Source organism: Diadema antillarum, unplaced genomic scaffold, assembly GCF_040938485.1.
Source record: "Diadema antillarum isolate AM-2024a unplaced genomic scaffold, OU_Dant_1.0 seq00000386_RagTag, whole genome shotgun sequence".
NCBI classification, from domain to species: Eukaryota; Metazoa; Echinodermata; class Echinoidea; order Diadematoida; family Diadematidae; genus Diadema; species Diadema antillarum.
This window is the reverse complement of record NW_027271384.1, coordinates 171,455-224,992: the sequence shown is the minus strand read 5'-3', so window position 1 is coordinate 224,992 and position 53,538 is coordinate 171,455. Positions and strand designations below refer to the sequence as shown.

The 53,538-nt window shown below is 41.2% G+C and overlaps 1 protein-coding gene across 1 annotated transcript; it reads left to right on the top strand.

Annotated features, from left to right (window-relative positions):
* The first annotated feature begins 4,170 nt into the window (after positions 1–4,170).
* Positions 4,171–45,868, top strand: LOC139731897 (lamin-B2-like). The gene is made up of 10 exons (XM_071642772.1): positions 4,171–4,665; positions 20,839–21,028; positions 22,717–22,809; positions 24,697–24,867; positions 27,351–27,476; positions 30,891–31,111; positions 32,075–32,258; positions 40,360–40,590; positions 43,973–44,026; positions 44,773–45,868. Exons 1-10 carry the CDS (start codon positions 4,274–4,276, stop codon positions 44,800–44,802), a joined length of 1,692 nt encoding a protein of 563 aa, XP_071498873.1. The 5' UTR covers positions 4,171–4,273; the 3' UTR covers positions 44,803–45,868.
* Positions 45,869–53,538: the final 7,670 nt, after the last annotated feature.

Genomic DNA, 53,538 nt, shown 5'->3' with positions numbered 1-53,538 from the left:
GGACAAATCAGTAAACTTCAACCAAAAAAAAAGAAAAAAAAAGAGAAAAATATTTCGTACAGAATGATACAATAAAATGACAAAAATCAGATAAGGAAATAAGGAAAATATGACATTTTGAAATTTCACAGTTTTTCGGAAAACATTTCGTGACCAATCCTTATGAATATTCAAATCAGCAAGTAGACGATGTATATATGTAGACGAAGCATATTTTAGTACAGTATACTTCAAATACGAATTAAGCACAAATAATTTATATGACTCATGTTGGTCTCCCGATAGCAACATCGTATGTCGTTCCATCTTCCACCAAACCAATTTTATTATTCTAAATTCCAGCCTATCCGCCCCTGTGCACTTTCAAGCACTTGCACGCACATTCACCACCATCACACATCAGAGTTTATTTTCCCCTGCTATCTTCGCAGCAGAATTTGTATTGTTACGAATTTTGATACGTCCCTACCTTTTCCTCGGGCCGGCCATCTTTTCAAGCAATGCTTGCAATGGCGGCCCTCTGCATTATCGCTTCTTAAATATTATTGCTATTGTAATCCCTGCTGCATAGACATGCATACTGTAATATTATATCATTAATTTCCTTTTATATCGTTGTTTATGCAAGTCAAACGACTCTGTTTCAAATATACTTCTTGTTGGATCCATGGCGTATTTGAGACTCGTTCTTCTTATAATTATAACATTCGAAGTCCACACATGGAAAGTTCCAAGATGAACATTTTATATATATATATATATTCTGTCTCTCCCTACGATGCATTCCCTTTTAAACTAATCCTTAAATTCCTCCTACAATTCCATTATCCAATCATTTTAATTAATTTCCCCCACCTGAATTATTGACAACCCTCTTTCGACCAATCCGCTTACCTGTCCCCAACTTGACCCTCTCCTCTCACCTGCGTAACCTACCTGCGTCTCGAACCCAACCTGACACTCTCCCTTCCTCCTATTATTCATAAAACAAAACCTACCTTCGCTACGAGCCCTTTAACTTATTCCTCCAGTAGGATTCCCGATTTAACTCACACTACCACAATATTCTCGTTAAACACCTCAACTCCTTGTCAAGCATATACTCCTAACATCCTGCCGGTTCTATCTATTTCTTTATCCCCTTAAAAATCACCTGCTGTCTATCAAATGTCCTTCTTCTTTATTCCCTTTGTCTGATTCCCTACAATGTCCTACCATGCCCTAAGCCCGCTGTCTGAACCTTATTCCTTTCCCTTTTATTCCCCTTATTCATTCACCCTGTGCTTTGCCCTATCTTCTTCCCGACCCTCTAAATTCTTATTATTCCCTTTGGAATGCCCATCCTATTCGGAAGCCCTCTATTTTTCAGCTCGTTACATCTTCCCCCCTGTTCACAGAATGATGTCCTCATCATTTCGCATCAGCCCGGTTTGTTTTCCCTACCCTTTAACCAGGAATGCTTGTGGTGAACCAACACTGTCATATCGCCAGCCACTGTCCGCGAAAATATTTACAACATATATGCATAACATCAAACCCTAACCACATTACCACATAAATTTCAAATAACACAATGACTAAGCTGAATACTCATGACATTATACACTATACAAACTGAGGCACAGCGTTCTGGCTCCCATAAAGAGGCAGCCACGTGATTAACCAAAACATTTCCCGAATTTCTCACCGCTACGACAATTATTTACATACACCGGTTGATGCTCGTGAATACAATCAAATAAGCACATATCATATTAATGTCACTAGCAAAATCAAATATTCGTCAACTAAAATGATGACTGGGTGGGCTAAATTCTGACCATCCTTCCTACATAATAACATCACATTAATTTTCCGAAGCACATCTCATTAATTGTTGCTTCATTACAAAAAAGAATACTATCCTCCTTCACTACACCGTCAACTCGATGACCAATCGATTATGTGATGTGGAACATCAGTGACCGCCCCTAAGGCACATATCCATTAACAAATATTAACAATATTCCCTCTGCGAACGTATAAGGGCAGCAAACTGGTAGGCTAAAGTTTGGCCAATTTCCTATTCAGAATTGCCACATTGACTTGTCAGCACAAATCTCCTTAGTCCTTGCAAAGGTACAACAAAAATATATCCCTAATTCCAACTCCGTCAGCTTGATGATCAAATCGATTAAAAGAGATAGCACATCAACCGACCGCTCCGTAGCACAAAACACAACATTATCCAAACCAGTGATCCAAACTTTACATTATAAAACACAAAACATAAAACAGCAGAGCCAGCAGGCTGAATTTGGGCCATTCGCCTATTTTGGAACTACTGTATTGATTTATGAAAATCACAAATCTGCTTATTCTCTAGGGCGTCCCCTCTGTGGAGACTCCGCATCTTCCTCCAATTGGCACTGGAGCATAATGAAACGTAAACACTCCGCAATATAGCGCTTTGTAACTCTTCTCACATTATCATTACAAAGCAACACTAAAACCAATACAATACTTTCTGTTACAGACAAGAAAGCAAAAATACACTTCACTAACAAATCTATACACAAAACATGAACAATAGTGGACCTAATCAAGGTCTCTACAGCTGGCTGTGCAATACCTCTCTTTAATTTGGAATATGCCAGCCTCTCGGGAGTGCGGGCGCACCTTTGTGATCTCCTTCAAAGGAGGATCTTCCTCTAACGAGGCGGCTTCTGGCTCGTCCCGAGGGGCAGGCACGTCCCCTGGGCTTCTACTTATTCCTCAACTTCTTCATTACACCGTTTAATATCTACTACCTCTTCAAATTCAATAACGCATTCTTCCCTATCATCGCTATCTCCTTGGTGTCTACATCGTACCTCTTATTTTTCTCTTACACCTACTGGTTGGTTTCCGACACCAGTGTTTGCGTAGGTTCAAGCCTCCTCTTGGGCGGGCAACATACTTATTGGAAAAAATCGCCTCCTCATATAAACCCACCCCCAATAATGCACCTATAGGCCTACTGGTAATCTTGGGTGCTGCCCATGAAGCGTCATAAAAAAGGGGAAATACCCTATGGTGCCATGCTTAGCGCAGACGTAAGCGTGAATGAAAATAATCCACCAATATTTGGCAATAAATTCTTTCCAAACTTCGTTACCCATACTGCACAAGCGTCAGCCCACTCATTGTATCCCAGAATTGCTTGATCATAACCCTACCTATGAATGCTGTGCCTCCGAACAATTTGCTTTAGCTATCCTAACCACTGTACAATACTCAATGATAATCAGCCTCTAAACATATAAACTGAAATTGAACAATCACTTCAACATCACAATTCTCGACAACAAACAAATTGCCAGCTACTATTAGACCAAGAGGAGATTTTATTTTCTAATGCATCATTTTGCATTATTTATGATTAATCAAAATTTATTCAAAACATCGTGCTGATAAACGCTGCAGGAAGGTCGTGAGTTCTGTCCTTCCCTCTACTCTCCCGCCCCAGCTCACCGCCCTGGGCTGGTGCTACCAGCGGCAGGGGATGGCTGGGCTCGCGCCCGGTCTGTATGACGCGAGGGGATTTGGTTAGTGCACTCGTATTAATAGACACACCTGCCACATCATCAGCAATTAGTTAAGCTAATTTATGGACAAAAATTAAGAAAACGTTACATCAAATTCATAAAGTTAATTTGCCTTTTATTCAAGGGGAAAATCTCCTCTTGTTCAATCAATTTCTATCAATGATTACTTGACACTGGCAATTCAAACACTATTGTATTACACAGTTTAATTTTTTTTTTTTTATTATTCGGAAGCCCTCTATACAGTATATGTATTACTGTATCCTTTCGACTGCCACGCCAGGTGAGTTTGACAATAGTTTATGTTACTGCGGTTGAAGCTCTCGCATCATTTTCAGTTCTCCACTTATCTCTATCTTTCACTTGACTTATTTTCTCCGCAAGATATGTCTGAGCATCAGCTCACTCAGTTTGAAAAGGGTAGAACCGAAATTCTTAGTAGAGTAAAAACCAGCGATGTCACACCCAAGACAAAACTCCCGCTACGATGCAATTTCCACGCTCATGATTGGTTAACTTTTTAACCACGTGATTTTCAGGAAGGTTGAGTTGGAGGCTTTGATTGTACTTCCGGGCTTTGCGCGTGTCTTTCGAGCTTCCACGACCAACCGACCGCGACCGATGCATTGAGCCTGTGCTGTGGGCAGTCTCGAAGGGTGTAATAGTCCGGTGTGTGCATTTTCGTGAAATTGAAAGTCAAACCGACAATGGCGTCCCAAACCAAGAGCCAAAGGTATGAAAAGCGGTCAACAAGGACCGAATTCTCGACTTCTACTCCGAGGGCTGGTACTTCCACCACTATTCTTAGTCCAACGAAGATAAGCAGGAGTGAAGAAAAGGAGGAACTTATCCATCTGAACGACCGCCTGGCAAGCTACATCGACAGGGTTCGTCAGCTGGAGCTCGACAATGGCCGCCTACAAGTTCAGATTACCTCCTTCGAGGAGACCCAGACCCGAGAGCTCACTAACATCAAGGAAATGTACGAAAAGGAATTAGCCGATGCACGTCGGCTTCTAGACGAGACAGCGGGGGAGAAGGCAAAGTTGCAAATTGAATGTGGAAAGTACAAAACAGAACTGGATGATCTCCGTCCAAAGTAAGTTGTGCTGAACTGAATCAACAAATGTTTTCATATTGTTTGTGTTCATAGAAATATTAGAATTTACTAATAGTTGGGCGTGATATGATGAGGTCTACAGTCAGATGTATTTATGATTCACTTAGTGCACAAATCATGTCTGTTTTGACCAATCAGTCCTGATACTATAACCTTTGGGAAACCAAAGAAATGTGTGTGGTTGTGTGCCTGATTTGACCGAAAGATCGGTCTGTATCTGTCCGTCGGGGAATGTTCCACAGAGACTGCGTCTGGCTTCATGGATCCCCTCCGTATACAGACCGAAGTCAATGATCCCAGCTCCTGTGTGGAGCATCGCGCACAGATCAAATATTACGATAAACCAAATTTCAGACAGCTTTTTTACATTCAAACAAGTTTGACATGACATGACACATTATGCAGCAATATTTTGGGTTAATTTCTCACATTGTGCAATCGAAATACTCACAGTAACTCGGTTATAATGCAGAAGTTTTATCCATATCGCAACATCGTTGTTCGCTAGCCGTAAGTTGCCATTTTGAATCTGTAAACCAATCACATGCGAGGTACGTGTTTTAGTAAAAAAAAACACATAGAAACTACCTCGCATGTGATTGGCTAAAAGATTCATACTAGATCTATATGTTTCTGCATTTTGAACGTGACGACGCGACGGGCTGGTTGATGTGTGTTTTACGTTGAAAATTCTACCGAAATGTTGGATTATTCATTAATCTGGTGAGTGTAGTGTATTCTTGAATAGTTGATTTCATAATACAAGCTTACATTTGCCGACCTAGGGCCGTGAATTAGACGCAATCGAGAAGGGTGAGGTACCTCACCCAATTTTCCATAGAGACAGTGGTTAAGAATATCCACACAGCAATGGGTACTGGTACCTTCCGTCTGTCTACGGAGGACAGCGTTAATGGCAAAATATAAAAGAGTCCTCCGGACAGACGGATCTTTCTGTCTAGTGCCTGATCTGCATCTGTGTGCAACATGCATCATTGTCACTATCATGATTGTAAAAAATTTGTATAAAAGTAGGTGACGTGATGTTTATCGATAAATTCAAAAGTCACAGCGTATTAAAGAACTGGTGTGGATGTATAGACCAATAAATCTGCCTCGTGTTTGTTGGCCCCTCGTAAACTAACTGTGTACTGGTACACAAACGAGACCATGGAACAAGAGGCAGAATATGCAATGGGTCTAGGGTGGACAATGTAGACTTTATTCAGTATTTTTCTCTTGTTACGTTTCCACTACAACATCCGTGGACAATTTTGTGATTTTGATCAAAAAATCAATGAAGCTCTAATAATGGCTATACAGTAGCTACAGTGTAGCTCTGGTAGCAAAGCAATAATGATCTGTATAGTGTGATGGAATACTTTAAATATCATCACATCTTATCTTAGACTTACAAAAATTTAGTGTGAATAAGTTATAAAGTGGATTTCATGTGACATAGTCTAAACAAGTTTTACTCTTGTGAGTCAAATATCATGAGCTGTCATGGCTGACTGGTTAATACCACACAGATGGCAGACTTTCAACGGCTGATATCTTCAAGAATCTTCAGGATCGCACGGCAGGAAGCAGATTAACAATATAACTTGAAGAAGGAGAAGAAGATTTAAAGTGCTTTTTTTTTCAGTCCTTTATTTCAGACAACTTCAACACCTATGAAGTTTACTGTTTGTGGTAATTATCTTATATAATATCAAATGAAAAATTTATGGATAAGACAATGGCCCTTCCTCAAAAATATTTTGAATTGTTTATTGAACAAACTTTAGAGACAAGCCGGCCATGGTGTGAGAAGAAAATGCATTAAAGACACCTAAAACTCTCCTAGGATATTTTAATTTCAATAATAGTGCAAATCAAATACTACAAGCAGACGTGTTTATCAAACTCATTACTGTAGTGTAAGTCTCACACACCAGATTACTGGGTATTTACGATGTAGGAGTTACAAAAGACTTGCACCTTAAGGGTCTTTTACACACTCACACTCATGACATGCTTTTTCTCACACTTCACAAAAAAAAAGAAAACACACACACACACACCAACAACAACATGGATTTCTGTTCACAAAAAAGTCACATTTTGAGACAATTTTAAAAAATATGATAATTAACCAAATAATTTTTTGGTACAGTGTATAGCGTACTGGAGTGCCGAAACCTCCATTGTTTGGAAAGGGAGCATCTCCTCCTACATTGTACATACCAGGTACAACAAATACTAGTATGTTCTCTGTTTACTACTCTTACATCTGTTTCGTTGTTTCTTGATTGTAAAATTTAAGAAAAACTAAACGCTGTATCATGGAAACTGTATGCAGTTACAGTGTATGGCAAGGCAGCAGTAAATACTGGCTTTAGATTAAAAGAAATAATGAACGGTAGAATCTCTACTACGAGTAAGTTTTGATGGGTATCTACAGTCTACATTGTAATTGTTTCTGAATTTAACTTAATAGGATTTGTTCAAAATAATGCTTCCTTCAGCAGAAATCTGAAGTAATCAGTACCCTATGGTCTGTCTATTTATTATCTGATCAATTTTTCCAGTTTACAGCATTTAGTAATTTGTATCATTCATTTAATATTCTGAAAGGAAAGAAAGAGAAAACATATTTGACAGGCAGTTTCCTGTAAAAATAGTATTTCTTATCTTACTGAGAACTTTTACAAAAGTTTAGCTGTGTATTAAATGTTAAGTTCTGGTGGTATGATATTTCTTTTCTACATTTACTGATTGATTTATTTATTTTGTAAAGAAAACAGGGTAAGGACTTGAACTGTAATGCAGACAGCAAACCAACTCTTCACAAAGATGGAAAAATGGGGTAGACTACTGTACTTTGTCAGTTACTCACATAAATCAACTGTGAAATGGAATCATCAATACTTTATTTGTGTCACCCTGTTTTATTCTGTAAATATTTTGAGCAAGAATACAACTGTACATGTATTTCCAAATGACACAACAACCAAGCTTTAACTGATTAACTGTCATGGCTGAATATCAGAATAACACTTGAACACAATGCAGCAGTGTGTTCATGCAGGCAGACGTGGAGGAAATGTCTCGGTACAGCGGGTAAAGGGTTAATTTAGTGGCGCAAGAACGCTCAAATTACAAAGCCACTCACTCACAACTTGGCTTCTCGCCAACGATCACAGCCCATTCACACACTCTTGTCTCTGTCTGCCTTGGGATAGGACGAATCTGTACATGTCTGGTTCAGTGTATTCTAGTAGCGATGATGGATCGTGTCTCTGCTGTACATTGAAATCATGTTTGCACTTTTGTGGGAACAGTGTGCAAAATTACAGAATCTGGAGACAGAGGATGCCTACACTGTATCCGTGTCACAGTGTCTCTCCTGTCATTATTTTCTCCTTTTATTTTTCTCATTCTTTGACTCCCTTCCAGCTCTGATTCTTTTACTTTCATGTATTCTCCTTTTCTCTCATCTCCCCACTAATACCTTCTTTCTTACTTTCTTTTTTTTCACTGTTGCGTATCGCGTCTGCCATGATCGATGTGCAAACTCCACTCGGTTCCTGTGAGCCATGGCTACTTAATTAGAAGTTCAGGGGCCTTTGTATTTCTTTAGTGTCTTCTTAATATGCTGAAGACAGATGTAATTCCCAGAAGAAAAGGAAGAAAAATCAATAGCTACCTGCTTTTGTGTTGCCCCATGAAAAGGGAGGGGTCACACTACATTGATGCCATGGTAAAGGAGCCAGTCAAGTGTACACTGTAGTGGTACATGTACAGGCATACAACTGCTGGAGTTTCCTAAAGAATGCAGAAAACATTTATCACACGAACTGCTGAGATTGGTTCAGAAGTGCACATCAGGAATTGCTGCTGAACATAAAGTTAATGAAATAACATACAATATAATTTTGTTTGCATTGACTGTACATTGTATGCACTATTGTACATACAATATTGTAGTGTACGCTGTGCAGGACCAAAAGACTGCATCATGTCAATTACAACCACATATCATTGTCACATTATAAAGCTTGAGCATAAAAATGCACATCGATACACATCTGCAGGTGTACATATTTTCATTTGTATTTTGATAATCTGTGTTTCAATCCTCTTATACAGATAAAGTTAAGACAGTAACAAAAAGTGGACTTGGTACAATTCTACTGTTTGCTCTGAATGTTTTGAGCCCATGAAGACCATTTTGTAGTTGACTATTGGGAGTTGCTTACCACATAGATAATTTCTCCTTTTAGTAAGAAATGGGAAATAGTCAAAACTTTATACTGTTGTACACATTTATGAGTGGTAATACAGTATGTTTAACCTGAAAGAGGATTTGAAAGCTACAGTACTCTAGAATGAGTAATACCTTCACGTGTTATGACGTAGGCATGTATGCTGCGTGGTACACGTGTCCTGCAGGTTGCTCAATATTAGGTCATTCAAAATTCGGCCACAGGAAATGGGCTAAGAGCGTCTGTATGCCTTTTTTGAAATGTTGTGTTTCTTCACTCATCCTCATTATGACCACTTCCTTCACGTTTCAAGCTGTTAACGATGCTTAGTTTCTATGCACAGACTCACTTTTTTTGTGAAGTGCATTAACCATCAGGTAGTACAGTATTTTGTGGTGCTTGTCAGCCAGCTGGAAGTGGTGATGCAGGGCTCTGAAATTAGAGAATGCCAGATGAAATACTGGACACATAAACTTTCACATTTACCTGGCATGCAGTGCTTTGAGTACTTTATCTCAAAGACAAAGTGTTGATGAATCTTCTTTTTGTGAGTGGTTTTCCAGTAACAAGTAAATGCAACGACTCAGAGTCAAAGCCATGGCTGGGGAAAAAATGAGTGAAGCAAAATATGCAATGTCATTTACAAAACTGCCAAATTGCCACAGGTTTGCCACATAACTATGAAGTCCTTTTCTTGAACTTGTAATTTCTAAGTACACAAAATTATCAGAAAATACTATAAATATATGAATATGATACTGTTCTTGAAATTTGTTTAATTTGCCCACATTTTGTATATATGTGCATCTTGTTCATTTTGATAACCACTATCATTCAAGAGGAATTACTCCAGTTAGTAGTTTGTTTCAACTGGTTTTGGGGAGGTTTAATTAATGATAATTCTGTCAGTGTCACACACTCTATGCTACAAGTGTAATACAAGGACTGATGTACCAATGTTTTTATCAGTGCAAGTGCAAGGACTCAAATACAGAGTCTATTCTTCAAGACTACACAGTGCATTTATCCTCAAGTTTCCTGAGAAGCATGGAGGAACAAGGAAGCAGCATTGTTCAACATCCTGTATCCTCTCACCAGAGAAGTTTTGCTATGGACTTACACAATTATCCATTTTGACTCTGTCCCAGTTTCAGACTTGGCTAGAAGATTTGTGTGGAGCTACAGTTTGGCCTGTAAAGGCTCTACTGGCAATGAAGCCTAGGAAAACAATATTGTTAATGAGTCAAGTATAGAGATAAACCACTACATTCGTAGCAGTGGAATTATATTTGCAGTTTACTGTTCTTATAGAACAATTTGAAATCCCAGAAGTTCCTGTAATATTCTTCTTTTATTGGTCTGATTTTTGAGGTACAATTGTACATACTGATACCAGTTGTTTGTTTGGCTTTACTCAGGTCATCCAAGTCAGTTTGAATGTGGAGTAGCAATTGCACTCTCATACACGTAGCTGTTCTGCAATCAGTGAAAAGATGTTCAAGTCAATTAAATTTGCAAAGCTTTGCAAACATAATGCGATTATAACTTTTGTGTCTGACTGAACGAGGGGGGGGGGATGATTCAATTTAGAAAATAAAAAGATAGTGAACATTGCTTGTACAGTGTATGATAACACAGAATATACTGTACAATCAAAAAGAATGATATTCAGATAACCTGATACAAACTTACACCCACAAATAAACATGTTTTCAATGATGCCATGGAAACAGGACTGCTTTCAACATGTACAAAGAATGCTGCAGTGTGCATGGCTCACATGAATGCTGCCATTCCTTATTTTCTTCTGAAATATCCAATAAATTCAGCGTCTTTCGATTCTAATAGCTTATCCCTGCGTGGGATGCCAGACCCTCGACATACCTTGTAGGTCAAAGGTCGGGACACAGGTTGGCGTGATGTTGACCCTAAGGCTCTCTTCTCTGCTTCTCCCTTTTCCCCCTCTTCATATTCAACTTTGTCCAACTGTTAGAAGCGTTAGGAGGAGATAGGATTGTATTTCTTATCTTTCTGATACAGAATAATGTAAGGAATTTCTTAAAGGAGTACATTTAACCAGTGCATTGTACATGGAGAAAAAACAAACAGAGGAAAGGGCATCATGTACAGTGTAATAAAACAGAAAGAAGACTTCACAATCTTATCCTAAATTAAGGTCATCAATTTAAATGCTTGTTTGTATAGCTGTAGATAAACCAGTAGGCCTATCTGGTGAGACACGATTCTTGTCCGACTTACGACAATTGGAAAGAAGTATTTAAAGGGAAAGACAAATGAACATGTATCATATCGTGTTTCAAGGTAAAACTCTGTACATCGAAGGCATCAGAGATTCCAAAAGATGAAGGAGAGGCTGTGGAAAAGGAGTGACAGTCAGTTTCTGAGTTTGCTGGGCCAGGCCTGAGTGTGTTATGTTAAAAGTTTCAATGGGTAGGCCTTCTTTGTATTCATGTTGTTGTTGTTTCTTTTATTTTGTTAACTTAGAGAAAGGCATTGTGGACATCATCTAATAACCTGGCAAGGTGCCAAAATTGGACAAAGAATTCAGAATTACAGTATGTACATGTACAGTGTATACTACCAAAATAACTACAGACAGTGTAAAAAAAGACGAAGAAAACCTCCAACCTGATACCTATTGTTTTTATGATTAGTTTAATGATGATAAGGAAAGAGGAATGGAAAGAAACAAACAAACAAACCCATCTGAATTGTCATTTAATGCTGGGAAACGTAGAACTTTACAAGTGAACACTGCACAGTCGGCCCCAGTACAGAGATAATCTTTGTTTTGCAGACATTCCAGGGTATCATTTGTCCAGGGTAAACTGGAATCCATATAATGTTTGGGCTATTCTTTGCTTGTGCCTCTTCCAAGCTAAGCTAGTGGCACAATTCTTACATATATTGAAGGGTACAGCTAGCATCTGTTTAATCAAGTATTGCAAATAGTCTCCAAAGGTTGACACACAATACCATGAAATAAGAAAAAAAAAAGTAGGCTAGTCCGCTGTACAACAACTAGATTGATAGTGCGTCTGTGGTGGTAACCTTTTTCCTCCTCTTATTGTGCTTACTCTACTGTGTCAACCCCACTCCCTGCATGGTAAAAGTCTTTTCGAGGATTCTATGGATGGTGTCACGCCTGCTTCGCTCACAATAGGCTATATGCTTGGCTGAAGCGTCCCCAGTTTTGCATTATAGGAGCAGAAGGTCACAGTTTAGAGAGAGAAAAAATAGAAAGAGAGAAAAAAAGACAAATTTGCATTCACATGACAGTATCAGCGGTTACTAAGATGTCAATGCAGTGCCCCTTCATTTTTCAGCTTTGTTTGCTTGTGATATTACTTTATATTTTAACTTTGTGTGGGGAGTAGGGGGTATGTATGTTTAAACATCAGATCGAACCATCTGGACTTCTTCTTGAAACACTGGATGGCTCGTCAGGGGCTAGCAGTGTATACAATGTATTTCTGCCATTAGTAACTGTTGACCTCGAAAGACACAGTACTCATGCTGCATTTCATACATTGTATATCATGTGATAAATGTATAGATTGTACATGATGCTTCCGTCAAGAATTTAACATACATTTTTATATACTATGTGCAATACATAGCTCCACTGGAAATAGAATGATGATGTACAACATGTAGTTTCTATGCATATTCTTTTCAAAACTGGTATCAAGTATCAATCTATACAGCATTGACTGCAAGTGCAGTTGATTAATACAAGATGAGATGTAATCCAACTCCTTGGACATACAGTACAGTTTCGTCTTTGCTTGCACAGCAGTCAAATATAGGAGCTGTCAAATCTCCCTAATTCTGCCGCAGTTCTTCCCAAAAACATATTATTTTATGTCTTTTATGCCTGGATAGTAAAATAAATAAATTAAAAATCCTTGATCTAGGAATTATTATTGCACATTGCACGGCACTACATTACTTTCTTTTTCTATCATTTGCCGAGTTTGAAAGTACAAAAATACTCTTCCCAAAGGTCAGTACTTCACCTAGAAGAAGAAGAAGTTGGTCAAGCTGATTTTCAAATTGTTGCAGAACACTTGCCGAAACATGAATTTTACTTGCCTAAAAAGAAAGTCAAGAAATAAGAAAATGATAAACAAAATCACTTCTAAGTTAAAGGTTTAACAAATCACTAATCATTTAAATGAACAGTACACATTTATTTGCACGCTTTATACACAGTGGAGTAACAATCTTACATACAGTCTGTATGTAGTTTGATCAAGGAGGTACTAGGCTCGCCTAGTACAGTACCTCCTTGGTTTGATCAAGTGTTGGTGTTGCATTGCATTGGGGCTTCTTCATGTACACGTGTTGGAAAGTTGTTGAAATGAAATCAAAGTGCATTGCATCACTAAACAGTCATTTTCTTTTGGCTTCTGTATGGTTGACTTTGTGGGTTTGTGTGTGTGTGGGGGGGGGGGGGGGGGGGGGGAGTGGAAAAACAAACATTTTTTTTTCTCATTGCTTCAAAACACTTGCCCGACTTTGATTTTCACTTGCTCCGGGCAATCAGGCAAGTGCTTATGTAGCACCTTGCATTGAAATGTATGTGACACACAAAGTATCATCTGGGGGGGCCTTTGGAATCCCCCTGATATTGCTGTGTGAATGCTGGCAGCACTGAATTATATGGTTGAATAATGTTTATGCCTGGCATTCAGTTGTACATACGTCATGCAGAAGTGACAGTGAACTCGGCAACTACACGTATCTTTGCATATTCACCTGCTCTAGCCTGGTTGTGGAAATTTGCTGGGAGGTGTATGTATAAATGCAGGCAGGGAGCACCGCAAACGTTAAATTACTGGCATCTTCACAGTCTACCAGCAGACATTTGTGGGCAAATTGTCTCTGTTTCCTCGAGAAAAGGGTGTATAGTTACAGTGTATGTATTACAGCACCAGCCACAAGTGGAAGACAGTATGGACATTGACAGTCAACTTCTAAACACACGGGTAGGACTGTATAGTGTATGTGCTGTTTATCTATTATGGAAGAGTGCAGGTGACCCTTTTGATAGAGATTTCAATTGTGTGCTTGTTTGTTTGTGTTTGGTACTAAAAATCCCTTTGCAAGTTGCAGGATTCTGTGTTCTCTCCGTAGATTTAGATAAGAGCTGGTAGCAAATTGTTGTGATCATCAATGTTGTCATGTGTATCACAACTCATTTAAAAAAAAGTCAAGTAAAAAAAAAAGACGGGGCAGCAGAAAATATGTCAAATGAGGTTGTTTCCTACGTCAGCTGATGTCAGCAAGCAAAGACATTGGCAATGTTGGTAGGCTGTGGAAGGTATAAACACATTTAATAGGAACAATATCCGCTGGGCAAATTAGTCTGGCAAGCCAAGGTCCTTATGTCTGATGTTTATATTTATACTTTTTACACAAACAAACGTTTGTGTGCATGAAACTTTCACAAATTTTGTGTGGAGCCAAGATTCGTGTGAGTAAAATGCAAGCAAATTGTGTTTTTTGTCTGTACGACACGATGCACTAAAATGCCAGTACAATGCGAATAAGTTGATTTGTACTAATGCTACTTACCTGGTAAAACAGTTACCGGTAGACTTATTACACTTAGGTCCCTACAAGTTGTGTACATGTAGGGCATGACCAATGATCGCAACCATGTGAATTAATGTTTTTTATCATCTAAAACGTTTTCACATTTGTATGTTTCTTTCCTGTTGTTATTATGATTTGTTTTTCCCAATGCAGTACAAACATGTTTATAAGAAACAAGTATAATAGTCTGTCCATCTCTGTCTGCTGGAATAATAGAAACTAAAGATTTCTAGATTTCTATCTATAAATCTGTTCACTGCTTGGAGGTTGATAACAAAGGGTAGTTGATAGCACAGTGCTCTCTATATAACTGGAGTGAACTGATGAAAGGTATTTGGTAATTTTATACCGTAATTGGTGTATTACATTTCCCTTTTTTGTAATTTCTAGTTGAAATTCCCCCAGCATGCTGAGGTTCACAGTTATGTGTGATATGAGGCCAGCCTACCCAGCGCCTGCTGAATGGACTCACCTCTGGAATGTGGTACTCAGTAGTAGGAGTATGGTCTTTTATTCAGACTCCAGTAATACCATTTTGAAAACTTTTCACAAGACTACATAGTATTGCTGATCCATCTTGGCAGTGCATTGTGACAAATATACAGTGTAGAAACCTTGCATGGGGATATGGCTTCCAGTAGTTATTGTGGCATTGATCAGCACAAGAGCATTTGTGTCCTTAATAAAGCATACTGTCTAAAGCCGGGCTGGAAACGTGATTTGATGATCACGTGCACCACATACAGTATGTAGATCATGTACCCTTTTATTTCAGCTACTGTTGATATATGCATTTGCACATTTGCACATCCTGTGATATGGAATCATGTCTGTGAAGAAGATATCAAGGAATTGATTTTTTTATTTTTTTTTCTGACAGGAAAGCTTTCCTGTCCTCTAAAACCTCAGCATCCTGCACACCTTTCCTGAAAGAGTTCCCTCTTCCAGTGTGGAAGTACAAAGTATAGCATAGCATGCTTCTGTGCTCCGCGTTATCCATCAGATTTGTTTTGTTTGTTTTCCAACTTGGTGAAAAAGCAGTACTCAAAATTGTGGAAGTCTGTGGAAGTCTGTGGAATGTGATTAGGAATTGATAGATTCATTACAACTGTACGTATAGGTCAACATTCTCTTGCTTTTTGTACAGAAGACAATGAATGTGTTATAAAAAAAAAACCAACAACAACAACCACAAAACACACCCTTGTTTTCATCAGGAGTTTTTATCAAGGTCTACTTATAATATTCTCCATATAACTTTATATAGTGTTGTGAACAATATTCACACAGTTCTAGTCACAAATTAATGGCAGGGTTTCATATCAACATGATGTACAAGCTTCCGTAAAATGCTTCATTAAATTATGGTAGGCCTACGTGTGTGTATATATATGTATATATATGTATATATACTGACTCTTAATATCATTGTGGAAATTCGCACTGTCGTCCCTGATGAAGAGGAAGGATCCTCGAAAATTCGGATTATTCATTAAAATCAAGATTGGCAATTAATGCATTCCCTGCGTTCCTCTGTTGTGACATTATTATTGCTATTTATATACATATATATATATTGTTCTCTTTGTTCCCCCTCCTCTTCCCAAACCCATCGCACATGAAGGTGCTTTTATCAACTGACTTCTGCCATAGAAATAAGGTTTCCAAACAACTCTGAAGGAGATATGGGTGTTACAAGGCCTCCCTCTTGTCTCACCATGGAAATAATAGATGCAACAGCTCAAGAAACACAATCCCAAAGGCCTTTGCAAACATGTTTTGATGGTGGGTACTGGAATGTGTTTCAAACATGGGGAAAGATGATAAACGCAGCCTATGACAGTAGACATGCTCTGGGCAACGGAGTCTGCGGAAGCAGACTACACTCATGACCATTCTAATGGACTAAATATTTTACCTGGGTCACTTCCACGTGACCTATGCCCTTGGGTTCTCCAATGCCAACCTTACTATCAGCTTTCATTCATGGCAGGGAGGTGAGATCACCTCCCTCCCTGTTCATCATGGACTATTAGCAGTGATGAAGACACAGTGTGTGATGTTGATGCTGTTGCCATGGCATCGACTTAGACAGCTCCTTCCTAATTAATTATGCATAGTTAGCCGGGCATGCCCCTGTGATGAGCTCTAGGGCACTCAATTTGCACTATTGCAGGAGTATCAATAGATTGCAGACTAGTGCAATAAAGATCAATGGTATTTGATATACATTGTAATCAGCCAACAATTGATTCTCTCAGACTGCTATAAAAAGTAGCTTTGGTCCAAGATCTAAAACAGTAATAACATTAGGCCAGTTTGGCTTGAAAATGTAGACTTTCTAAAAACCTGAGACACTGTACAGTGTAGCTGCCTTTGATATTTTTGTATGGAATGGTGTACAGATGTACACATACATTGTATTAATTGTGAGACTGACAATGTTCAGGCTTGCAAAATTCTATAGGCTACTTCATTATAAAATGCATGCTGTCCCAGATTAATACTTATAATAGCAGCACAAGGTTGTGGGAAAGTCAGAGTGAATGTTGTGCTATAATGCACCTTTACTCAACTTATTTTTTTAATTTTTTTAAAGTTACCTACATTGTATATATGTACGCTACATGTAAAGTTGGCCATGACATTGTTTCATCCAAAGGCTTGCAGCAATTGTGTTTATAATCACCATAGCAACAATTTAGTGCTTGCAGCTACACTGTAGTAGGTACAACTGTTTTGCTTTAGTACACTGTAGCTGGTCCATAGTAACGGCTGATAAATGGCGGCAAAGGTTGGAAACCGCTGTCAGACGTGGTGGGCACACACAAGCCAGTTGCATGGATATAGAATCATGCCAGAGTTAATCGAGTGTTTTTTGCTCTCATATGCATATTGGGGGGGGGGGGGGGGGGGGGAGATGGTCTCACAGTGAGCTATTCAAGCTCATGAAAGTTAAAATTAGCTTGGAAATTTGTTCAGGCAATTAACTCTTGAAAAAGTGTGTGTGTGTATCCACACACAAGAGTTGTAGGTTTTCACACGGCGTTGCAAAAATCGATTTTGAAAACCATCGATTTAAATTGTGTGTGAACACCCCTAATCTTGCTTGTGTGTACGGACTGTGCTAGGCACATTGCATCTACATCTTCTTGGCAGAATACAGTGTAAAAGAGCAGGTGGTGCTTTATGTTTACAAAAGTGCAGATGGGATCATTTTAATGTAGGGCCTACTTTCTTTCCTCTCTCTCTTTCTGTATTGAGACTGTTTCATTTTTTTGTAAAACAAATATTGGTGTGGTTGTGTCTTTGAACATTTGAAAATTTACTTTAAGGATCATGAGATAGTAGTACTTTGTGTGTCACGCTCTGCACAGTTAGCCACCTTTCTTTTTCTCTCTTCTGCCCAATGTGCTGTATGACACCATCTACCTTCATTCATAACTTTGACAGTTCTAAGCAAACACCATGCTGTTTTTTCTCGCTGCTTTGGTTGACTGGAAGGACTGTACAGCCTCCCGGTCCCACCTCCCAGAGGGTTGTTTATCACTACTTTAGGTGTTGCACTGACGCTTCTGAACACGATTTCTTTTGTGTGCGACACTCTATGCTTTACAGTGCGTGGACAATTTTTGCAAATCTACTCGTACATCATACATGCATTGTATGGTGTGTGTGTGTGTGTGTGCTCAAGGATCTCACCAACTAATGACCTTCTCATAGACGGTTTAATTTGAAGCACTGCAAGTACTGAATGAAAGGCAGAGTGAATTATTCAGACTGTGAATGCTATTATCCTTTGGTTCCAAGGTCTTTTGGGAGGTAGAGACGACCATTGATAGAGCCAGAATATAGATCAAATTGATAAAGAGAGTCTTTCACTATGTACAAAAGTGCCTCATTTTACCATTTGTGATGCTGATGAGTCATTACCATATGTATGGCAGATTCAGATATTAAAAAATGATATGAAAATTAGGCTTGTGTGGCTGGAGTGAAAAGTGTACACAGATTTGGGGTCAAATAGTCTTGGCTTTTGCCAGTATTCATACATTGTGTATGGCAGAGTTTGGAAAACGTGTGGATCGTTCAGGATTTCAAGTTTACATTTTTACTTGTATGATGTCGCGTGCGGTGTCTGGTACTCCAAAATATCTGTCCTATTTGCAGATGTGATATATCCTTTTCTCCAGAATTTTATGGGATGAAGTATACTGTGATAGTAAAATGTGCATAAAAACTATATCATATTGGTATTTCCCCCCCCCCCCCACAAATGCCTGAATGATTTGGAAAGTAACCTAATACCATAGAACAGAAAATAGGGCAGAGGGAATTTGCTGCTAATCAACTCTAGTAGAAAATTCCCACAGATTTAGCTGCCCCCATACTCTACTTAACTTGACCTCTTGCTTTCAGATCGTGGTGGCACATTTGTAGTATCCTTTTAGCGCTCCAATAAATATAATGATCAAAATTAATTTGCAGCATTGCAGTCACAGATTCACAACACCTGAAAATTTCCCAATATGTCTGTAGTTTTGAGTTATCATTTCAGCTCAATAAGTTGGTCAAAGATACGGACAGTACGCTCATGACCTACATAGGCAGTCATGTGGCTCAATCGCTAGCTTGCATGCCTCACAACCCAGTGGCTCGGGCTGCATTCCCACTGCACCTAGCAAAGAGACAAAAACACATTCTGTCCCTTGGATAAGACATTAAATGGAGGTCCCATGTGCGAGTAAGTCCTGATTCATGCACATTAAAGATACCACTTCATTCATGCATTCATTGCAAAGAGCAGGGGTTGCTAACCCAGTGAAGTGCAGTGCTCCACATACAACGTACATACAATGTACAATACCCTTACCAGAAATCAGGCAAATGATGCCAACCACTCGTGTTTCGCCCCAGGCAACTTCATGTAGCAGTAGTCAGCGAACTTTAGGTATCAAACATGCACATTTTGCGATAAGAAGAAGAAGAAGTAGGCTTACACCTGTATGCTCCTTATAAAAGACCCTGTCCCAAGCAGTAAGAAATTGCTGCCGACTGACTGAATTGAAGCCGATTTTTGTTTTCCCCGCCAGCATGCACAATGCATGTCACTCACTCAGTCTTAATATCAACCCATTATCATAAAGATGAATTCCCTTACTGGAATGTGGCTCTATTCTTGATTGGATTTCCACGTACATATTTCTTTTGCACATTTGCAGTACATTACGGCCACATAGCAGCTACCGGTACCAGTATGTTCTCAGAAATGACATTTGCTAAGATGCGGGTTCAACTGTCCAAGGTCAAAAGTCTAGTGTACATTGTACCTCATTACTTGCCACATTTGCATACTAGTCTCCCTTTGCAGAGTCAACATGCTCATATGTTTGTTCAAATGCAACCATGCATGCAACAAGAGATGATTGAATTGTAGAGGACATCAGAGCGGGCAGCAAAAGGACTTTGTATATTAGTTTTTGTTTGTTTTGTACTTACTATGATGCAATTATTGTGCATGTGGAGCAGTAGTTAGGAGAGAAAAATCACAAGAGTTATGATTTCCTCCTTTCTTTGTAGACATGCAAAAATGTTCAGTTTCACTCCATGTTCACATTGGTTTTGAAGAGTATAGGCTAATCAAATAAATGAAACAGTTAAGGTGTCATTGAAATAAGACATGTTGTAAGAAAGTTACTGGACTAATAAAATTCTGCTGATTTTTTTTTTTCAGAAGTAGCATTTACTGAATTATCACCATTGAAAAATATGTAGGGATTGCCGCTGCATATATTGTGAAGTGTTGAGTAGAATTAATTAATGCATTTGTATGTTTCTTTAAATAGAGACATAATGCTTTAACTTCCATCAAAAGAATAAGAGGGGGAAGGAGAAGAAAAGATCTGGTAGCTATGTTGCACGTTTAGGTCATAGAAATTTGCATCTGCAAAGGAAGTGGTAGCACTTCATGTCATTTCAAAAGATATATTTCGCAATTTCTCAAATGAGCATTCGGGCAAGGGTCCCAGACTCTTTCGAGAGGCAAGTGCCCAATCACTTTTAATAGACTTGTTATAAATTGAGTTTTACTTGCTCGGACTAGTGGGCAAGTGGGTTTGTACTATCGTGCAGCAGTCAACTATACAACATGATTTTGTGATGTCTATTCAATCGGTTTTTTTTTTTTTTTTTTTTTAAGAGAGAGAGAGAGAAAGGGTGTTTCTGAGTAGATAAACAGCTACTTCATGATTGTGTTTTTTTTTCCTTTCCATTACCTCAGGGTGAGCCAACTGGAGAAAGAGCTGAATTCGGCCAACAAGCGCATCTCGGTGCTGGAGGCGCAGCTCGCCGAGAGGGACGGCCGGATCCGGGCCCTGTCCAACGACAAGCGCCAGCTGGAGGACGAGCTGAACGCCACCAAGAAAGAGCTAGGAAGCAAGGAAAAGCAGCTGAAGGTGGCCAAGAAACAGGTAAGACCAGGGCTGCCATGGAGGGGGAAAAAATCCACCCTTCATGTTGAAGTACTGTAAAACCAGAAACATTCGCAGCATGAAACTTTCGCAAATTGGAGCCATCAGCCCTTTTCGTGGCATAAAACTTTTACGAACTGCATTCAATGCATAGGGTAGGAAAAAAAAACCAATTTCATGTGCATTCTACTGTTACGAATCTTGGCTCCTCACAAAATTTATGAAAGTTTTATGCATGTGAACATATACTGGTTTAGTAGATGTGTGGTACACGTAACTATAGAGTAACTTTCAAACCAGCATCACTAAAAGTAGACAGAGAATAAGAGAATTTAATAGGATTTTGTAGTTTGTGTTTCTAATAGGGTACTGTCAGAATTTGAATTCGCCCTAAGGTAATGATGATGTCATAGCCTTCTTTACATAATAGGGTACTGTCAGAATTTGAATTCGCCCTATAGGTAATGATGATGTCATAGCCTCTCTTGTTTGATTTTGTTTCTTTTCTTTTTTTCCATGAGTTGAGGAATAAAGTCTTGTATCCTTAAACTATAATGTTCTGATCTTGAGTAGTGTAGGGTAAGTTGTCACCCCTTCTCATCTATCTTGTTCTAATGTCGCCTTCATGGGGGCATTCATGTAGTTTTATGCGTCATGCAAAATTCTCCCATTCGCTGCTCCTTATCTACTTGTGCTGTGATGACAGGGAGTACCTCGGTAGGTGACCTTCCACAGCAAATCAGAATATCTAGACCTTCTGTAGGTGACACACACATCGGCTTAGTATCAAGCGCGGAATTAACGTATGGTCAAGGCGATGCTCATTGTTGCGGACGTAATTTCCACACCTGCTTGGTGACCCCTGCATCCCATTTGGGAGAATTAAAAATAAGGCATGTGTGTTTGTGTTTGTGTGTGTGTGTGTGTGTGTGTTTTAGCATCGATGGCCATCCGCGCTCCACGTAACAGCTGCAAACGTTGTGTACAACGGTTACCGCATTGATGTGTGTCAGGGTTGATGCGCCTGAGTTCATTTGAAAGCAAAAACACAGATAAACACGTTGCACTCCGCTATGCAAGGTAGCTGAAGGTTTTACATTGATTAAACTATTTAAATTGGTGTGTAACGGGACAAAGCATGTCAAGGTTTTTGCCACCTCTCTTTTTATGCATAAACAGTACGCATTATCTTAGTAGTAGTTTGTATTTTGTCAATTTTGCACTTAGTAGTAGCTTGTATTTTGTCAATTTTGTACTTAGTATCCGTTACTAGTAGTGATTTTAGAAGTGCATTGGCTATGTCAGTATCCTAGTAGAATTTTTTTCTACACTGTCAAAAACAAGAGAAAAGATGATAGTAATAGTAATTCTCCTTTCTCTCTCTCTTGCTCTGTCCATCTGTCAATCTGTTTCTCTATCTGTCCATCCATCCATCTGTTTATTTACCTGTCTATCCATCTTCCATCTATCAATCCATTTATTCATCCATCTATCCCTCTCGCTCTATCCATTTATTCATCCATATATCTACCTGTCCATCCATCTATCCATCCATTTATCCATCTATTTGTCCATCTATAAATCTATCCATCTATAAATCTATCCATCTATCCATCCAACTATGCATCTGTCCATATATCAATCTTTCCATCTATCAATGGATCTATCCATCTATCTCTCATGCCCAGGTGGAAGAGGAGACTCTGCTGCGTGTGGATCTGGAGAACAGGATCCAGAGCCTCAAGGAGGAGTTGGCCTTCAAAGAACAGCTGTACAGAGAGGTAAAGCTGATCTACAACTTTTTTCACATACTGGTATTCTTACGGTGATAGTACATTGGACACACACACACTCCAATGAGGTTAACAAAATAAGCAAAGGCACTGCATATGGAAATGATGGTATGGTGGTAAAAATGTAAAAATGCAAAAATTTAAAATAAAAAAAAAAACCTTCCACACATTCTCTCACAGTATCGGTGTTGACACAGAGGACACACGTTCTAATGAAGGTAACAAAGTAAGCAAAGGCACTGCATATGGAAATTATGGTCTGGTGTTAGATTTTTTTTTAAAGGAAATACATTGAGGTATGATTTGATTATCTGGGCAATATGACAGATTAACATGATACTGTAAAAGTAGGTGAGGAGATGCCACCTAATCGTACTGTGGAACGTAACTTCATGACAGAATTGTTAATGGCTGTAGTGCCCATCAAACAAACCAAGGCATCCCTTTTGCTGCTCAAGGCTTTGTGCCAGTTCCAGACAACCAGTCAGCAGCTTTTCTTTATCAAACAAAGGAAGGCAAAAGTATCCTTTACAGCACTCTTGACCTTTGTCTGGGTTGTCACGGGTCAGTGACCAGCCAAGCTAAGAGATCCCTGGAATTGATTTTTTTTTTTTCAATCAATTACCAAGGATGCCATATCTCCTTTTCTCTTTCCTTTCCCCCTCTCTCTCATTCCATAGTGCTCAGCTCAGTACTTTGCAATCAATATTTGACTTTATTGAGATCTTGCAGAGTCCAATCACAATAGAGCATGTGGACGAAGAGCTTTCGCTCTCCAGTTGGATAATGTAGGCGGAGCTTACTTTAGCAGTGGCTAATCCACCGGATAAAAGGGCAGTGAACTCATAGTGGATATCCCGTGCTTCCTTACACTAATCTATTCATGGATGTACAGTGAGGCAAGGGAGTTCAGCTATAAACCTGACAGGATGTCTTGGTATTATGAATTGAGCCTGCAAGAATGAAATGGCGTAAGAAGTGGCCAAAGTGCCCCCACCCCCACCCCCAATTGTTCTCAATTATGGTACAGGGAAAAGCCAAAAAATGATGCGTGAAATACTGACCAGAGTTTTTATTCCTCACCCACAAAGTGTTGTCGGAGGCATTATTAATGATATCTGATTGAAAAAGAAACATTTAACAGGACTTGTTCATCATTGCCAATAAAGTTTGCAGTTTTTTGTTTGGTTATTTGTTGTTTTATTTTTTAAATGCTTCAAATTTGCTTCCAACATCCCCCTCCCCCTTCTCAACATGAGTGCAGAAAGTTTATTTTCATGTAATATCTCATACCACAAGCATTCTCCATGTAAGACTATGGCATTACCATCAATAGGGATGAGACTTTTGCAATGATAATGAGCTCAGTTTTCTAGAGATCAAAAGGGTTTTTTTCAGTGGGATATCATCACATGTGTGAAGACAATGCAATTAGTTGCAAAGTTTAGGGGAGTCTCACATCAATAGTCCCTATATCAGAGCTGCCAAATCTCCCTGATTCTGCAGGAGTCTCCCTGAAAATGTCAAAATCTGTTCATGTCTGAATAAGAGAATATTATTAAAATCTCCCTGATTTGAGAATTATTTTCTCCCACTGAAATGGGTGTAACACACAGATATCTCCCTGATTGCCGTGTGGAATCTCCCTGATTTGGATGTGGAAATGTTGGCAGACCTGCTACATCTGTATATAGAACTAAGTTTATCATTGTCACTTGTAAGGGATCGAGCTTGCTCTGATGATTTTTCAAATATTCATTTCCAAATAAGCCCCAAAATTCATGTGACCTGTTTTGATTATCATCTTCCTCTGCTCATTTCTCCTTACCCCACCTGTCTCCCCATCCACCCCCCCTCCCCCCGTCAACCTTCTAGGAGCTGAAGGAGGTGCGAACCAAGCGCCAAGTCGACCTCTCCACCCTCGATGGCCAGACCCTGGAGGAACTCAACAACTCCATCTTTGAGAGTCTGCAAGAGCTGCGAGAGCAGACCTCGGAGCAGACCACCCTGCTCCGTCAGGAGACCGAGTCCCTCTACCTCAGCAAGGTGAGTTGGGAGGGGCGGCAAGCCGGCTCAGTCGATACCTTTGCAGCACCTGGGTTCAAGGCCCGGAGAGACCATCTGTGTTAAAGTTATCCCTCTTTTCCCAGGGCATTATAATAATGATAATGATGATGATGATGATGATGATGATGATGATGATGATGATGATGATGATGATGATGATACAGGGTATTTGTAATGCGCCAATTCCACATGACCAATGTGTTCAAGATGCAATAGGAAAAGTGAATTATGAAATACAAAAATCATTACACACACATGTACATGGAAGTAAATGAAACAATTATGATGAAAAGTAAGAAATTACATAATGTGTAATTCAACTAGAAAGCAGACCTAAACAAATGAGTCTTGAATGGACATTGAATGTTAGCATACAACCTCTTATATAGAGTGTGTCATGCTAGCAACAGTCGTGTCATGCTAGCAACAGTCGTGTGTAGACTTATTGGTGAGTGTTCATTCATAAAATTTTTTCATGAGTCATAGTGAGGAAAGGGTTTGCTTGTTTGTTAAAACATTCTTCAGCTAAAATGAAAATACTGATAGAAGGAATGTGCTATCTACTCATGTGAGACAAAGAGTAAGGTACAAAGAGCAATTAATTGGCTAGACAGAGATAACTCAGTCATGAAATTAAAATTACTTGACACGCTTTATCTATGAATAGTAAATAGTATTTGCCCTCCTGTTTGTGGCATCTCTGTACCGGAATGTTCGTCGGAAACCACCCACATTTGCTGTGGCCTGGAGCACTAAGACAACGTTCATGGAATTGATATTTTCAAGACCAGTTTGGGCGTATTTCATGGAAAGAGAAGGCCAAGATATCATAAGATTGTTTGAATTAGATTTGCTGGTATTGTCATTGTATGCTGATGGGGAATGTGCATATGTCATTGTAGCCTTGGTATGAAGTTTGTTGCTGAACTGGCGTGCAAAGTTCGCTTTCGATTTAAGAACCTTGTAGAGTGGGATACCATGGAGTGGGAAGGCTTGCCCAGCTCAGATATATTTGAGTATCCCCATAACAAATTGTGTCCCATAGATTTATCACTGAGTACACACACAGCTGAAGAATCTTGACTGAAGATGACCGTTACCAATGAGCTGCACGTATTAGCTGCACATGTTTTATAGCTGATGGGCACTATTTGTGTTTTTTCAATCTATCTCGATGGGCAGTGAATGAAGATCGATTCAGTCAGACCACCCATGTCTCCCCATGTCGCTGGGTCTAAAAAGGGCAAGGATCACAAAATATGATGCTTCCCTTTTGTTAATTGTTTTATTTTTACTTTGTTTTACATTGAGAGCCAGAGGAAGAAGTTGAGGCTGGAGAAGACGATGTAGTCACATCTATTACAGTTGCTGTTGCCATGTTAACATTTTGAAATATGACCTAAGAGTTGTGTGTTACAGGTACATGGCAAGTGATCCAAAGAATGCAAAAATTAATTACTCCTAGTTGAAGGATGCTTCAGAGATCGAGTACATAATGCCATGCCAAATATGTCTGTCTGACATTAGTGTTTGCATGTCATTTATTTCATGCCCAACATCTCATGCAATGCAATTGATACAGTTCAGAGTTTTTCTTCCTCTAAATGGACAAGGCAGGGTAGTCTCTAGGATATAATAACGTCAGATAAGATTTGTTCCAAGGCACAGAAACAGTGCCCAGCATATCAAATTCTGTGTCTAGCTACAACATAAGAAATGGGTGGAATATGAAGAGTGTGTTCGCAAAAACCGATAAGTCCATTTTTGAAGATTTTTAAGTACGGTCTCTGTCATAAAGTACAAAATAATACCTTTTAACTGATATATTGGTCACTACATATATAAAGGTACATTTTTGAAGTTATGGTCAAAATAAGCAAAAATTTTCTTATTATTTTCTTTATTTTTCCTGACCTTTAATGGCAAATATCTCCATTTGGCAAATATGGACTTATCAGTTTTTGCGAACAAACTCTTCTACAGATGTCCTTTGTGCTCTCTCCAACTGGTATTCTGTCCTCTCGTAAGAAACAAGGTATGAGTGTCCTCAAGCTAGTCATTGCAGGATCTTTTTCGTGGTCCATGTCTTGGATCCATATAAGAGTATGCTTTCAACACAAGCTCAAAAGCAGAAACTAAGTACTGGTACTGTAACTCCGTTGTACTGTATGCGCCATATATTTCGCGAGTTTTTATTTTTGCACATTTCATGAGTTGGGTGCTATCCGAAATTTGACAACACATGAAAATATTAACTCTCATCCTGGCATGAATGTGACGTGTACGCATACATTTCTCCATTCAGTACTGTACTCCACAATGGCGAATTGAACTACTCATGAAATTGGCGGGATGTCCCAATTCACAAAAAATTGAAGTCACAAGATATATATGGCATATAGAGTAAGTGAAGAGGAATCCCTAGAATAATCATTGGTGTCTGCATCATTCTCTTTTTCAAGATGGCCGACTTGAAGGCTCTGGCAGAGCGCCACCGGAACTCGTCGGTCTTGACCCAGGATGAGGTACGCAAGCTTCGCATCACCATCGACGACCTCACCTCCGAGATAACCACCCTCAGAGCTCAGGTACAGAATCCCCACAGTACAGTCTCAAATGAGACCATAATGTCTGATGATGGATGTAAAAGGGGTAAAAAAAGTTTTATTTCATTGGACTCCTATACAGGATGCATGTGTTCACAAATGTAATTTAGTGTTAATTTTAATTAATTCTTGTTCCTACGTGTATGGCGACTGGTACTCACAGGGAATAATGCATCAGCAGTACCTCAGCACTTTAGTCAGATAGCTCTCACTGAGCCTATCTCATACTCCATGTCTATCTATTAGGACTCACAAGGCGTATTAAAAACCAGGCATGTCACTTTACCATTCAACCATGCATAAACCCATTCAGCACGGTCTAGTGCCAAAGACTAGCAGTTGCAAGAAGGAGGCTGGTGTGAAAACGACAGGCCGAATTACGGTTCAGTGCGGCATTGCTATATCCTGGTTCCTGCTGTTACAACCGTCGCTTTTCTTTCTGCAGAGCTCTGTTACACTGACCTAGTAAGAACTAGTGGTTCCCCATTAATCTTTTAGGTATTTCTAGAGAGAGAGAGTGCTGTGGGCGCACTTACCCCCCACCCCAACTGAAAAGTTGCACGGTGAGCTCGCAGTATTTATACCTTTCCAAGCCAGGGTCACGGTCATGTGACTAATCCTGCCTTCGTAACCCATCATCTCACAAAATACATTGGAGTATTATGCAACCCTGCTTCTACAACTTAATCGTTTCTGGACCCCTTTTCCCCAGAGCTTCTGGCCTTTTTCCCTACTCTAGACACCGTCTACCTTGGTTTCTATACTGGGTGTATCATGAAAGTATAGGGTGTGCCAAAATCTCTTGTACAATTTCTCCATAGGAAAAGCACAGGGGCAAACTCTATGGGATTTTTACAAGGTGTTCAAAGTTAAGGGTATGGGCCACATATACTAAAGGTGCTCTGTCGCATTTTTGCCACACTACCCCCTCCTACTCCTGGAGGTTGGTGTGGAATGTTTTGTCATTTCTCTCTCCTATCAACAGGGCCGAGCGTTTTCAAAAGTGGGGGGCCCACTTCTGGGTTTCATGAGCTAACAAGCAAAAAAGAAAAAAAAATGGTCTTCAGCTCATCTTTCGCCTTCTACTTCCGGGTTTCTTCAGCTGACAAGCAAGAAAACAAAAAGGCCTTCAGCGCAAAAACATAACCTCACTACACTCACACTTCAAGATCTCTATCTATTCTTTCTAGTGCTACTTACGCACTTCCAGGGTAAAAAAAATTGGGGGGGGGGGGTCCAAAGTGGTGACACCTTGTGTATTCCTTTGTATGGTGCAAAAAAAAAATGGCCCCCCCCCCCCTCTAGTTCCGCTGGCCATGATCAACTGCTTAAAAAATCGAACACATTAAGTTATATTCCCACTATATATCTTGTACTTTCCCAATGAGCTTTTGGGTGCCAACAGAGCTTGCAAATTACAAACTTGCTACTTATTTACAAAGTGTACATATACATCCTGAATCATGGATTTCAAATTTTGATGGGGCATTTTTTTTTCCATTTCCAGGCCGAAATGTTAGGACATAGTTGGGTTTTCTGCAATTTGCTTCTTTTGCCAATTTCACATTTATATAAACAGGGAACAAAATCAAACATTTCCAAACAGTATAATTTTGGGACCTCCATGATTCGGGTTTACAGGTATAAAACAATCCAATTCAACAGTGAGACTGATGTCTATACTTTCTTTGTCTTCTTTTCTTCTTCATCTTCTTGGAATATCTTCAAGAACTTCAATTTCTTTTATGTCTTCATTACACAACATTGTTTAACACAGTCTTAAAATGTCTTTATTGATTCTTCTTCTCAAAGGGGCATGGTAGTCACCATGTTTGTGTCGATGATCTTGCTCAGCTGCAAAACCAGTGTGCGTGTCATTGATCATCCTCTGCTGCATTTCCCAGATTTGTGTCGTTGGTTCTCAGCAGCTAGCCATGGCGTGGGGCTAGCTTCATTTTATGAAACAGTGAAAAATGTCTCTTTTTCTCTTATTCTATTCGTTCTTATTCAAACCAAAATTTGCCAAAATAAATTGGGATACAATTTGGGTTGGATCAGTGTGGACCAGTGTCTGTATGTTAAACCGCACACAGTGAAAGGTATTACCACTACTAATCCAAATTTGTAATACTACTACGTGTTCATGACGGAGGACGATCACTGCCGCTCGCACATTAGTCTAGTCCATCAGACCCGTACCGCTTTGGTTTCCTTCTTGGGTGGAGAAATAGTCAACATTTGTCTTTGTTTGGAGAAATTTAAGTCTCGGCTCATTTGTTTTCCTTCCAGTTTTGCCGCGATTCTCTCTCTGAAAAGTCGCAGTCTGTCCCGATGTACAAATTTTGGGCTTCCCTGCCGGTTCCTTCTTTACTCGATAGGTTACATCGCTCAACTTGTCGAGTACTTGATATGGACCAAGCCAACTTTGTCTGAGTTTGGGGGAAAGTCCCTTCTTTGTTGCTGTATTGATTAGCCAAACCGCATCATCCATTTTTAATGGGTTGGATACCACTCTTCTGTCGTACGTTACTTTCTGGTGAGTGCTGCTCCCAGGTCGTGTACTTTCCTCATTTTCGTTTCCAGCGTGTACGCATAGTTGGTTTCTTTGTCAGTGTCTATGCTTGCATTGGGTAGTAGAACATCAATTGGGAGTTTCATGCTTCTTCTCAGCTTCATTTCGCATGGTGAGAATTCGGTAGTGTCATGAATTGATGTCCGCTAGGCCATCATCACGTATGGGAGCCATTCATCCCAGTCTCTTTGGTCAGGCGCTACGACTTTCAAGAGCATAGCCTGGAGTGTTCTGTTAAATCGCTCAACCATCCCATCTGATTGAGGATGAAAGGTCGTGGTTCATGTCTTGTCTATATCCAGCAGTCAACAAACTTCTTTGAAAAGGTTTGATTCAAAATTTCTTCCCTGGTCGATGGGGATATCCACTAGTATACCAAACCTACAGAGGAATTCTTCCATCAGCACTTTTGCTACTGTCTCTGCTGTGCGATTGGGGATTGGAAAAGCTTTTGTCCACTTCGTGAAGTAGTCAGATATCTCTAAACCATAATTTATTTATTCCCATTCCTTGACGTAGGAAGTGGTCCCACGATGTTGATAGCTATTCTCTCCATTGGTTTAATGATAATAGTGGCTACTTGTATTTTGGCTTGTCTGCGTTGAGATACCTTCTTTGCTCTTCCGCAGATTTGGCATGAGTTGCACCATGGGTATGAGGGTATCAGCCACATATTCTAAAGGCGCTCTATCGCATTTTCGCCACAGTATGTTTTTATATAATCTTCCCATTTTTTTTTGAGCGCGTAGGGACATTATCTGTGTTATGCGCTGTATGTGCACTGTTCATTATTGATTATTATCGTCACCCCTCCATGTCCGCAGAACGATGCCCTCATCGCTCGCATCAAGGACTTGGAGAACCAGCTCCACCAGGAGCAGGAGTCCCACTTGGAGGCCATCTCCATTCGGGACAGAGAGCTGCAGCAGCTGCGTGACGCCGTGGCCGAACAGCTGAAGGACTATGACGACCTGCTGAACATCAAGCTCAGCCTGGACAACGAAATCACCACCTACCGCAAGCTGCTTGAAGGAGAGGAAACCAGGTGAGTCTCTCCTCACATCTTCCTCTCTTTGTCTTTCTTTATCTTTCTCTCTCCATATTTCTTCTCTCCCCATACCTCTCTCTGTCTTTCTTTATCTCTCTCTCCCTCTTTCTTCTCTGTATTACTCTCTTCCTCTATTCTTCTCTTCATCTCTTTTTATCTCTCCCTCCATCTCTCTGTTTAAAATAGCTCTCTTTCTCTATTCTTCTTTTTGTCTCTCCTTATCTGCCCTCCCATCTCTTTTCTCTATATTACTCTTCCTGTTTATCACGCTCTTGCTCTATTTTTTTTTTGCCTCTCCCTATCTCTCTTCTTGAAATCGTTCTCTTTCTCTATTCTTCTCTTTGTCTCTCCTTATAATTCTCATCTCTCTTCTCTCTATCATTCTCTTATATATATCTCCCCATCTCTCTTCTCTCTGTCACTCACTTCTATTTCCCGATATACCCTCTATTTTTCCAATTTCTCATTCTCTCTCCCTGCATCACTCTACTGTGTGTTTTGTTTTGGTTTTTGTGCTTTTTTTTTGCTCTCTCTTCCTTTCTTTCTTTTTTTTTTCTATATTCACAGCGTTTGAGTTTTCTGTGGCAATTAGTACTGTGGAAATTGAGCATTTTGCTATATGAATTTGTAGGGGAAAAAAAATTACAGTCTTTTCTACATCCAAGGTCATTTAAATGCATCATCATTCCAGATTTAGTGTGCCATAGAAAAAAAAAAAGGTAGTCAACATGGAGAATTGAATGGTGCAGGATGTTTTTTCCATATCATTTGAAGTGACATTTCTGCTCCTCTATGCCATTACCATCATATGTTGGATAGAATAGAAAGTGTTCCACTTTTGGCTACCTAGAACGTCTGAAAATCTTTAAGGAACCTGCAGCCAAAGTTGTATTACTGTGGTTTATGAGTTTGAGTTACCGCTGTGTGGATGATTCTATGGCTTTGATACATCTCTGTCAGGTTGAAGATGAGCACGCCACCCCGGAAGATGAAGTCCACCAGTCGCGAGGTGCGTTCCGCCAAGCGCCGCCGCGTGGAGGACGAATCCAGCACCACGCAGAGCGCCACCACTAACGGAGTGGTAGCCATCGTCGAGAGCGATCCAGAGGGCAACTTCATCAAGTTGCACAACAACTCAGATAGTGTGAGTGCATTGCATGGTCAGAGACAACTTCCAAACTTTCACAACATGGCACCATTGTCAGTGGAAAGTCAAGTGACTTAATCCTCATGTTCAATATCTGTCAAGGAAAAGCTCTCTTTTTCAATGATCTACATCAGTACATCTGACCACCTATCTGTTATAGTATGCTATTATCCCGATAATTGCCCTAACATCGAAACTTTTACACAGTAAGCCTACCTTACACCGCCCGTGTCCCCCAGGCCGTACGCACGTCCGCCCGTACGCACGTAACCAGTCACCCGCCATGACTCTTCCTCTTCCCTGTTCGCCCACCATCGCGTTTAGACGTGTTTTCGATCTCTCGTGATAACCCGACTGCATCAGCGGGATCCCCCAGCAATCAGGCAATATCTTTCCTTAGTTTTGCTCCTTGATTGTTGTATCACATTTGTAGATCGTTTTTGTCATCATTTGTTACCGAGAAAGGGGCGAAATCGTGAATTTTATTTCGATCCAAACCTCCGCGGTTTTGTTTCGCGCTGCCCCATACGTTTGTATGGTGTGTGCACCGTGCCTCGCTTCTCGCCACGCACTGGCGGGTTTTTTCCCCCTTTCTCGTCTTAGCCTACCTCGGTTCGGCTTTTTGTCGTTCCTTTTATGTTTTTTCCTCCTCCCGTTCATGCCTTTATACCTTCTCGGGAGTTTTTTGGTGTTTTTTGACCTTTTTGAAGGTGTTAGAAACATCGAGGTTTCTTCGTAGGCTCTACGCCGTGAGTTAGTATCTCGTTACCGTAGTTAGCCTATGGCTGGCCGTGGGTGGCCGTCTTCGCCATGCTTGGGCTATGGCACGCCATTAGCGTCATTATTACCGATCGTTGACCTATGGCAAGCCCTTTGGCCATATTTACTCAACTTGTAGTCGTATGGCACGCCATTAGGGTCCTTATTATGGTTTGTAGACCTTATGGCTAGCCCTTTGGGACTTAATTGCACCTTGTCTTTGGGTTTTCGTCCCCAGACTCGGTTCCGTGCATGTTTCATGTGTGTCGTGCCCCCCTTAGGCCTTTATTGAGGTGGCCCACGCCTATGGCGCGCCTCTGGGGCTTCTTTTATATTTCGATTGGGTGTTTTTCTCACCCTTTTCGCACATGTTTCATGTTTGTTTACTGTCTCTTGGGTATTTTATGCTGAGCCTTCAACGATAATTTTGTCGGCCCAGCTCGGCCCAATTCCCGCCCCTTGTCTTGTACGCTTTTAAGCCTACTTTGACTTGGTTTTTGAGTCCCTTGTTTTAACATACACTTTCTTGTAAAGATACTTGTATGTTTATTCATGTCTACATTTTCTTTATGTTGTTGCTAACTGAGTCCTCTTCTCTTTTATACAGGATGACTCTTAGATGCACTTCTTGTCGCCGGGCCATTCCAGATTGGGACGCACATCCAGTTTGCGCTTTGCATCGCACGTGCACCCGATCTAGTCCCTGTCCCACGTGCTCCACTTGGTCAGACCCCTTGTGGGCCACGTTGGAGGCTTGGCTATCCTCCCACCCCCCCATACTTAGGGCTCCGGCCCTGGTTCCGTCCGGGGCCGCACGGCCGACGGACTCAGAGCTTTCTGCTCGGAACCCCCTCGCGGAGGGAGTCTCTTTGCCGGTCCCTGAACCGGAGGGGCTCGGATCCGGCTCCGCCGATCCGCCCCTTGAGATTCTCGCTTCTGAGGGAAGTGATTCGGGGGAGGAGGGTGGTCGTCCTTGGCGACCTGACCGGAGTTTGGCTGGCCTCTCGTCCCCCGGCCCTAGCCGGCCCATGGTGACAGAGAGCGGTGGGGTGCCGCCACGAGCGCCTTCGCTCATGCGAGCCGCCCCCACCCCGCCTGCTCGCAGCCCTGCGGCTGCAGCGGCGTCCAGCCTCGGCCCCGCCCGTTCCCCACCACCCGGCTCTCTCAGGCCGGCGGCGGCGGGGTTCGGGAGCGGTGGTGCGCCAGCTGCGGGTCCGCCCCGGCTGCCCACCACACGGGCTCCCTCCGACTCGGCCAGCACCCCAGGGTGCATGGCCCTAGGTTGGTAACTGCCCGCGCTCCTAGCAAGCCGGCACCTACCACCACTGGGACCCTCCCCGGCCCGTCCGCTCGGGCGGCGCCGGTTGAGCCTCCCGCTCGGGACTGGCAGCTTTCGGCGGCGTCCTCGACCGGCACCCCACCGGCCGGACAGCCCTTAAGCTCGTCCCTTGGGACTCTGAAGAGGAAGAAGAAGGCTAAGAAAAGGCCTTCCACGGCCCCTTCTGCCTCTCCCTCTTCCAAGAAGTCCAAAACCTCGGGCAAAAAGAAGAAGAAGGCTCCTAAGGCTCAGCCTAGTGAAGCTGAACTCTTTGAGGTGTTCAGCCGCTTCGCAGAGAGCCGAGGCTGGTCGCTCCCCGGCCTTCCGGCCGAATCGACCGCTGCTTCTTCAGTGCCCATGGCCCCACTGCCGCCACGCGGGGAGCTCATAGCCGGCACGAGCCGTGCTCCCGCGGCACTAGGGGCTCCGCCCGGGGAGGAAACTTTCCCCTCTCAGGCAGAGAGCCTTCGACTGCATCGCCCGGCCCCGGCCGCTGTCAGTCAGGCTGCGGTAGCTACCTCTACTGGTGGTCTGCTCTTACCGCCCCCTATCCCACGCCCTGCCTCGGGCCTGACGGCCCGTTCCTTGTTGGACGATAGCGCACTGCCAGCGGAGACTTTCTCCCCAGCACTAGCGCCTCCCCCTTTCCCACCCCTCTCTGATCAACTCGGGGTACCTGCCTCAGAGTCTGACCCCTCTTCAGAGTGGGAGTCTATGTCCACCTCATCGGCGGCGCCCTCCCTGATTGGGACCGAGGCCCCGCCTGGTTTGAAACACCTCAGTGAGGAGGCGGAAGCCTTGCTCCTCCGCTACCTGGAAGAGTTTTATACGGTCCGCCCGGACCCTGCGGAGCAACAGCCCCAGGCGTCCCGACTCTTCCGGGGGGGATCGGGTACTCATCCCGGCATTCCACTCACAGCCGACTTCAAGGATGAGTACGGGCGCATCGCTCGTGAACCGTCCCCCAGGGGTGGCCCTCCTGGTTTGAGAAGAGCGTTCACTTTTCAACCGGGCGACATGGCCCGTTTTCTGTCCCCAGAGACGCTATCCCCCGAGCTGCTTGCTCTAGGCGATTACGTGGGGAAGGTCAACCCCCTACGCAGACGCTCCTTTCTTGAGGAAGACAAGAGGTGGACGCATATGTCCATCTTGGCCAGATCCACGATGCGTCTGGCAGCGTACGCGGGTGCTCTGACCAATTTGGCCGTACAAGCAGACGACCTGCGGGTCTCTCCAGAAGACAGGCAGTTGCTCGACGCACTGCTTATGTCTATCTCGGAACAACTGTGGAAACAGTCTACCCGTGCAGCCTTGTACACGACTCGTCGTCGCAGGAACCTGGCTCTAGAAGCACTGGGTTTTTCAGCTAGACAGCGGGTTCAGCTGACCGCTGACATGCCCTGCGAGGGCCCCTTTCTGTTCTCAGGTCAGTTTGCCCCTCGGATCAGGGATGAGTTAGCTAGGTGCCAACAGGCCCGTGAATTGGCCACGCAGCTCAGATCCGTCCAACCACGAGCCCCCCGACCCCGCGGGGCCGCTCGCCCCTCGGCGGGACCCCCCCGCGTAACGGTCACCTTGCCTCCCCCTAAGCCGCCCCGCCGCTCCGGCCGCGGGCGCCGCAGTCACAGGGGTAGAGACAGACAGCGAGGATCAACCCGCCCGGCCGCCAGGGGCCGCGGCGGCTTTTGACTCCTTGCCCCGAGCGCTTCAGGCCCCCCCAGCCGGGGTGGGCGGCCGCCTTCAGGCCTTCCAGCCGGCCTGGGCGGCCATTACGGACGACGCCTTCGTGCTCTCCGTTGTAGGCGGTGGCTTCTCCATCGAGCTCGCCACTCCCTTACCCGGAGGCGTCATCCGTCTTTCCCCCCCTCGCTTGCCTCCCCTCAGACACAGAGGCATGGCGGCCGAGATCGCCGCCCTCTTAGCGAAGGGGGCAGTGGAACGGATCCGCGACCACCTGCGGTTATCCCTTTCCCCTACCTTTCTGGTTCCCAAGCGCTCGGGGAGCTTTCGCCTCATTCTCAACCTCAAGAGAATAAACAGGCACATCCGTACGGAACATTTTCGAATGGAGACATTGGCGTCCATACTCCCTTGCCTCAGACCGGGAGATTGGACAGTGTCCATAGATCTCAAGGATGCTTACCTCCACGTCCCGATAGCACCAGCATCCAGGGACCTGCTGGGTTTCTCCTTCGAGGGGAACGTGTTCCGCTTCCGCGCCCTGCCTTTCGGCCTGAAACCCGCACCACGCCTATTCACCAGGCTCGTCGCGTGTGTAGCAGCCTTCCTCAGGCAACAGGGTCTGAGGATATTTTGCTACCTCGACGATTGGCTGTTAGCAGCCAGCTCCCAGACCCTGCTCTCTCACCAGTTGTCATTTCTGCTGAGAACAGTACAGTCTCTCGGGTTTCTCATAAATTGGGAGAAGTCGGAGCTCGTGCCCACACAACGCCCAACCTTCCTGGGTGCAGTGATAGACATCCCCCGTCAGCTGGCGCGCCCCAGCCCAGCTCGGGTGTCTACGATCATATCCGCCGCCCGCCGTTTCAGACGGCAGCGACGAGTCCCTGCCAGATCCTTCCTTCAGTTCCTAGGATATCTGGCGAGCCTGGTCGATGTGCTGCCGGACTGTCGACTGCACATGCGCCCCCTGCAGATCCATCTGCTCAGTCATTTCCATCCGTCTCGGGACCCCTTGACGAAAATGGTTCCCCTGCCCCCGGCCACCCGCCTGTTATTCAGGCGATGGTGTTGCCCGGAGTTTCTGAGCAGGGGCAGCCCTCTGCAGCCCCCCCATCCCTCGCTCACAGTGACTACCGATGCATCCCACAAGGGTTGGGGCGGTCACTGTCAGGGGCTCCATGCCTATGGGGACTGGTGCCTTTCGGCTACCCTCCCCCACATCAATGTGCTGGAGTTTCAAGCGGTTATCCTGAGCCTCCACCACTTCTTACCTCTACTCCAAAACCAGACTGTGTTGATCTGCACAGACAATGTCACAGTGGCGGCATACATCAACAAGCAGGGCGGCACGCATTCCCCACGCTTGAACGCCCTCGCTGCCACACTGGAGATGGTGCAGGCGCAGGGGGATTTTTCCCATGGCCTCGTATATACCGGGCAGGGACAACCTCATTGCGGACTTCCTGTCCCGAGGCCGGGTCCTCCCCTCCGAGTGGAGACTCGACCCGCATATCATGAGCCGACTGGTGAATCAGATGCCACCACTGGAGGTGGATCTCTTCGCCTCGGAGCTGAATGCTCAGCTACCCAGGTACTGCACGAGAGTGCAGGACCCCGCAGCCTGGCGGCTGGACGCCTTCTCCTTCCAGTGGAAGGGATTCAGAGGCTATGCGTTCCCACCCTTCCCCCTCATTCCCCGCGTCCTGCGCAAGATCAGGCGGGACCAGGCTACCATCCTCCTTATAGCCCCCTGGTGGCCAAGGAGGTCTTGGTTCCTAGAGCTCACAAACCTACTGGTGGGGAGCCCAAGGCTCCTTCCAGCTCGCCCAGATCTAATAGCGCAGCCGGTGTCGGGAGCTCTACATCCCCGACCGAGCTCTCTCCACCTGATTGCCTGGCCCTTATCAGGGAATCCGGTACTCAGGCGGGCTTGTCAGAACGAGTTGCTTCACTCGTTGCCCGCAGCCGGAGAGAATCCACCCGGGAGGCTTACAATTCCCGTTTGGCTGGATACTATTCCTGGTGCCAATCTCACGGGGTGGATCCCCGTTCAGCCCCTCTAAGAGATGTGGCGGACTTTTTGGTTTCCCTCTTTGACAGAGGCTTAACCATCTCTACCATTAGGGGGTATCGCTCCGCCATCGCGGCAGTGCATACTGGCTTCGAGGATGGGTCCACTATATCCACTGCCCCCGCCCTCTCAGGCTTACTTCGCGCCTTTTTCTTGGAACGCCCCCCGACGAGGAGATTGCTCCCTTCCTGGAGCCTTCCCCGTGTGCTAGAGGCGCTTGCCAGGTCGCCTTTCGAACCCTTGGCCGAAGCCTCCCTTAGGGATTTAACCATCAAAACGGTTTTTCTCTTGGCTATCGCATCTGGGCAGCGCCGTAGTGCGCTGCATGCTTTGTCTACCCTGCAGGGCCACATACGGTGGGAACGGGCTGGTGTGAGGCTAATCCCTAGCCCTTCGTATGTGGCCAAAAATCAGACAGCAGCCTCCAGTCCGGTTGAGATCTTCATCCAACCTCTGGCCGCTCATTCCTCTGTCGCAGAGGACAAAGTCTGGTGTCCGGTACGGGCCCTGAAATATTACTGCGCCCGTACCAAGGACCGACGCTCCGGGGATCAACTCTTTGTAGTGACTAAGGAGCCCTTCTCTGCTGCCTCTAAAGACACCATATCGAAGTGGATTGTTGCCGCTATCAAAGCGGCTGGTTCAGAGGCTCTCTCCCCGGGGGTAGCGCCTCGCGCTCATGACACTCGCGGGATCAGCGCCTCCTGGGCCTTATTCGCAGGAGTGTCGGTTGAGGAGATCCAAAGAGCAGCCTATTGGCGTTCTCCCAATTCTTTCATTTCTTTCTATCTGCGGGACGTTCCCGCTGCTGTGCCCTCCTTCTCTAGGGCTGCCCTTTTGTCAGCGGCGAAGTCCCGTTGATTACACCGTCTTACAGCCAAGCCTCCCTTGTTAGTCCGTGTCGGTCTAGCATACTATAACAGATAGGTGGTCAGATGTACTGATGTAGATCATGAGGATCAGGCGTGATCCTCTTATCTACGAGGTACATCGACCACCTATCTGTGTCCCCCCCTCCTTCCCCTCGCCTCGCGGCGCGACTTGACTGTGTGTCCCGTTTGCGGGTGACCTGGTTGTGTGGAACTGGAGGAAGAGTCATGGCGGGTGACTGGTTACGTGCGTACGGGCGGACGTGCGTACGGCCTGGGGGACACGGGCGGTGTAAGGTAGGCTTACTGTGTAAAAGTTTCTTTGTTCGATGTTAGGGCAATTATCGGGATAATAGCATACTATAACAGATAGGTGGTCGATGTACCTCGTAGATAAGAGGATCACGCCTGATCCTCATGATCCATGTAATTGATAACTGCATTTTCTTTGTTGCTTAACCCTATTTTAACATTGACCCCCCTCGATGTTTTGCACCACGATTCCGCAACGCACAAAGATTTTTCCGTGTCGTTTCACAACTTTTTTCATTGAAGTCTCCCGCATATTTTGAGACCAAATTTGCAACATCCGGGTACACCATTCTGAAGTTACGTAATGTTCTGCATATATATGCCTGTCAACCCAAAAACAGCTCAAATTCATGATATCGTGTGCAAATCCAATGCAAATTGTGTTTTTTTATTAAGTTGATATAAATTAGATTATTTCAACTTTTAACCATTGAAATTAATCAATTCTAGTGTAGATAAGCCTGAAAAAGTGCCTGCAACAATTTTTTGGCAAAAAACAATAGAAAACAAAAGGTTGAAAAAACAATAAAATACATAAGAAATTAACAAAACAATAAAAAACAAAAAGAAATTGATTTTGATTGTGCTGTTTTTACACAAAAATTGTTTGATGTGTCTTGAGGAATTCTGACACAAAAATTTAGCAATCCTTCAGTCTTTTTAATGGAGTTAAAGGTGAAAATATGATTTCATGGATAAATTTGCATAATTAATTGATTAAAAATAGAAAGGCAATATTTTTCTATTGTATGACCATGTAATCTTGTAGTTGACATCCAGCTCTATCTTTAGGCAAAATTTCACGGCGATCGCATGATCGGTGGCCGAGATCTTAAGGGGGGTCAAATTGACCCCCCCCCCCCCCCCCCCCCAGTAAAAATTTGGTCTCAAATAGCCCAGTTACAATAGGGTTAAAGGAAATCGTTTGTTATATGACTGTTGCGGTCACCAGTAAGTATGTCATTGAAAGATTACAGAGGAAATGTGAGCCTGTAGTGTGATATGTTTTCTTGGTAATTGCATATTGTAAGATGATGCTGTGGATTGCACGCCACTAAAAGCTGTTCATTGCCATCCGCCTCACAGGACCAAGCTCTTGGGGGCTGGCAGCTGAAACGCAGTGTGGACGGGGGCAGCGATCGCGCCTACAAGTTCACCAGCAAGTTCGTCCTGAAGGCCGGGCAGGAAGTGACGGTGTGGGCCTCCGGGAGCAGCCGCAAGATCAACAGCCCGCCCGGCAACGTGGTCTTCAAGAACACGGACAACTGGGGCGTCGGCGACAGCGTGGAGACCTGTCTCGTGGATGCATCAGGAGAGGTAAGACAAGGCCTGAAATAAGATGGAGGGGGGGGGGGGAAGAGGAGTAGGAGGGTTAAAGGGAGGGTATAGTTTTGGTTGAGATGCGGATTTAAGTTTTAACTTTTTTTTGTGAAAAGATTGAAACACCACTTATATGAAATATCAAAGAACACGCATTTCTAAGAGGAATTAAAAGTGTACTTGATAAAAATGGGTTTTGAAATGGCCGAAATATTAATAACCAGAGAGGTCCTAATATAAGGTGGGACCACTTTGTTTTACTTTGTTTTTGCATATCTCGGCCATTTCAAAACCAAGTTTCATCTAATAAACTTTTAATTCCTCTTAGAATTGTATGCTCGTGGATATTTCATGAAGTGCTTTCTATTGATTTCAAGAAATGTTAAAGCTTGATTTCCCATCTCAACCAAAACTATACCACCCCTTTAAGTGGGGAGAGTGCGCTATTGAGCTCTTTTTAAGTTGATTTAAAGATGAGGGCAAAAGTTAAACAGAGATGAAATGTAAGATGCCAAGAATAGGTGATCCTTGAAGAAGAGATCAGACAGAAAGGGTGACAAGAAATTAAATGGTTTCTATAAATGGATGAGGAGTTCTCATGGCCAGCTCACCTTTAGGAATGGTGTGAACATATGATTCATAGGAGAGAATGATACCAAGGTAAAAGGTGATACAGAAAGGTAGAATCGCAAACCATTTCACTTAAAGGGATCGTATAGTTTTGGTTGAGACCTACTTTCAGGTTTCTAACATTTTTTGACGAGATAATGAGAAACTTCTAATGAAATATGAAAGAGCATGTAATTCCATGAGGAATTCAATGTTTATTTGATGAAAATTGGTCTTGAAATGGCTGAGATATCCAAAACAGAGTGATTCTAATAAGTGTGGGACCCACCCTTTATTACGATCGCTTTTGTTTTACTTTGTTTTTGGATGTTTCAGTCATTCCAAACCAAATTTCATAAGTGTTTTCTTGGTGTCTCGCAAAAAGTTAAAAGCCCAATTCTCATGTCCACCAATACTGTACTATCCCTTCAAATTCCTGCATAATGAAAGAGCACTGTGACTTCCCTTTTTTCAGAAAGTGGGGAAATGATATTACAACATATGTCAGCAACAAGTCAAGGAATGTGTGCTTTTCATTGACAAAATAATTTTGTTGAATTTTATTTATATTTTCTTAATATCATTCTTCATATGTGATGCCACAGACTGTTGTAGTCTACTCATCCAGTGATGGCGGCACCAAAGCTGTAAAGATTTGTGACTTTTGAATGGATTTCCTGATTTTCCTCAAACTTTCACCGATGTGTTGCAGTTTTAGTGCTACATTCACTCGATCCACACATATATTTGGGTTTCATTCCCCTTTAAAAGAACTAGGTCATTAACAACAATGACATGTACATGCAAACGTACATTTTATTGTTTCCCTTAAAAGGGATAGTACAGTATTGGTGGAGATGAGAATTGGGCTTTTAGTATTTTGCAAGATACCAAGAAAACACTTATGATATAGTACAGAGCATACCATTTTAAGAGGAATTCAAAGTTTATTTTATGAAAATCGAGTTTGGAATGACTGAAACATCCAAAAGCAAAGTGAAACAAAGCGATCGTAATAAAGTGTGGATCCCACACTTTATTATAATTGCTCTCTTTTGGATATCTCAGCTATTTCAAAACCGATTTTCATCAAATAAACGTTTAATTCCTCATAGAATCACATTTTATTTCATGTTTCATAAGATGTTTCTCATTATCTCACCAAAAATGTTAGAAACCTGAAATTAGGCCTCAACCAAAACTATACGATCCCTTTAGGGTAAAAATGGAAGAAACTAATCAACAATCAGTTTTGCTTGACTAGGATAGCATCCTTCAGGCAATATGGTATCTTGTAATTCTGTCTTATTTTTTACTGAAGGAACAGTCACCCACGTAGGATAGTTGATTTGAACGGAAGGGTCTGAAATGGACAACAAGGTCGAACCTGGGGACCCGATGATAATGACACAGGGGTTACGAGAAATGGGTTCAGCAGAATTTAAAACTCTTCTCCTAGAAAGAGTGCATTGCAGAGATAAGATATGGCTTTGATTCAAAAGGAATGGGGATCGCCAGGGAATTAACTTAGAGAGTTGATGGTGAGAAATGGGTTGTGTGGTAGAATTTGAAACCAGTTGATATACATGCAAAATAGAGTGCAGTACCATGAAAATGTAGGAGGTCTAGGCAAGAGATGGAAGTTTAACCCTAAAAAGGCTGGGGGGGGGTTGAATCAACCCCCCCTCGACATTTTTCGCGACTACTCCGCCGCGCGAAATTTTTTGACCGCGCCGTTCACTGACTTTTTACTTTCAAGTCTCGCGCATCTTTTGACACCATTTTCGTGAAAATTGCGCATACCATTATAATGACGCTGCATGACATTTTATAGATGCCTGTCATACCAAAAATGGCTCCAAAACGTGATTTTTGTGTATAAAGTGTATGCAAATGGAGTTTTCTCTTCTTATTCATAAAGATATGATTATTTTCACTTTCATAGGCTGAAACTAATTAATTTTATCATAATTATGCTTGAAATAGGTTCTGTCATAAATTGTGCAGAAAAAAAATGATAAAACAAAAGGTCAAAAAAACAAAGAAATACATAAGACATTCATAAAACAATAAAATACATAAGAAATTGATTTTGATACCAATTTTTTTTTTCAAGTAAATTGTTAGGAATGCTACAAAGATTGTTTTCACCAAAAATTAGGATTCTAGGAGCTTTAATTTCTGATTTAGAGCAAAATGTATTAATGATTTTATGCATATATTAGCATAATTAGTTATTATGATGAAAATTTCCATTTCTTTTTGTATAGCTTGGTGAAATACGCCACAGGTAATGCACGTGCCAAATGTCATGGTGATTGCGCAATCGATGGCCGAGATCTGGGGGGGGGGGGGGGGAGGGGGTGGTTTGAATCAACCCCTCCCCGGCCACAGAACACCCAAAAAAGCCCGGCCTGGTTAGGGTTAAAGGGGGAGGGGAAGCAATGAAGGTACGCAGTGAGTGGGAAAATCACAACCCTGCGGCCTTTTGGTAGGTTAGAGTCGCATCCCATTTTCACCGACATGGAAAATTCAGCTGTGTAGCTTATGAAAGGGGGAGAAAGTGGCAATCTGAGCATTTTATGCATTCTTAACGCATTGAGGATGAGTCCCGAGTATACTCTGGCAGGTGTCTATGGGAAATGAGTGTTATAGCAAAATCAGCCCGTCCTCAACGGCTTGATGTGTCAGTAATAGTTGATGGATTTCTGTGCTCTATCAATGACGCTGTGGCAATAATAAGTTTTTTCTGCTTTTTTTTTTCTTGCAGGTGATGGCTACCCGAACTGTCACCAAGGAAGTGGTGACCCACGAAATTCGAGATGTAAGTTTCAAATTTGCGCTACTCACTTGTTTTAGTCTTTCAAGCAGTAATCAGGAGTCAGTTTTGCCCAGTTATGAAATTAGCACAGTGAGGAGAGAGGTGACAAATCTTCCAAGTTTCTGTACAGTTGTGTAAGTGCAGATAGGAATAGAAATGTTTGGACGAGATAATGCATCAAGGTGAAAGTATCATGGACCGTACTTTGACAGTAATATTTATTGTCCGGAACAAACAAGTGTGCAGTTGTAGTTACTTGTTCCGCCTTTCTGTGTTGTCAGTGTTCAGACATAGCATGCACTTCCCCAAATATTGGCTTACTCTCTTGAATGAATTAATGAATGTTTGACTGCAAGACACTACATTTTACATATTTTACATAAGTATTTTCCCTTCTATCTTGTATTCCCTCCTATTCCTTCTCCATCTTTGATTTGATTTCATTTTTTTTTCCTTGTAAGATTTGTAGGGTGTTGTTTGTGTTCATTGTGCCTGTCATAGTATGTAATTGTGGTGTGAGATGTGTTTGTATTGTCATCATTATTTTGGTACAATGTAATGTCACTGGAAACCAAATTTCTATGTCATGCATAGACCAATAAAGATGAATGAATGAATGAATGTTTGACTGCTAGACACTACATTTTACATATTTTACATAATTACTCTCCCTTCTATCTTTTATTCCTTCCCATTCCTTCTCCATCTTTTATTTCATTTTATGTTGTGTTTTTTTTCATTATTTCCAGGGGGAGTCTGAACGATGCAGCCTTATGTGAGCCGTGACAGAAATGACGTTACATCAGGATACCTTTTAAAATTTGTAGAAATAACATTACCATTTTGAGCTATCTTCATACAATGATGTTACGTGATTTTAACAATGCGTAGATACATTTGTACAGATCAGTAGAAGTTCAGTGATCTAGATTTGTGTGTCTCTTTTTTAATATTTTTATAATGTGGCATTGCGTTATTTTTTTTTTTGTGTGTGTGTGTAATGTGGAGGGCAGTCTGCAAATCATGTGCAGTAATTTTAGGGAGTTTTTTGTCTGTTATACGAATCAAGAGTAAAAAGATCACACTTTAGGAAGACAGAATTCTTTTCATGGAATTCTTGGCTTGCATGGAAGCACTGAACAGAGTCTCGTTTAAACATGAGTGGATTTGCAACTGTGTCGTAGAATGTTCTGTTGTAGAGGAATTTTGGATTGAATTTGTCCTGCATTTCTTGTTTTATTTTTATTTTTTGCTGTTCGAAGCTCCACCACAATCATCATTTCTTCTCTTTTTATGTGTGAAAAGTTCAGAGTATCATGGTAAAACCTATTTTTGTTTTTCAGGGTATGTTCAATCTTCCATGATACAGTCGTCTTGGCTTTGTAGAGAGTCTCCTTTTTTTCTTCTTTTTTTCTTTTAGTGGTAATCCTCTTGCAATAAAAGAATGACAAACCTAGCTGGAGCACTGCTATACAGTCAGTAACCCGCCCCTCGAAAAAGTGGAATTTCTTTTGGATGAGAGTCACAGATTTTTGTATCATTCCTGTAGTGAGCCGCATATGCCTTGGCTTCCTAGTCTAAGTTGTGGCTTGTGTCGAGGAAAGTGTGATTTCTGTCCATTGCTGTCACGCAAGTAACATGGTTTACCAGAAATGTCGGTGATGCTTTTGTTGCCAATTTGCTTAATGGGCGTGGTTAGGTGCAGAATCAGCACAAAATCATGACGCAGACTTTTCAGATATTGAGATGTGAAATGATGTGGAGTGATCAAAAGACGAAAACCAAAATGAGATGTTCATCCTCTGTTATCAATTCAGATTTGATAGTGGTTGTGATGGAAACCAAATCAACCACATATTTTTTGTTCAACCGTGAAAACAACAGGTTTATTTTGAACGTGAATTGTCCATTTATATAACCATAACTGACCCAGAAATCATGTAACAAATTCTCTAATTGCCTCTTTTAAGGACATTTACATAGAAACTGCTTTTCTTCTTGAACAGCAGGAAGGATTTGACCTTTTCCTTCTCAGACTTACACAACAATCCTGGCCAGTACAAGGATGCATGACATGTGGTGCTTTAGTATGAATAGTTCTATTTTGAGAAATTGGCATTCTGAGAAGAGAATGGGGAGGCATGCCCACTTAATTGCGAGGCTCCTTTGCGTAATGATAGCGTATCTTTGTAGCTTGAGAAGTGTCAAACAGTAACAAACCTTGTCTGCTGCATTTTTGCAAATATTTTCAGCACTACACATTTTTAGCTCTCATTCTTCATGAACCAGAGCAAAACTGCTTTTTATTTTCTGTTTTGTTTTTTAGTGGGGGAGGGGTTGTTTTGGGGTTTTGGTTGTTTTGGGGTTTTTTTTGGGTAGAGGCTGAGTATAACCCAGGGTCAAAGAATTATGCTTCTGATCAGTGTACATGATCAGCTAACAGTGTATCTATGTAGGGATCCTTTGTACATCAGAGACTTGCAGTCCTTTGTCAAAGGCTGTTTGGATATTTGCTTATTTTGGGTGTTGTTGTTTTTTTTCTTCTTCTTTTTTAGCCATGTCCCTTAGAAGATCATGTAGAGCTTTTACTTTGCCCGAAAACTAGATCCATAATGGCATTACACTGTTTCTTTGTGTGTATTCGTGTTTATGCAAATTAGCACTCTAATGGCTTTGTCATAGCATCTCTAAACATGTGGTGAATACAGTATGCATTCTCTTTGATTGCTGAGTTCTTCTACATTATCCTGTTATTGTTTCTTTTTCTTCTTTCTTTGTTTGATTGGGGATGAAGGGAGGGAGAAATTTAAGCTTACTTCCAAATTCCATTGCAGCCTATTAAAAAAAACTGATTCTTTCATGTTTACCTGCCTAATTAGTTTACACAGGGTCTTTGTGTAACCTGCTGATCGGTACCTCTACCAGTTGGTTTCTTGTACATACATTTTAGTTGTTGGGTTTTTATTTATGTGGGTATTGCGTATAAGTCATGGCCTATGTTTAAAATAGCGAAGGGCACATTGTGATAATGTGAATTGAAAGCTGTAGGTGAGAGAATTTTGTATGTTTTTCTCTTTAAAAACATACAAATCTGCTTGTTTATATTTGTAGTTTAGTGTGTCAAGTTTGTAGCATTGTACTATAGTAAACTCTATAATCATTTTCTTTTCTTTCTTTTTTTATTTTTTGAGTGTTCGGCTTTTGATTATGTGAAAGTAATTTTATAAGGTCTTATTCAGAGATTGCCGTAAAGTGTATGGACTCATTTTACATATGTGATCTATTTATTCATGTTTTTGACATTCTTGTGTGGAGGTTTTATCCTGATTTTTGTTGTTATACATGCACACACAGAAATTGAGTTTTATGTTTTTTGTTTTTATTTTTTCATTGTTGATGAAGGAAAATAAGACAGCGACATTTTCATTTGGAAACCAAGACACATTGATGAATGAAAAATTGGTGTTCACATATTGGGAAGTTTCCACGGCTTGGCTGGACTTGTTGACTTGGTTGAACCATGTAAATCACAGGGACTTGCAATATCTCAAGAGATATTTGGTTAACATGGGCCTTCTCATTGCATTTATTTCTCCTTATATGGTCAAGCAAGATGAAAACCAAACAGAATAATTGCAAATTAAATTCATGGTGCTTTTGGAGGAAATCAGAGAAGCAATCAATAATCTTTTTTTTCTCCCTCAAATCTGCTATGGCCGTATTTTTTTTTCCATTTTCTTTTTAAGTACTGTATATGTATCCAGCAGGCCCTGAATGTAATGCATTATTGTCTACTCACAAGCTTAATATAGAAAGTAAAAAGTAGAACCTATATGTGTAGGGTAGTGTCTCTGATATAAAAAACAACAACAACAAAGCAAAAAAAAAAACAAACAAATAATGGGGTATGCACTGGTCATTCTGTATGTTGTTTTGTTACTTTGTAATATAAACTGTAGCTCTTAACCGTGTGATCTTGATATTATCAGTTTAAAAAGAATATTTCTTAGGTGTATATTTTAGCGACTCTCATGACCTAACCTTTGCGACGAGATTTCCAGAAAGGAAGAAAGAGTGAGGTTAGTTTTGAATGATCTGCATGTTTCAGCAGCCTTTTAAGTAGAACAAGCACGTTAGATTGTACAGTATAGCTGTGCTGATGGGGAATTATATCCTGTTAGATACTGATATATGGTTAAGTCTCTGAAGGCATACAGTTAAAAGAAACTGTATGCTTAAGACTAGCACTTAACCAAAACACAACCCTTTTCTCCCATCTTTCTTTCTGTCTTTCTTTCTTTCTTTCTCACACAATTAAACACACACAAAAAAGGAAAGACTTAAAAGATTGTCATGTAATGATACCAACTGGTATCATTTGTTGATTTATACCAGTAACATTAAGTATCTTTTCTCATACACCTCATACACCCCTTGTAAACTTGCTGCTTTACTACCTGGGAAACCTATCTAAATTTGATCATTAATCATGGAATGAATGCACAGCCCTCAATATGCAAATTACCATTAGTAGATAAACCGCAATTTGAGCTTATGATTGAGCAAAATAAGGAAAGAAAAATGAAAAAAGAATTAAACCAAAATGATATGTAAATGGGATAGACAAGTCTTGATACCTTGTGCCCATTGTAAAGTAGAGAAAATCATCAGTCACATGTTTGACGGATTTGTTACTGTTTGATTTCAGTGACTTCTGATATTTTGTCTGCTTGAGTAGATCTTAGACCATGTTTATCCACATTACCAGTGACTGTCTGGTATTCACGTTGATTTTGTTTTGGGTTATTTTTTTCTTTTCTTCTTCTGCCCATGTTCAGGTATTTGATAATGACTGGAATAGATTAATTCTGCGAGCTAGGCATGTTTATGATGTGCCTATGATGTTGTATCAGGTCAACATGTTTCAGTCTAGAGTCTCGTAGATGACCTTTATCGATCTCTAGCTGGCTTTTCTGCTCATAATTATGCCATAAGTTTTCTTGTCTAATATGTGCCTCTCCGTGACCATATATAGCAGAACTTTGTTTGCTATATGTTTGAAATTTCACTCCTACAGTTTGTGTACATTGTGATGTTTCATCACCATCATTTTCTTCAACATTTTAATTCTATACCCCATATTCTTAGAATATTTTTTTGTTTTGTTTTTTAATATGTCGTGAAAAGGAGTGTTAAAATCCAATGCAGTCGTGCCATTGAAGAGGTTTTCAAAGAATCGTCTGAATGCTTGATCCTGTGGGTTTGGTGGTTCTTTTTTGTTTTGTGAATCATTTGGACGATTTTTCTTGCCACATATAAGATTTTGATGACTAGCTGAAGAGACCCGACTAAATTTAGGCTAAAAGCCATTAGAGAAAGGAATAAACTATTTATAGTGGGCCACTGAAATAAATACTGGTAGAATGTCTATTTTTTTCCCCAGATGAAATCAACTATGTGGTGCATTCTGCTAGTGTTACACCCGTAGAATCTCTGTGTTTGATGTATACCATTGTATCCACACAAATTTTGATAAATTGGAAATATTTTAGGAAGTTTATTCATCAAAGATTTGAAAGTGCTGAAGAGATTATGACACATGATTTAACTGATGTTGTTTGTAGTAGGTGTTGATATAGATACATTTATGAAATATTGTTATTACTTCTTTTTTTTTAATTGTATCATATTGCTTTCTGATAATATTCCCTGGTTGGCACTGTCAGTCATTTTAGGCAGAAAGGATATCTTTTTCTATTAAAAAATTTGATTTAAAAAATCTGTTGAAAGTTATCGAAAATGACACTCATCACACCCGGCAATTTTTAAGTTCCAGTTTGGATGGCAAAATGTCATGCTGTCTGCACAAGAAAAGAAGCAATATGTTACAATGTAACAGGAAATGCTTGCTACAAATACATAATTGAGTTGGAAAGTCCCACAACAAGCTTTTGCACTTCTCTCCAGAGGAAAAAAACAAAGAAGAAGATTGTGGTGGTGGTTATCTCCACAATGATGGCTATACTTTCAACATACTGTGTTTTTGACAATGAAGCAGGAAGTACATTGTAGTGAACAAATCATGTACTTTCATCAGTTTGATCATTCATCAAGTTACTGCTTTGTGTATCTTCATCATTATTTCTCCCAATATGTGTGACTATGTACCACTTCCACTCTCCTTTCTTTTCTTTTTTTAATGAAATGTATATGTTGGATTCCTCCGTTTCTGGCTTGGATTTGTGTGATATGCACATTGTATTCTGTGCTACGTCCTTCATTGTATAAGTTTTTTTTCACAATAAAACGTTTGAAGCACTCAATCGGAAACCATATAGCGCTCGGATGACCAGGATATTTTTGTATAGAGTGACTGTGTTCCATGTACAGTATTGATTGTGATGTGAATGTGGTGCCTGGAGGGGAACGTTTCCGCATCCATAAACATGGATTCAGTGAATGTTGGAATATTAAAGATGGGCCATCCCTTTTGCATTCCCTCCCAAATAGCACAGAACATGATATATTCCACCAAAATGACAAGACTATTGTAAAGCTATAACATTTCTGTGATATTAGAAGGTTGTTTGCCGTTAAAATTCAAATAACGCACCAAATGCTCACCAAAACGTATTCTGTGTACTATGCACAGCTGCATACATTAATCCTTCTGTGGTTGTAATATGATTCTTATACTTCGAGCAAAAGATATGCATGTTAAAGCTGTCAGAAAAGAAGAATTCACTGGCTTCTCTTACTTTGTTATCGATGGCAAATAACAACACACCACTTACATGAACTACATAAGTGCATCACACAGGTCTTTAAAACTAGACTAGTAGTTTAGATTTGCAATTTTTTCGTAGTATGAACAAATTATTCAAATCAACAAATAAAGACCCTATTGAGTTAAAAATTTACAGGTTTTCAAATAGTGTTTTCTTCCAAACGTAAGTGTTCTCACCAATTTTTCAAAAATTTGCATGCATGGCCCATCTTTAAAGGGATGGTACAGTTTCGGTTGAGATGGGGCTTCATTTTTCCAACATTTTTTTAAAATGACAATTTTTTTTAGATAATGAGAACCTCTTATGAAATATAAAAGAGCAAATACAGTAATGCTATGAGGAATTCAAAGTTTATTTGAAGAAAGTTGGTTTTGAAATGGCTGAGATATCCAAAACAAAGCAATCCCCCCCCCCCAAAAAAAAAAAAAAAAAAGTTGAGACCCACCTTTTATTAGGATTACTTTATTTTTGGATATCTTAGTCATTTCAAAGCCGATTTTCATCAAATGAACTTTAAATTCTTCTTAGAATTATATGCTCTTAACATTTCTTAAAGTGGTTTCTAAGTATCTTGCAAAAATTTAGAAGCTGAATCTTAACCTCAGCCAATACTACACTATCCCTTTAATGACTCACTTAGTGAGATTTTAATTGAACAAAAGTTTCGGAGTTCTGGAGTTTGCTCTTCGTACATGTGCTTTCCTGTTCTACATGGGAACTATATGTTAATTGTGATGTCACTGTACTACCATGATGTCAAGAAAATGGAAAGTACAATTTCAAAATGTAATACCAAAACATTGGTTAAGCATTTGCTCCTTCAGAAGGTATGGAGAAGACTGTGCTTAAAATGTTACTGTAGCAGGTCAAAAAAGATGTTTACTTTTATCAAAATATCCCCAATTTGTGATTCATTTCACCAGTTTTTATTCTTAAACTATCTTTTGTCATCACAAATATGTTGCAGACTTCACATCTATATAGAGAGGGCAGTAGGGCTACATGGATTTTTAGCCAAAATTTAAACAATTCTTGGTCTTCTTCATGCCTTCCGCGAGGTTCTCGGCAACTTCCTTGTGCAAAGTAATATTGTCATGTTTGGAGAAGCATTTTCCTTCAGATGTCTCAAGTTTGACGTATTCTTGTCATGTGTTTGATATGTGTTTGATTGCGATCACATGAAGGAGCATTTTCATACTTTATTCACCTGATGCACAATTGCATTGTTGCAATAACATTTGCAGTGAAAACGACAGATTTGAGATTAAAATTGTACTAGATACAAACTAAAACTTGGTTGAATTTTCGCAAATTCAAAACAGTTTTATACATAAGAAATCAAGCAGTGGACTAACAACACATGGCACTTATGCATTACATTAAAATGCGTGTGTGTGTGTGTGTGTGTGTGCGTGTAATTTATCTGTATCTGTATCATATATATATATATATATATGTATATACATATGTAGAAATATTTTTATATACATATATATACATTATATATACATATAATGGACGTGTGTGTGTGTGTGTGTGTGTGTGTGTGTGTGTGTGTGTGTGTATCCGATTTCTCACTGCTATACCGCCTTACAGCTCCCTAATATAAAATAGCACAACAATAATATGACAAAACAAATAATTTTACCTCACGGCTCAGGAGACGGGGAACAATTAAACACACACAAACTAAACTAAATTACCAAAAGAAATTTTCTGGGGCACCCCCCCCCCCAAAAAAACACACACACACACACACACACACACACACACACACACACACACAAAACAACAACAACAACAACAACAACAACAAACAAACACACACACACACACACACACACACAAACAACAACAACACACAAACAAACAAGCAAAAAAAACAACAAATTACATGAAATATAATCAAGAAATTTCAGGTATGTGCTTGGGCAAAACCAGAGCAGTATAACTAAATAACTAAGATACTCTTCTGCTGAGAGGAAACTATTAGCCCATTTGGCGGTTTGTGTTCGTTATTATTTTGCTGCTGCTGAAGTCTCTTACGTATTAAGACAGTTGTGTATAAATTTTCAGTATTGACCACAATATTGAAATACCTGATGATCCAGACTGACAAACCGATCTGTTGTTAAAATTAACTTATCTGACACTGAATTTCCGTGTATTACTATATTTAAACAGGACAATTAGTGATCTCGGGGAGGTGTCACCTCCATGGTGCATTACGGTGATCCATATTGTACAAGTATAGAGATTGTTTTGTTATACAAAGGATACTGATTGAGTTCGACGTACCACTTGACTGAGACGCAGCTTTTTAATCTTAAAGATCTATTGCCTTGTCGTGTGTTTTCTGTAGCTGTATGTGAAAATTTTATGCAGGGCCGGAGCTGCATTTTTAAAAGTGGGGAGCCCATAGTTTATATTCCTAGTGCCACTTCCGATTTGCATCAGCTGATAAGCCAAAAACAAACAAACAAACAAACAAACAAACAAACAAACAAACAAACGAACATAAACAAACACACAAGCCAAACAAACAAACAACAACAAAATTAAAAACTGATAAGCAAAATCAAAAGACAACAAACGTCAGCGGGCGGCAATTTTCTCGTTTTCTGGTACAACTTTTGCTTGATAGAAAAAAAAACAACAACAACAGTCTTAATCACATTTTCTGGTGCCACTTCCGGGGTAAAAACAACAACAACAACCTTAACCATA

Excerpts from the sequence above, each read along its gene's own strand:
- LOC139731897 (XM_071642772.1), top strand. The coding sequence starts at position 4,274 with ATGGCGTCCCAAACCAAGAGCCAAAGGTATGAAAAGCGGTCAACAAGG. Across the intron at positions 21,029-22,716 it reads TGAAGGTGGCCAAGAAACAG|GTGGAAGAGGAGACTCTGCT; the intron begins GTAAGACCAGGG and ends TCTCATGCCCAG. Across the intron at positions 22,810-24,696 it reads AAGAACAGCTGTACAGAGAG|GAGCTGAAGGAGGTGCGAAC; the intron begins GTAAAGCTGATC and ends TCAACCTTCTAG.